Here is a 72,089-nt window from a genome sequence, read left to right as displayed (position 1 = left end):
GAAAATCACTCCTAGCCGGTAAGCATTGCTTCATACCCCAGTCCTAATGCTGGATGTAGGACACACTCCACTTCTATCGGTAGTGTGTCTATCGGCATTGCTCTGAAGTGTCCACCACCATGTCCCTCCACAAGATAACGACTCTCAAGTGGTAGGAGACATAAAAGCCATTACAAGGGGAGAGGGGGGGGGGGGGGGGGAGGATAACATAGATGTAATTTTAAGTTCCTCCGTCATGGACTTTCAACTACAAATAATTTTGATCTTTTTAATGGGGATGAAGTTCCTCCGTCATGGACTTCCAACCACAAATAATTTTGATCTTTTTGATGGGGATGAAGTTCCTCCGTCATGGATTCCCAACCACTAATAATTTTCATCTTTTTGATGGGGTAAAATAAATGATGACATGAGGCCACCTCTTCTTCTATAATAATGTCCCCAAAGAGACATAATAGCTGCAGTTGAATGTAACACGACCATCTTCCAACACATATAACACGAACCAAATAATAAACTTTGTAAAAGAACCCATGAAATAATCTAATATAATTTTTTTTTCTTAGATGCACCAGCTTCATCTTTTGTGCTCCCCCTTTCTTGAATATTTTGGTCACATAAACTCATCCACAACATATGGAATAAAATACCTCTTTCTTGTACTTCTTCTACTTCTCCCCCTCAAGCTGGGAGGTAATGGCAGTGATCCTAGCTTGAACCAAATATCATAGATGTAGAAATAAGCCCATATAACATAGATGCATAGATAAGCCCTCAAACCAGGGATAAGTGAGATATTTTTCTGATATATCAACTCAAAAAGTGAGGCAAAACAATGGGTACATGAACCTCTGATACCATGTTGAATTTATGGAAAAGTGAAATACTTCATTGACATCAATAACTTGTTGTAATTAAAGTACATGAACCTCTATTTATAATAGAGGAAGGTAGTAGAGTCCAATTACAATAAAACTACCCTTGTCCCAATTACACCCAAACTCTAACACTTAAAGATAAGTCCTAACACAATTAAATAACTCAATATTGATAAAAGACAAACATAACTCAAACTAAAACTTTTCTTGGTCATGAACCTAATATAAAGATACTTTTGTGAGTCCTTGATCTTCCAACTGATGTGATAAGGATGCCAGCTCATGGTAATCATTGTGGGTCCTACTTCTTATGGGCTTGGGACCATCTTGTGGGCCCTCCTTGGTCATGTGGCCCATCTTATAATAATCTTAGATATGTGGGCCTTCCTTGGTCGTGTGGCCTTGAGCTTATCTTTCAACAGAGGGTACTCTGAATAAAGTTATTGATGCCCTCTCCCGTCGTTCCAAAGACCAACTGCATTTGGCTGCCACCAGTCACCCCACTTCTATCTTACTAGATTCCATCAGAGAAGAACACCAGCACACACCAAATTTATAGGAGTTGTCAAAGCAGATTGTTGCAGGCACTAAGTCAGCCCAGTGGTCCGTTCATGACCACATTATTCTCTATAAAAAGCATATCTAGCATCCACTTCACCATTGGTAGCACTGGCTGCCTCATCTTATCATGACAACAAGCATAAAGGGGTGCAGAAAACTCTTCCATGCATCCGGGAATATTTTTATTGGCCAAGGATGAAATCCACAGTTGCAATGTATGTGGCTGAGTGTCTAGTGTGTCAACGGAACAAAGCTGATCATTTTGAGTCCAGCTGGCATCTTACAACCACTCAATCTTCCCACACAGGTATGGGCAGACATTTCTAAGGATTTCATTGAAGGGCTTCCGAAAACTTCGAGCAAATCTGTTCTCTTGGTGGTGGTAGACCATTTTTCTAAATATGGACACTTTATTCCTATGGAGCATCCCTATACAGCAGCCACTGTAGCCCAAGTTTTCTTTTCCAACATTGTCTGCCTCCACGGTATTTCGGAATCCATCGTCAGTGATCGAGATGTGGTATTTACTAGTATCTTTTGGAAGGACATTTTCAAGTTTTGTGGTACCAAACTCAAATACTCCTCCGCGCATCACCCTCAAACAGACGACCAGACTGAGGTGGTCAACCGCACCATTGAGATGTACTTGTGGTGTTTTTTGGGGGACAATCCTAAAAAGTGGGTAGAATGCCTTCCTTGGGCGGAGTACTGCTACAACACTTCTTTCCACACGGCTTTACATGAAACAAAATTGAAAATACTATATGGCAGGGATCCTCCTCGCTTGCTCTCCTATGCTCGTGGAACTACCAGAGTGGATGCAGTAAGCTCTTATAACTCGTGGTCAATTGTTGGAATTCACTGTCCAATACCTTCGAACAACTCAAGCCCGCATGAAGCACTATTATGATCAGGGACACCGCGATATTCAGTACAATCCGGATGACTTTGTATGGCTCCACCGTCAACCTTACCGTCAAAATTCTATTGAAGGCACTCATCACAAGCTTTCTCCAAAATATTTTGGCCCCTTCAAAATTATCCAGCGTACAAATTCCTCCAGAGTTCAAGCTACACAATGTCTTTCATGTCGCCTTACTCAAGCCACTCAAGGGTCCCGCCCCCAATCTATTCTCGCCTTACCACCAATTGAAGATGGTAAAGTTTCTCTCACTCCTGCCAAAATATTAAGTGCTCGGCTGAATCATGAGCGCAGAGAAGTCCTAGTCCAGTGGACACACACAGATGCCACAAAAGCCACTTGGGAAGACCTAAATGTTTTCTAGCATGTCTACCCTACATTCGAGCTTGCGGACAAGCTCTTTCTCCAAGGGGGGGAGTGATGTTATGGACTCCATAGCAGGACGAGTCATCCAGAGGCGACGTGGGTGAGTTGGTGACTCAGTGGAACAGCCAAGTACTGTAGGATTATATTTCTATTTTATTTCATAAGTTGTTAGCATGTATATGTCTATTTTATTTCATAAGTCGTTAGCATGTATATGTCTATTTTATTTCATAAGTCGTTAGCATGTAAGCCACAATGGCAGGATTGTAAAAGCATTCAATTGGGCCCTTAGCGTGAATTTCTTTAAGGGAGCTCAAGAAATGAAATTAGGCAAGAATGATTTCAACCTAACCAGGATCGGGATTCTCCTCTAAGGAACCCAGGATTGGCGTTCTCCTTGACGAACCCAAGGTTCAGGCATCCCTTCGACGAGTCTGACTCCACATCTCCAATCCTTCCTTCATTCCCTCCCATTCTCGGCATCATAGGTCGACCAGGAAAGTCCGTTAGGCCTGGTTCATCCCCTGTTCCCCTTGGCGATCCTTCCCTTCGTCAAGTGACGAGGTCTATGGTCAGGACCACAACATATTTTTACATGAAATACATTTCCAATGTTTCCTAAAAGAAGGTACTAACATGGCGTTATAGTTGTAGAAAGTAATTTGTTTCAACTAAAATTGCCTTACCACAAAATTTTCAGCTAGAAAAGTGTTTCTAGGAAACATGAGGCATTAATGATCCCAAGTATTGCATTTTTACTAGAAATATTTTTCCAAAATTTCCTAAAAAAAATGCACTAACAAGTTTTTATAGTTGTGTAAAGTAATATGTTTCAGCAAAAATTGCATCACCACAAAATTTTCCTGATAAAAGTTTTCAACTTGAAAAGTGTTTCTACCAAAGACAAGGCATTAATGGTCCCTGGAGACTTATTTTTACTACAAATATTTTTCCATGGTTTTCCTGGAAAAAATACACTAACAAAGCCTTATAGTTGTAGAAAGAAATTTGTTGCAAGAACACAACCTTATAGTTGTAGAATGTAATTTGCTTCAACAAAAATTGCCTTAAATTTTTTTTCCTAGAAAACATTTACACCTTGAAAAAGTGGTTCCAAGAAACATGAGGCACTAATGGGTCCCTGGAGATGTGTTTTTTTGGAAATACATTTCCAATGTTTCCTAAAAAAAGGCTTTAAGAAGGAGTTATAGTTGTAGAAAGTAATTTATTTTAACAAATATTGCCTTACCACCAAATTTTCCTGATAGGAATTTTCAACAAGAAAAATGTTTCTAGGAAACATGAGGCACTAATGGTCTCTGAAGATACATTTTTACTAAAAATATTTTGCTAACATTTCCCAAAAAAAAAAAAAAAATGTACCAACAAGGCCTCTATTTGTTTCAGCAAATATTGCCTTACTACAAAGTTTTCCTGGTAAGAATTTTCTGATAGAAAAGTGTTTCCTGGAAACATGAGGCACTAATGGTTCCTAAAGATGTATTTTTACTAGGAATAAATTTCGAAAGTTTTTAAAAAAATGCACTAACAAGACCTTCTAGTTGTAGAAAGAAATTTGTTATGCAAAAAATTGCAACATTAAAAAAAAAATCTTCGTAAGAAATATTTATCTTGAAAGTTGTTTCTAGGAAACATGAGGAACTAATGATCCCTATAGATGTGTATTTACTAGAAATAGTTTTCCAACGTTTCCAGAAAACTGCACTAGCAAGGTCTTATAGTTGTAGATAGTAATTATTTTAGCAAAAATAGCCTTACCACAATTTTTTGAGTAACATTTTTAATCTTGAAAAGTGTTTTCAGTAAACTTGCGGCACAAATGGTCTTTAGATACATATTTTTGAAAGAAATATATTACCAGTATTTTCGAAAAAAAATGCACTAACAAGGTCATATAGTTGAGGAAAGTAATATGTTTCAGCAAAAATGTCTTACCACCAATTTTTTTGGAAAAATATTTCAATGAGAAAAGTGTTTCCAGGAAACAAGAGGCACTAATGGTCCCTAGAGACGTATTTTTACTTGAAATGCTTTTCCAATGGTTCCTGAAATATTGCACTAACAAGGACTTATAGTAGCAGAATGTAATTTGTTTTAGCAAAAATTGCCTCTCCACAAATTTTTTTTGGTAAGAATTTTCTACGAGAAAAGTGTTTCTTAGAAACATGAGGCACTAATAGTCCCTGGAGACATATTTTTACTAAAAATTTTCCAATGGTTCCTGAAATATTGTAGTAACTAGGACTTAGAGTAATAGAATGTAACTTCATTCACCCAAAATTGCCTCTTCAAAAAATATCTTGGTAGTATTTTTTTGCTTGAAAAATGTTTCCTAGAAACAAGAGGCACTAATAGTCTCTATAGACTAATTTTTAGTAGAAATACTTTTCCAACATTTAAGAAAAGAATGCATTAGCAAAGCCAAATAGTTGTAGAAAGTAATTTGATTCAGCAAAAATATCTTAACACAATTTTTGTGGGATGAAATTTTCAGCTTGAAAAGTGTTTCCAAAAAACATGGGAAACTAATGGACCTTGGAGATGTATTTTTACTATAAATAAATTTCCAATATTTCCTAAAAATGCAGTAACAAGGCTTTATAGTTGTAAAAAGTTATTTGATTAAGCAAAAAATGTCTCACCATAAAAAATTTCTAGTAAGCATTTTTTTCTTGAAAAGAGTTTCCCAACAACTTGAGACACTAATGGTCCCTGAAGCTGTATTTTTACTAGCAATACTTTTGCAACATTTCCTTTAAAAAAGGCAATAAAAAGGCCTTATAGTTGTAGCAAGTAAATGTTTCAGCAAAAATTGCCACACCATAAAATTTTCCTCGTAAGAATTTTCAGCTAGAAAGATGTTTCCAAAAAAATGAGGCACTAATAGTCCCTGGAGACGTATTTTCACTATAAATACTTTTTCAATGTCTCCTAAAAAATGCAGTAACATGGCCATTTAGTTGTAGAATGTATTTTGTTTCTGCAAAATATAGTTCTCCACAAAATTGTCCTTGTAAGAATTTTCAGCTAGAAAAGTGTTCCAAGAAACATGAAGCACTAATGGTATTTGGATATGTATTATTATTAGAAACACTTTTCTAACGTTTGTTCGAAACAAAAAGAACTAACAAAGGCCTCATAGTTGTAGAAAGTAATTTGTTTCTACAAATATTGTCATACCACAAAATTTTCCAGGTAAGAATTTTCAGTTCGAAAAGTGTTTCCGGGAAATATGAGGTCTATGGGTCCCTGGAGACATATTTTTACAAGAAAAACATTTCCATATTTTCTTGATAAAATGCACAAACAAGGCCTTATGGTCATAGAAAGTAATTTGTTTCAGAAAAAAAAAAATTTCTACAATTATTTCTTGGTAAGAATTTACAGCTAGAAAAGTGTCTAGGAAACATGAGGCACTAATGGTCCCTGGAGACGTATTTTTTCAAGAAATTCTTTGACAATGTTTCTTGAAAAATGGAACTAATAGTCCCTATAGACATATTTTTACTAGAAATACTTTTCTAATGTTTCCCTAAGAAATATACTAACAAGGCTTTATAGTTGTAAGAAGTAATTTGTTTCATAAAAAATTGCCTAACCACAAAATTTTCCTGGTAAGAATTTTCAGCTTGAAAAGTGTTTCCTCAAAACATGAGGCACTAATGGTCTTTGGAGACGTATTTTTACTACAAATAGTTTTCCAACATTTCTTGAAAAATGCACTAACAAGATGTTATAGATGTAGAAAGTAATTTTGTTTTAGAAAAAAAGCCTGGCCACAAATTTTTCCTGGTAAGAATTTTCAAGTAAAAAAGTGTTTCCAGGAAACATGTGGCACTAATGGTCCAAGAAGATGATTTTTTATTGGAAAAAAATTTCCAATTATTCCTAAAAAAATGCATTATCAAAGCCTAATAGACGTAGAAAGTACGTTGTTTCAGAAAAAAAATGCCTCACCACAAAATTTTCTTTAAAAGAATTTTGAGCTAGATAAATGTTTCCATGAAACATTGGGGACTAATGGTCCCTAGAGACACATTTTTACAAGAAATATTTTTCCAAATATTCCTTAAAAAATACCCTAACTAGGCCTTATATTATTAAAAAGTAATTTGTTTCAACAAAAAATGCCTGACTAAAAAAATATCCTTGTAGGAATTTTTAGCTAGAAAAGTGTTTCCAAGAAACATGTGGCACTAATGGTCTCTAAAGATGTATTTTGACCAGAAATACTTTTCCAACGTTTCCTAAAAAACTGAACTAACAAGGCCTTATAGTTATAAAAATTTATTTCATTCACCAAAAATTGCCTTACGACAAAAAATTCTTATTGGGAATTTTTAACAAGAAAAGTGTTTTAGGTAACAAGAAGCACTAATGGTCCCTGTAGTTTTATTTTTACAAGAAATATATTGCCAGGTTTTTTTGAAATTGTTTACTAAAAAAAACTTATAGTTGTTGAAAGAAATTTGTTTCAGCAAAAAATGCATTACCACTAAATTTTCCCTGTAAGAATTTTCAGCTAGAAAAGTGTTTCAAGAAAACATGAGGCAGTAATCATCCCTGGAGACTTATTTTTACTAGAAATACATTTTAAACATTTAGCAAAAAATGCACTAACAAGGCCTTATAGTTGTAGAATAATTTGTTTTCGCAAAAATTGCCTTACCACAAAATTTTCTTGGTAAGAATTTAAATTTGAATAGTGTTTCAAGGAAACATGATGCACTAATGGTCCCTACAAATGTATTTTTACAAGAAATAATTTTCCATTATTTCCTGAAAAAATGCACTAACAAGGTCGTACTGTTGTAAAAAGTAATTTGTTTAACCAAAAATTTCTTTACCAAAAAATCTTCGTAAAAAGAATTTTCAGCGAGAAAAGCGTTTCTAGGAAACAAGAGGCACTAATGGTCACTTGAGATGTATTTTTACTAGAAGTACTTTTCCAACTTTTTTCATAAAAGTACACGAACAAGGCCTTATAGTGGTAGAATATAATTTGGTTCAACAAAAATTATTATTCCAAAAAATTTTCTTGGTAATAATTTTCTTCTAGAAAAGTGTTTCTAGGAAACAGGAGGCACTAATGGTCCCTAGAGACATATTTGTATGACTCCTGATCGTAGAATGTAATTTGTTTCAGTAAAAATTGCCTGAACACAAAATTTTCCAACTAAGAAATTTTAGTTAGAAAAATGTTTCCAAGAAACATGAGGCATTAATGGTCTCAATTGATGTATTTTTTCTAGAAATATTTTTCCAACGTTTCCTAAAATGCACAAATAAGGCCTTATAGTTGTAGAAAGCAATTTGGTTCAACAAAAAATGCCTAACCATAAAATTTACCTGGAATGAATTTTTAGAATGAAAAGTGTTCAGAGGAAACATGAGGCACTAATCGTCCCTAGGGATGTATTTTACATGAAAAATATTTCTGACATTTTCTGAAAAAATTCTATAAAACGACATCATAGTTTTAGAAAATAATTTGTTTAAAAAATTGTCTTACCACAAAATTTTCTTGGTAAGAATGTTCAACTAGAAAAGTGTTTCCAGGAAACATGAAGCACTAATGGTCCCTAGAGACATATTCCTACTAGAAATATTTTGCCAATGATTTCAAAAAAAGCAACTAACAAGGCATTATAGTTTTAGAAAGTAATTTATTTTATCAAAAATTGCTTGACCACAAAAGTTTTCAGGTAAGAATTTTCAACTAGAAAAGTGCTCCCAAGAACAATGAAGTACTAATGATCCTTAAAGATGTATTTTTACTAGAAATACTTTTCCAACATTTCCTAAAAAAGGCACTAAAAATGCCTTATAGTTGTTGAAATAATTTGTTTCACCAAAATATCCCTAACCACAAAATTTTTGAGTAAGAATTTTCAGTTAGAAAAGTGTTTGCGTAAAACATCGTGCACAAACAGTCTTTATTAGAAATAACTAGAAATAACTAGTTATTTTTTACTAGAAATAACTTTCCAACATTTCCTAGAAAAATGAAATGATAAGGCCTTATAGTAGTAGAAAGTAATTTGTTTTAGAAAAAAATGCCCCACCACAAAATTTTCTTAGTAATAATTTTTCAACTAAAAAAGTGTTTCCAAGAAACTTGAGGCACTAATTGCCCTTGAAGAAGTATTTTTTACTATAAATAAATTTCCAACATTTCCTAAAAAAAAAATACAAAAACAAGGCTTTATAGTTGAAAAAAGTAATTTGTATCACCAAAAATTGCTTTTCCACAAAATCTTTCTAGTAAGAATTTTTTTCTCAAAAAGTGTTTCCAAGAAACTTGAGGCACTAATGGTCCATGGAGATGTATTTTTATACGAAATACTTTTCCAAAGATTCCTAAAAAATGCATGAACTAGGCCTTATAGTGGTAGAAAGTAATTTGTTTTAGCAAAAATACCCTAGCACTAAATTTTCCAGGTAAGAATGTTCTGCTAGAAAAGTGTTTCCAGGAAACATGAGGCACTAATAGTCCCAAGAGATGTATTTTTACAAGAAAAACATTTCCAACATGTTTGAAAAAAGGCACTAGTAAGGCCTGATAGTTGTAGAAATTAATTTGTTCAACAAAAATTGCTTTACCACAAAATTTTCTTGGTATAAATTTTTTGCTGGAAAATTGTTTCCGGGAAAAAGAGGCACTAATGGTTTTTAGCGATATATTTTTACTGGAGACCCTTTTCCATCGTTTCCTGCAAAAAATGCACTAACAAGGCCTTATAGTTCTAGAAAGTAATTTGTTTATGCAAAAATTGCCATACCAAAAAAATTTCCTGGTAAGAATTTTTAGCTAGAAAAGTGTTTTAAGAAAACATGAGCCAGTAATGGTCCATGGAGACATTTTTTTACCAGAAATAGTTTTCAACATTTCCTAAAAAATGGCATTAACATGCCACCAAACTTTCCGCGTAAGAATTTTTTGCAAGAAAAGTGTTTCTAGGAAATATGAGGCACTAATGGTCCTTGAGACGTATTTTTATTTTTAAAATAAATACTTGTCCAACATTTTTTGAAAAAAATTTGCTAACATGGCCTTATAGTTGAAGAACGTAATTTGATTTAGCAAAAAATGCCTTACCACAAAATTTTCATGGTAAGAACTTTCACCTAGAAAAGTGTTTCCAGGAAACATGAGGCACTAATGGTCTCCATAGATGTTTCTTTAGTAGACATATTGGCCAAATTCTCCTAAAAATAGACACTGACTAGGCTTTATAGTTGCAGAAGGTAAGTTATTTCAGAAAAAATTGTCTTACCCCAAAATTTTCAAGGGAAGAATTTTCAGCTAGAAAAGTGTTTCCAAGAAACATGAGGCACTAATGGTCCCATGAGTGGTATTTTTACTAGAAATACTTTTCCAAGTTTCCTGAAAAAAAATGCACTAACAAGGCCTCATAGTTGTAGAAAGTAATTGGTTTCAGCAAAACATGTCTGACTAGAAAATTTTCCTCATAAAACTTTTTTGCTGGAAAAGTGTTTCCAAGTAACTTGAGGCACTAATTATCTCTATTGATGTATTTTTACCAGAAATACTTTTCCAACATTTCCTTAAAAAATACATACATAAGGCCTTCTAGTAGTGGAATGTAATTTCTTTAAAAAAAAAGCCTTACCACAAAAGTGTTTCCAAGAAACATGAAGCACTAATGGTCCCTTGACACGTATTTTTACTAGAAATACTTTGCTAATGTTTCCTAAAAAAAGTCACTTTCAAGGCCTTATTATTTTAGAAACAAATTTGTTTCAACAAAAATTGCCTTACCACAAAAATTTCTTCATAAAAATGTTCTGTTAGAAAAGTGTTTCTAGGAAACATGAAGCACTAATGCTCCCTATAGATGTATTTTTACGAAATTCTTTCCTAAAAAAAGCCACTAACAAGACCTTCTATTTGTAAAATTTAATTTGCTTCAACGAAAAATGCCTTATCACAAAATTTTTTAGGTCAAATGTTTTAGCTAAAAACGTGTTTCAAGGAAATATCAGGCACTAATGGTCCGTGGAGATGTATTTTTACAATAAATACTTTTCCAACATTACTTGAAAAAAAATGAACTAACAAGGCCTTATAGTTGAAAAATGTAATTTGTTTCATCAACAATTGCCTTACCACCAAATTTTCAGCTAGAAATGTGTTTATAGGGAACTTGAGGCACAAATGGTCTCTGGAGACATATTTTTACAAGAAAAGTTTTTTCCAACGTTTCCTGAAAAAGGCAATAACAAGGCCTTATAGTTGTAGAAAGTAATTAGTTTCAGAAAATATTGGCTCCGACAATATTGTCATGATAAGAATTTTTAGCTAGAAAAGTGTTTCCAGGAAACATGAGGCACTAATGGTCCCAGGAGATAATTGTTATTAAAATATTGTTCCAATGTTTCTTGAAAATAGACACTAACAAGGCCTTACAGTTGTAGAAAGTAATTTCTTTTTTAAAAACTTTCCTTAACAAAAAAAATTCCTTATTAAGAATTTTCAGCTAGAAAAGTATTTCAAAAAAACCTGAGGCACTATGGTCCCAAGGTATGTATTTTTACTAGAAATATTTCTCCAATATTTCCTGAAAAAGCGAATAACAACGTCTCATAGTGGTTAAATGTAATTTGTTTTAGCAAAAATAGCCTTACCACAAAATTTTCTAGGTAAGAACTTTTATCTAGGAAAGTGTCCTGGAATCATGAGGCTCCAACGGTGCCTAGAGACATATTTTTACAATAAATAATTTCCAACATTCCTAAACAATTGCACTAAGAAAATGTTAAAGTTGTAGAAACTAATTTGTTTCACAAAAATTGCCTACCATAAAAATTTTCTTTTTAAGTATTTTTAGCTAGAGAAGTGTTTCTAGGAAACATAAGGCACTAATGGTCCTTGGATACTTATTTTGTACTAAAAATATTTTTGCAATGTTTCCTAAAAAAATCCCTAACAAGGCCATATAGTTGTAGTAAGTTATTTCTTTCATCACAATTTTTCTTGTAAGAATTTTTGTTTGAAAAGAATTTCTAGGAAAAATGAGACATTAATGGTGCCCAAAGACATATTTGTACTACAAATACACTTCCAACATTTCTTAAAAAAATGCACTAATGAAGCCATATAGTTGTTGAAAGTAGATTGTTTCAACAAATATTGCCTAACCTCAAAGCTTTCCTGGTAAGAATTTTTAGGTTGAAAAGTGTTTCTAGGAAACATGAGCCACTAATGGTCCTAGAAGACATATTTTTCCTAGAAATAATTTTCCAATGTTTGTAGAAAAAAAAGAACTAACAAGGCCTTACAGTTTTACTAAATAATTTATTTAAGCAAAAAATGCATTACACAAAATTTTCTTGGTAAGAATTTTCAGCTAGAAAAGTGTATCCAGGAAACATGAGGCAATAATAGTCCTAGGAGATGTATTTTATTTTTTAAAAAATACTTTGCCAATGTTGCTTGAAAAAAAACTAACATGACTTTATAATTTTAGAAAGTAATTTGTTTTGGAAAAAATTGTCTTACCACAAAATTTTCGTGGTAAGAATTGTCTGCTAGAAAAGTGTTTCTAGGAAACATGAGGCATTAGTGGACCCTAAAGACATTTTTTTTACTAGAAATACTTGGACAATGTTTCTAAAAAAAGTAACTATCGAGGCCTTTTAGTTATAGAAATAAGTTGTTTTAGAAAAAAATTGCCATACCACAAAATTTTACTGGGAAGAATTTTCTACAAGAAAAGTGTTTCCAAGAAACATGAGGCACTAATGGCCCATGGATATGTATTATTACTCGAATTATTATTCCAACGTTTCCTAAAAAAATGCACTAACAAGGCCTTATAATTGTTGAAAGTAATTTGTTTTAGAAAAAATAGCAAAACCAGAAAATTTTCTTGGTAAAATTTTTTATCTTGAAAAGTGTTTCCTAGAAACTTGAGGCACTAATAGTCCTTGATGACATATTTTTATTGGAAATATTTTTCCTACATTTCCTGAAAAAAGGCACTATCAAGGCCTTACAATTGTTGAAAGTAATTTTTTCTACAAAAAATGCTTTACCACAAAATTTTTAGTAACGAGGCCTTACAATTGGAAAGAGTTTTTAGTTTTAAAAGGGTTTCAAGGAAACATGAGGCACTAATGCTCCCTGGAGATGGATTTTTCCTAGAAATACTTTTCCAACGTTTCCTTAAAAAAAAACACTAACAATGCCTTATAGTTGTAAAAAGTTGTTTGTTTCATCAAAAATTGGATTTCCAAAAAATTTTCCAAGTAAGAATTTCCAAGTTGAAAAGTGTTTCCAGGAAACATGATTCACTAATGGTCCCTAGAGACATTTTTTTTCCTAGAAACGTTTTTCAATGTTTCCAAAAAAAAAATTCACTAACAAGACCTTATAGTTTTAAGAAGTAATTTGTCTAACCAAGAAATACTTGGAAACATGAGGCACTAAAGGTCCCTGGAGACATATTTCCAATGTTTCCTGAAAAAAGTCACTAATAAGGGCTCATGGTTATAGAAAGTAATTTGTTTAAAAAAAATGCCTCATAAAAGTTTTTTTCTTGTAAGAATTTTCTGCTAGAAAAATGACTCTAGGAAACATGAGGCACTAATGGTCCTTACAGATGTATTTTTACTACATATTTTTTTCCAATGTTTCATGAAAAAGGCATAACAAGGCCATATAGTTGTAAAATGTATTTTGTTTAAGCAAAAATTCCCTTACCTCAAAAATTTTCATGCAAGAAATTTCTTCTAGAAAAGTGTTTCCTAGAAACCTCAGACACTACTGTCACTAGAGACATATTTTTACTAGAAATAGTTTTCTAATGTTTCCTGAAAAATGCACAAACAAGGCCTTATAGTATACAAAGTAATTTCTTTCTACAAAAATTACCTTAACTCAAAATTTACCTGGTAAGAATTTTAAGTTAGAAAAGTGTTTCCAAGAAACATGAGTCGCTAATGGTCTTTGGAGAACTATTTTTATGAGAAATAAATTTCCAATATTTCCTAGAAAAAAGATACTAACTAGAACTTACATTTCTAAAAATTAATTTGTTTCAGCAAAAATTGCCTTAACTCAACATTTTCTAGGTAAGAATTTTTAGCTGGAAAATGTTTCCAGGAAACATGAAGCACTGATGGTCCCACGAGATGAATTTTCCTAGTAAAATTTTCAACTTGAAAAGTGTATCCAGAAAATTTGACATTTTCTATAAAACATGCACTATCTAGTAAAAAAAATTCCAAGAAATATTTTTCCAATGTTTCTTCAAAAGATGCACAAACAAGGTCTTATAGTTGTAGAAAGTAATTTCAGCAAAAATTCCCTTACCTCAAATTTTTCCTGGTAAAAATTCTCAGTTGTAAAAGTGTTTGAGAGATAAATGAGGCACTAATGGACCCTGGAGATATATTTTTACAAGAAATACACTAACAAAGCCTTATGATTGCAGAAAGTAATTAGTTTGAACAAAAAATTTATACCACAAATTTTTTTTGGAAAGAATTTTTATCATGAAAATTTTGAGGACTCAATAGCTAACTGTTAAATTGGGTTGAAGGCCCTATCCCAAAATCACTAGCCACTTAGGAAACCTCTTTTGCCAACTAATAAATGCTAGATCTTTATATTCACTAATGTATGTGGGACTATCCTTTTGAACACTCCCCCTCACGTGTAGGCACATGGATAATTTGGGTAGAGGCCCTCATGTGGTGGCACGTGGATAATTTGGGTGGATGCCCACATATGAGAACCTTGCTCTGATACCATGTTAAATTGGATCGAAGGCCCTATCCCAAAATGACTAGCCACTTAGGAAACCTCTTCTGTCAACTAATAAATGCAAGATCTTTATACTCGCTAATGTATGTAGGACTATCCTTTTTAACACTAACCGAGTCATCCAAAGGAGGCTCATTGAGTCACTGAGTTAATTGCTTTATTTCTATATTATTTTAAATTCGTTTTATGCATTATTTAAGTTAAATTACCGTAGGGACAAAATTGTAAAATTAAACCCTAAAACTATGTTGCCGTCAACCCTACTTAGAGGGGAAGGAGAATGAGAAAAGGCAAGTCTTGAATTAGGTTAAACAGGGTTCAGAGTTCTCCTTGACGAGCTCTAGAATCAAGTTCCCTCTTGAATATGAATTTCTTTCTTCTCTCTTTGATTTTTTTTTACCTTCCTCTTCACCAAAAACAAGGAGCGATTTCTTCCTCTTTTCCAAGCTCAACAAGAGGCCTTTAGCCTCTAATCAGTGCACAAAAGCAAGAGAGGATCTCTCTCTCTTTCTGAGCAAAGATAGAGGTTTTCCAGCCACTAAACTAAGAGCAGCAAAGGCTAGAGGTTCTTCAACCGCTAAACTAGAGAGCAACAAGGTTAGTGACTCCTAACCTCTCATCCGTGGACTGCCCAAGTTAGAATCTTTTCAGCCCCTAACCCGGACAGCAGCTGGAAGGGTCCTAACCCTCTCAGCCGTGAGCAGCAAGGGGCCATTCCCCTCCTGTCCGAGAGCAGCAAGGGCTTCCCAACCTCTTACCAAGAACAACAGCATAACTGCAAAAAGGAAGCTCATTTCCTCCCAATCGAGAGCAGCAACTCTCTTACAACTCTGGATTCACCAATCCCACACCGAGTTATCAAAGCAAGGGACCATAACAACTTTGTATTAGAGATATACCGTTGTTGCGAGTTCGAATCCGGAGGGGGTGACCTAGATGCCAGATTAAAATTACTGGTAGGCTCAAAAAGTGGATCGGGCCAGTGTTGCTAGAGTGGGCCATTGAGGATGTCAGCTCAAAATGGTGAGAGTATTGTTATGATCCTGAGGTTAAGTACTTCTGCTATCTAATAGATCGGTCTTTTGGTAAGTATTGGCTAGGTACTTAACATTTGATATCAGAGCAGGAACACAATGAGTGATTCTTCATCCCGAGAAAAGTATCTAGCCATACTCAATCTATTGGGAGAAATACATGCAAGGTTTTTAGCATCGGTAGAAATACGCACAAAAATTTTAGCATGCCGTGATGGAAGGCGTGAATCTTCCATTAAAATTTATAAGGAAGGGGCCAAGCATGGAAATTCAAAATCGGGGACCATGAAAATTTCTAAGTAGGGAAGACCATAGCACAATTCCCTAACATGGAAATCTGACATTGGGGAACCAAAAAATCTGAAATCGAAGGCTTATTCTGCAAAAACCTCACCGATAATGGCTGAATTGGGTTCGACATAAAAAAACCCCTTATCATGGCAAGGAAAACCCCTTCCTGAATAGGAGACAGAAATATTTCTAGAGACTCTTCCCACCTGGAAAAGTTTCTGACCTACCTCTTTCTCGGAAAAAAGTCGACCTAAATTCTCCAATCTTCACCGACTGGAGAAGCACCATGTGGCTGCTGTTTGCCATCCAAAAAAGGTGAGGCTCTGTCGGAAAAAGGTCCGGTTGGCTTTGGTGGAAGAAAATACTTCAGGAACAGTGAGTTCCGAATTGAAATGTTGACACCTCTCACGGTTGCTCTCAGCAGCCTAGCGGGTAACTGACTTCAATGAATTTTGGGGTCAGTTTTTTAGACGATTTTCTACAAATTTCGTTTTCTCCTTTCTCTAGTCCTTCATTGTTTTTAAGAAAACACTCTCAAATTGGGTTGAGGGTGCACCGTTGGACACAAAAATAGAAAGGTTACTCCAATGTTGACGGAGTTCAGGCTTTAGTGTCTGAAATGCGAGATGGGAATTTTTTGGGTAGTTTGGGAATCATACAGAAATTTCTATGGGTGATGAATTATCTTACTATTGATGAGAACATAATCAATTTCTGGGTGGAGACTGAACAAAGTATACTTTATGCGGTTTTACGTGGGCATATTGATTTTGCGTCTAATCCATGGCCATCAATTTCTAGTGGTGCCTCATTAAGCAGTGGAATTAGCACACGGGCCTATAATTTTCTTGCAATATTTCGGGAAGATAGGGAGAATGGACGAGGCTGTGCAGCTGTTTGATGATATGCCTGAAAGAAAGGTGGAGTACTGGATTTCTTTGCTAAGAAGTTTTGCTGAACAGGGGAATGTGATAAATTATATTACTGTTGTTGAGAACAGAAACAGTGTTCTTACTGCATGTGCCATTCTTGGATTCTTGAGATTGAGATGATGATGAAATTTAAAATTGCTGCGGCTGTTGCAGTGAAGAAAGGTGCACAACATTAGAAAACTGAAACTGAGAGTAAGGATTTTGATGCTGCCAACCAGGATAATGAGGCAATGTGGATGGATATATATGCAAAGTGTGGGATGACAACAGTCAATTTTTTTTTGCTTCTGCTGTTGCAGTGGTGATATATGCTGGCATGCACAGAAGGATACATGACCACTAAGTTGATGACGACTTTTAAATTTGATGCTGCTGTGGCAGTGCAGAAAGGGGCACAACAGTAGAAAATAAAAACTGATAGAAAGGATGTATATGAGCAGAATTCATCAAGTTCAGAGGCTTTATCATTATCTTCAACAAAGGGTGCTATTGGGCAGCTGGGGCTGTTGAAGCAGTTGAAGCAATCTTTACTGTCTACACTATGGAATTGCTCAACCAACCATAAATCTTCACAATGCAGATCCTGATTTCCATGATGATTCCATGCCTCTGAGTGTTTCAAGGGTCTTGCCAATCAGGGTTTGCCTTTCAAATTCTTTGCACTTGGAGGAACACTTGCAAATTTCGAAGTGGTGTGATATTGTCATTTTGACTGCTGTCTACAAAACAGTGCTGCAAATTGAGATAGGAGGTGAAGCGGCAATTTTGCACTCTATTTCAATGGAAAGGCTTCAACTTGCCGTGGCAATGAATGCCAACTTCCCTACTGCTGCTACATAAATTCACCAGAGAGCACTATTTGCTCTTCGTAAGTCTTCTCAGAAGAATTATAGCAACATTGCTGCTAACAACTCAGGCCTAAACCATATTGGTCTGCGGATGGAGAAAATCTTTCAACAGAAGAAATATGTTGTTGTTTGTGAGAACATCATCAAGTATGGAAGCTTTGTTCCAAGGGTCATATTTTTACTAGAAATACTTTTTCAATGTTTCCTTAAAAAATGCACTAACAATGCCTTATAGTTGTAGAAAGTAATTTTTTGCAGTAAAAATTGCTTTAACACAATAATTTCTTGGTAAGAATTTTCAGCTAGAATTATTTTCCAGGAACCATGAAGTACTAATGGTCCCTCATGACGTATATTTACTTAAAATACCTTTCAAATATTTTCTGAAAAAAAAGGTACTAACAAAGCCTTGTGGTTGTAGAAATTAATTTGTTTTAGCAAAAATTGCCTTACCTCAAAATTTTCCTGGTAAGCATTTTCAGCTTAAAAAGTGTTTCCTATAAACATAAGGCAGTAATGGTTCCTGGAGACGTATTTTTACTAGAAATGTTGTTGAATTTATGGGAGAGAGAAATACTTCATTTACTTGTTGTAATCAAAGTACATGAACCCTTATTTATAATAGAGGAAACTAGTGGAGTCCGATTATAATTAAACTACCCTTGTCCCAATTACACCCAAATTCTAACACTTAAAGATAAGTCTTAGCATAATTAAATACCTCAATATAAATAGAAGCCTAACATAGCTAAAACACCTTTCAATAGAAACTCTTCTATGAGACCTCCTTCCATAATAATTTTGGCTTTGTAAGACTTCTTATTGTGAGAGTCATGTAAGAGGCTTTCATATCTTCTTTTCAACACTCCTCCTAAAGCTGGAGTTTATAACTTCAGCTTGCAATGAAAAAGATTCTTGGTCTTCAATTTTATTTGCTGCAAACTTTTCTTCTTAGATGCAAAAAAAACTTCATCTTTAAAAAACTTAATTTTTTGTGCTCCCCCTTTCTTGCCTTTTTTGTGCTCCCCCTTTCTTGCATTTTTTGTCACATTAAAATTACCACAACATATAGAATAAAATACCTCTTTCTTGTAATTCTTCTTCTAATTTTTTCCCTCAAACTGGGAGGTAATGGCAGTGATCCCAGTTTGAAAAAAATAACATAGATGTAGTAATAAGGTCTTCCATGTCCCAACTTGGGCACCGACTCTCAAAGATAGAAATCAGTGATACATGAGTAATGCCTGTCATTCACAAGACGGTGATAAAAGACCCACGGATACATATAAAAGGTCTCAATGGACTTAAAAGTAAACCAACCAAAGCAACACATAAGGGGTTGGCTCAAAGGGGTATGTGAGAGTCAAATAAAGGATGGTAGGAAACAGGATGCCAAATAACGAATGGGTAATGGGTAAAGAGGAAGATAAGATGTTGAGGCCACCATGTGCTTTATTTTTCTAAGAAATTCAAATTCTGTAGCAGATGAACCAATACTGACAACAGTTAGCAAATAATGAACCCAAGGCAAGCAATTGAGAAGTTCTTCTTCAAAAATAATGTCTCAATCAAAGAGACACAATAACAATAGTGGTAATCGGCCAATCCTCAAATAACATGTACCAAATATGCAATTGTATAGCAACGGATAACTGGTAAATAATGGAAGTCCATTAGAGTAATAAGGATACATGAAATAATTTGATGTGAGTATCTACAGCAAATAATATTGTTACAAGGTGAGAGCCACCATGATCACAGGAGTAGGTGGGACCAACCATGATCACGTGAAGTGGCATGATGAGTCATCACACTAGCTGGAATCCTTCTCACATGAGTTGAAATATTTGGCAATCTTTCTTGATTAATGTAATTGATTTATCTTCCCTTGATTTGTGTAGATTTGGATAATCATGATTGATGTTATTAGGGATATTAGGGATCCTATCTGATCTATTTATATGTAATTGAAATAGTATAAATAGGGGTCTTGGTTGGAGGGTTCAATCCTCTCCACTTCTCAACTCATAAAGAATCTCATTCTATCCTAAACTATTTTTCTCTCTTTTCTCTTCTCTCCTCTCTACCCAAGCTCTCTCTCTCTCGTTTTGTTTTTTTTCTTCTCCCTCTCTCATCTTGAGTGAGGTTTCTATCGTGAGGTCCTAAATTCAACATAGCATCTGTTATAATGTGGGACCCACCATGGTGCACGAGATGGTGGGATCCACCATGAGGACGTGGGATGCCAAAAAGAGTCCTCACCCATGCTAGAACGAGTTAAGAAGATAAGAAGCACAAGCTAAAAGTAGTTAGAAGACCTGAAGATCAAGTGGGACCCACAAAGATACCACGAGCTGGTAATCTTATCAATATGGGCTGGAAGATCATGTGGGACCCACAAGGGTTAAGGCCACGAGCTAGCCTCCTCCCTTATGTCCATGTTATTGAAGAAGATTTGTAGTTTAACTTATATAAGACTTCTAGTAGATTGTGTTATCTTTTCATGATAGACTTATCTTAGAGAGTTAGGGATGAAATGTAATTAGGAGATTGAAAGGTTAATTACATAAGGATTCTATCACTTCCTCTAAAATAAATAGAGGTGTTGTAATTCAGAATTAATCAAGTCACAGAACTCCTTCTTGAGTAAATCTCTCTCTCTCTTGCTTGGTGCACACCTCTCTTTTTCCACTTCTCTTCTCTGTACCCAAGAGCTTTTCTCCCCTTTTCTTCTTTTTATTTCTCTCTTATCTTGCTTAGAATATTGGAAAAGGGATCCTAAATTCAACAGTATTAGAGCATCAAATTTAGGATCCCCACGTCAAAAGAACGCTCTAAGAAGTTATGATCAAAGCTACTCGTAGAAGCTCTTTGTGAAGCAAGATTGATGCTTGTGAGATAAGTTTTTTATTCTTTTTATTATTACTTCAAGTTCTTTGTTTTTGGATAATTAGAAGAAGTTTAAGAGATGATTTTATTTCTGTCTTCATCTTATGAAAATATTGAGATTTAGGCATCTCGGATTACAAGAAGTTTACCATGGCAATTTTGTCGGATTGCAAGTTTTTGGCTGAAATTCAGTTTATGTTGAGATTTTCTAAATAAAAGTTAGAATTTTTTTGGAAAAATATTTTCCTAATGAAGAAAATTATCTTCAGCCTATTATGAGTGGATTTTTATCCACTGGATTTCAGAAATCTAATTACATACCTTCCATGCTAAGCTTCTCCATTAACCGAGTTGTTTGAAAAACTCTACTTGGTTTTGTGATATTTTGGAGAATTTTTTGAGAACCAAGAATTGGTTGATTGTTCTTGGAAAATCAAGAATAGAATATTCTGTTTTAAATAAAAATAATCAAGCACAAATTAAGAAAGGAAGTGGTCCTTTGAAAGTTTGGTAGACTCAATCCATGAAGAAAGGTTCCTGTTTTTTAAGATCTCACAATATCTTCTTGATTAGGCCTGATTTTATTTGATTTTTGATCAATTATAAATTCCCTAATTCATGAGGAACTGAATATATATACTGGTTTATATCAAGCTGGAGTCAAATATATTTTTGGAATGATCTTGGAAAAATCGAATTCGGAATTGCTAGCTTACCTTACTTGATGTCATGCTTATTGATTAATTTTTGCTATTCTTTACAAGGAAGACTAGAGAATTAATTATAGAAAATTTTGGCCAGAAAATTGACTGGCCCAAGAGGGTTCCCTCTTTGTCTAAAGACTTGATCAAGCTTGGGATCTCCTCCTTTCTACCCGAGCTAGCCTTGGCCGCACTTGAATCTCCAAGCTTACTTAGGCTACTTCAAATTTGAGTACACTATTACCCTTGGATGGCCTCTTATGTCTGAAGAATACATGGGGTGACAAAAATGATATTCTTAAGATTACTACCATACCCTTGCAAGGGATATCAAATTTCTTGATCTGGTGCACATCGGTTCGACGGTTCTTTATAACAAGGGACCTACTTCGTCACCTCACCATACTGGGGCTACCCATTGATGAAGAAGATGTTGCTTATGCTAAGTGGTTAAAAAATGACATTTTGGTAATTAGTTGGCTAATCAAAAACTTGGAAGAACCTGTCTCCAACAATGATATTCATTTTGACACCACCAAACAAATTTTGGAGACATGTGCTAAGTTGTACTCTAGCTCTGACAACTTACACATGTCATATGATATTCTCCAAAGAATGTTCAACACTATACAAGGAGAAAATATTCATGAGTATTTGGCTCATTTTAGAGGCCTTGTTCAAGAATGGAAGCTAGCTAAGCCTACCTCCACCAATGTCTTTGTCCAAGACAAGTAGAAGGAAGCCTTAGCCACTACCATTTCCCTAGCAAACATTAAGCCATATCTCAAAGTTGCGAAAAGTCAACCCAGCACCTCTTCTATTCCCACCTTTGATGATTTATGTACCACATTACTCTGCATTTCAGACTCTTCTTCTCCTTATCCTACTAAAGTATCATCCACTTTGTACTCCGAGCATAGGAGAACATCAACCGACTGCAACCGAGGCTGTGGAAGAAAATTACAAAGGAGGATGAAGAAGAGGTGGAAGGAATGGTTTTGTTAGAATAGACGGAAGGGAATTCACCCATTGTGAGAAAGATGGCCACACTATAGATCAGTATTTTAAAATCCATGGCAAATCGGATTGGGTTAAGGCTAATCAAGCCTCAATAAGTCATACAAAGGAGGACCATTTACCATAGCTGACGGCTCCGAAACTAAAGTTCTGGGGAAAGGATCCACATCTGTTACACCATCAATTCCGCTTATATATATTATTTTTGTTCCTAATTTTCCCTTGAATCTTTTATCTGTTAGTCAGCTAACATAAAATTTTAATTGCTCAATTACCATCTCACCCGCTTCTTGTGTGTTTTAGAATCTTACAATGAAGCAAGTGATTGGAGGAGGCCATGAACAAGGGGGACTCTACCACCTGGACGTGCCTCAAATAAATGCCATCTCAATCAAGGAAACTGAGACAATTCTATGGCACAATAAATTGGGACATCCATCCACACAATCTCTTCATCTTCTTTTTCCTACCTTTAAGGATATGTCAAATTTAAATTGTGAAGTGTGTCAACTAAGCAAACATCAGAGGACCACATACTCACCTCGTCCATAACTTAAAAGTATTTCTCCTTTTTTCGTTGATCCACACAGATGTATGGGGACCCTTGAACATCTCAAACATTTCCTAAGTCAAGTACTTTATTACATTTATTGAAGATTGTACTCGTACCACATGATTATTTCTTTTTAAAGAGTGATCTAAAATACCCTCAATTTTTAATCCCTTTCATGCTATGGTTGTCACTCAATTTGGTAAAAGAATCAAAGTACTTAGGTCTGATAATGCCAAAGAGCACTTTCAAAGATCTTGACTATTTTTGTAAAGAGAATGACATTATCCATCAAGCATTTTGTGTCTACACCTCCCAACAGAATGGTGTACCAGAACGGAAGAACCGTCACCTTCTTGAGGTAGCTCACAACTTATTGTATACCATGAAAGTCCCATACTTTTATTGGCCCCATGCCATCCTTACTACATGATTTCTTATAAATAGGCTCCCTCTTCCGTTCTTGTTCATAAATCCCCATATTCCTTATTGTTTCCACACGGTAATCCCTTTTCACTTCCCTCAAAAGTCTTTGGTTGTACATGCTTTGTTCATATTAACTCTCCAAAACATAGTAAACCTGATCCAAAATCTGTCAAGTGTATCTTCTTAGGATACTCTCGCATGCAGAAGGGTAATATTTGCTACAATCCCACTCTCTAAAGGTTACTTTTGTCTATGGATATAAATGTTTTTGAAGACTCTTTATACTACTCTGACAATGCTCCTCCAGGTCTCTCTTCTATACTAGCTTCTCCTCGACCGGTTGTGCTCCGTGCTATGAAAATTGTTGAACTACCTGAAGAGCTGGTTGACACCACTCCTGCAGAGTTTGTGGATCCCATCAAGTTAAGTCCATCTTCTCCTGTTCCTTTTGGACCACAATATGATACTCGACCTATTGCCTTAAGAAAAGAACCCAAAACTTGCACTAGGCCCTCTACTTCTCACCACATATCCAATTTTTTGTCTCACCATCGTTTATCCTCTTAATGTTGTCAAATTTTTACAGCTATCTCCTTCATCTCAGTCCCACGGTCCTATCAGAAGGCTCTGAAACATCTAGGGTGGAAGACAATGGATGAAGAAATGCAGGCACTCTATGAGAATCAGACATGGGCTCGGCTCCTCTTCCATTAGATTAAAAACCTATCAGCACAATCCAGATGGATCAGTTGCTCGCCTTAAGTTCTACTTAATTTCTAAAGGCTATACATAGTGTTATGGGATCGGTTATGAGGAAACATTCTCTTTGGTAGCCAAATTGAACTTGGTACAAATTTTATTATCGCTTGCTACTAATTCTTCTTGGCCGGTCTATCAAGTAGATGTGAAAAAATCTTTTCTCAATGGGGATATAAAGGAAGAAATTTATATGCAATAACCACTTGGATTTGTGGTTGAGGGGGAGTTGGCATGTCGATTGAATAAATCCCTTTATGGTCTAGAATAGTCTCCTCGTGCATGGTTTGATAAATTTAGCCAACCACTTATACAGGCCGAATTTCACAGATATTTCATAGATCACTTTGTATTTCTTAAAGACACACCTATATGCAAAGTGATTTTGAACTGTATATGTTGATGATATTGTCTTAACCGGTAGTGATCCTGAGGGCATTCAAGAAACCAAGGAAAAGATATATGAAGAATTCAAGACTAAAAATCTTGGACTACTTAAGTACTTTCTGGGCATTGAAGTACTACAGTCCAAACATGGGATTATACTATCTCCAAGGAAGTATGTCCTTGATCTACTGGAGGAGACATGCGTGATGGGGTGTGGACCAGAAATAGTAGACTGATCAGTAGACAGCAGAATCACTGGGCTGAGATTACCGTTCAGTTGGGTTATGAAGCAGTGGAAATTATGACATCAAGACAATCTACGCCTACTTGGGAGGGTTTCCAATCAGTGAGACACAACTGCAATGGAAAAATAATAACAATGATTGCAAGATGACACCAGCTCGAGCAAAAACTTTCAGGAATAAGGGAGATGCCAACTATAGAATAAATTCAACTTCTAGTATTGGATGTATAGCCGATTTCTAACTCTGCAATCCAAGTAGGAACGACACGACACTTCAAGATGAACAAGGTCTAGAAGCTTCTAAATTGCTAGTGATCATAGATCAAAAAAGGATCACATTAACTGTGTGGGTTGACCTAGTCAACTCACAGAACGAGCTCTGATACCATGTTGAATTTATGGAAAAGAGAAATACTTAATTGACTTGTTTTAATTAGAGTACGTGAACCCCTATTTATAATAGAGGAAACTGGTAGAGTCCAATTACAATTAAACTACCTTTGTCCCAATTACGGCCAAACTCTAACACTTAAAGGTAAGTCATAACATAATTAAATAACTCAATATAAATAGAAGACTAACATAGCTAAAACACCTTTAAATTGAAACTCTTCTATGAGACCTCTTTCCATAATAATTTTGGCTTTGTAAGACTTCTTATTGTGAAAGTCATGTAAGAGGCTTCCATATCTTCTCTTCAAAAAATAATTTTCCAATGTCTCCTAACTAAAGGCACTAACAAGACCTTAGAGTTGAAAGTAATTGTCTTGCAAAAAAATTTCTTGGTAAAAACTTTTCTCCTTGAAAAGTGTTTCCAAAAAACATGAGGCACTAATAGACGCTAGAGATATAATTTTACTAGAAATACATTTCCAAAGTTTCCTAAAAAGGCATTAATAAGGCCATAATGATGTAAAAACTTAGTTGTTTCAGAAAAAACTTACCTTGCACTAAAATTTTCCAAGTAAGAAATTTCATCAAGAAAAGTGATTCTTGGAAACATGAGGCACTAATGGTCCCTGGACATGTATTTTTACTAGAAATATTTTTCCAAAGTTTTTTGAAAAAAGGCATTAACAAGGCCTTATAGTAGTCAAATGTAATTTTTTTTTCTTGAAAAATTGAAATACCACAAAATTTTCTATGTAAGAATTTTCAGCTTGAAAATTGTTCAACGGAAATATGAGACACTAACAGTCGGTCCATAAGACCAAGGAAGACCCACACATCCAAGAGATGTGGAAGATGGGCTCATGGCCCATAGATCAAGTCCATAACTTCTTCTTCCTCCTGTTTTCTCTCTATGAGTCCCTTTCTCTTTTTGTCCATGAGCTAAATCCATGGAGTCCTGAAAATCAATATGGTATCAGAGCATTGATTTTCAGGACTCGTAGCTATGGTTCCAAAAATTCCTTTTCTATCTCTTTGTCTTGTGTCCTTGTGTTTTGCTTATTCTCTCCCCTAGTGAAACCCATATTTTTTCCCTTTTCTTTGCTCATATTGCTACTTTGATTGATTATTCTTTATTATATAGATTATTCTTCATCCTAGTATTTTCCCGCTAGTTGAAAGATTTCCATTGCCAGCCAGATTTTTTTTTTTGGTTCTATTTAGGAAGCAAGGAAGATGACTTTACTGATTTCGGAAAGTTCCTTTGCTGATTGATTTTTTGTCCATTGCTTCTCCGAAGATGCCGTGATTACCATCTGAAGTCTTGGTGGTTCTCAAGTTTTTCATAACTGTTTGAAAGCCAGCATCGCGGGAGAAGATGACTCTGCTCCCGAGACTACGAGAAAATCCCATTGCTGTTGTCCATCCCAGGTTGGAGAAGATCGTAAATTGATCTTATTCTTTGTTTTTCATTCAATTATCCAGCTAGATCAAATTATCCTGGCATTATGGTTTATTTCTATTTGGTTGTTGCTGGATCTTTGGTTCTCTGATCCTACCTCATATGTCTACTACTTTCTGGAGATAGAATTGTATCATCTCTACTGTCAGACTAATTCAGAAGTTATTCAGATGTCGTATTGCTCTCTCATCCAGCCTGGTCTTTGGATTCATTCCAAGTTAATCTTGTGAGTTATCTGGCCGTATTGATCATCCTCAATCAAGGATCTAGCAAGTTATACGCTAAAGAAGTTTATCTTGGAAAGGCATCTCCACTGGCATATTTTTTTCAAAACAAGTGATTTCTTTCTTGTTTGGAAATTTTTTTTTTCCGTTTGGATTGATCAGTAGTTCTAGCATTGTCTACTAATTTTCCGAATCTAACAGCAACGAAGACATTTTTTTCGGACATAATCTTGCTGACAATCTGGCCGTATCTACTTCTGCTCCCGTTATTTGCCGTCAATCTGGAAATTTGATCTTGGTTTGATCTTGCAGCTGGTTTTTGAAAATTTGGAAATTCTTCATTGGCGTTTTTCCTTTCTCCGACTGCTACTACAAGATCTCCTACCATGATTGTCTTTGGTTTTCCAATCTATTTGGAAGTAGGCAGGAAGATGAAGGTATTTTCGTATTTTATTCACCAAGTTAGGTAGATTGATTTTAATCTAGCGTTGGTTTTGCCAACCCTAACCAGACCTTGCCGGGCAACCTACCGACCCGCCCGACTCATTCTATTCCCTCGGGTTAACCTAGTGGGTTGGGTCAACCGAGTCAACTCTGTCCAAGTCAACTGTGTCCTGGTTAGCCTGACTCGCTTTAGTTATTTTTTACCTCGATATACATGTCTAGGTCCCAAGTTTTATACCTATTCTTCTATAACTAGGACATATTGATCTACTATTTGACTCGACGCAATTTGGTACTTTTTCCAGCTGGATTATTATTTTGAGGCACAACATATTCGTTGGTCAACTTATTGCATTGGATTATTTCATGGGTCATTTTACAAAGTTATTATTTTGATATGTGTTATGTGTGTTGGAAGATGGTCATGTTATATGGACTCAGGCCCATTTCAACTGCTGCTATTGTGTCTTTTTGGATTAGACATTATTATTGAAGAAGAGGTGGCCTCGATATCCTTTCTCCTACCATCCTTTATTTGACTCTCACATATCTTTGGGCCAACCTTTTGAATGTTGCTTCGGATGGGAGTTTAAGTCCATTTATACATACATATGGGTGTTTTAATTCCATTGAGACTTTTTCATTTAAATACCGGGGGGTTTTTTATTGCCATCTTCTAAATGACAGGCTTTACCCACTTATCACCCATTTCGACCTATGAGACTCGGTGTGTGGGTTGGGACACCGTGATGGAGGAGAGTATTACTACATATATGTTACCCCTCTTAATTGGCATTTATTACTCCCATCACTTGAGAGTCTTTGTCCCGTGGAGGGACACGGTGATGGAGTTTTATTACACTTCTGAGTATTGCGTCCCACTACCTATAGAAGATAGGAGTGTGCCCTACATCCAACATGGGTTATGACTAGAGTATGGAGCAATGTTGTACGGCTTGGAGTGATTTTAATCTCACTTATCTTATGCCAACTGGGCCTCATGGAAGAGACCACTAGCATGAGGAGGTTTGTTGGAAGATGGGCCCAAACCCACACGACCTAGGAAGGCTGACAAATCCATGTGTGTTGGAAGATGGGCCCAAGCCCATAAGACCAAGGAAGACCCACACATCCAAGAGATGTGGAAGATGGGCTCAAGGCCCATATATCAAGTCCATAACCTTTTTTTTCCTCTTGTTTTCTCTCAATGAGTCCATTTCTCTTTTTCTCTATGAGCTAAATCCATGGAGTCCTGAAAATCAACAATATTTGCATAAATTAATTTGTTTCAGCAAAAAGTGTTTTACCAAAAATGATTCCTAGAATGAATTTTCAAGTTGAAAGTGTGTCCAGAAAACATCAGGCACTAATGGTCATTGGAGATGTATTTTTACTAGAAATACTTTTCCAACGTTTCTTGAAAAAATATCACTAACAAAACCTTCTAGTTATAGAAAGTAATTTGTTTTGGCAAAGTTTTCCTAGAAAGAATTTTCTGCCTAAAATGTGTTTTCTAGGAAACATGAGGCACTAATGGTCCATGGAGACGTATTTTTACTAAAAATATTTTCTTAGCGTTTCCTAAATCAATGCTTTAACAAGGTCATATAGTTGTAGAACGTAATTTGTTTCAACAAAAAATTTCGAGTAAGAATTTTCAACTTCAAAAGTCTTTCTAGGAAACATGAGGTACTAATTGTCCTTGGAGATTTATTTTTATAAGAAATACATTTCTATCTTGTCCAAAAAATGCACTAAGAAAACCTTATAGTTATAGAAAGTAATTTGTATCATAAAAAAATCCTAACCACAAAATTTCCCTGTTTAGAATTTTCAACATGAAATTTTTTTCTAGGAAACATGAGGTAGTAACCCAAGGTTCATATTTTTACTAGAAATACTTTTCCAATTTTTACAAAAAAAATGCACTAACAAGGCTTTATAATTGTCGAAAGTAATTTGCTTTAGAAAAAAATTTCTTTACCACAATAGTTTCTTGGTATGAATTTTCAGCTAGAAATTTTTTTTCCAGGAAACATGAGGCACTAATGGTCCTTCACGATGTATTTTTACTAAAAATATTTTCCAAACATTCCCTAAAAAAATGCACTAACTAGTCCTTGTGATTGTAGAAATTATTTTAGCACAAATTGCCAAACCAAGAAATTTTCTTGGTAACAATTGTTAGCTTAAAAAGTGTTTCCTGGAAACATAAGGCACTAATCGTCCTTTGCGATGTATTTTTTACTAGAAATACCTTTCCAATGTCTCCTAAATAAAGACACTAACTAGACCTTTGAGTTGTAGAAAGTAATTTATTTCAACAAAAATTGTCTTACAACAAAATTTTCCAGGTAAGAATTTTCAGCTTAAATAGTGTTTCCAGGAAACATGATGTACTAATGGACCCTGGAGAAGTAGTTTTACTAGAAATACAATTAAAATTTTCCTAAAAAACGTTATAACAAGGCCTTGATGATATATAAAGTTATTTGTTTTAGAAAAAAAATTCCTTATACCAAAATTTTCCTGGTAAGAATTTTTGACAAGAAAGTGATTTTCTTGAAACATAAGGCACTACTGGTCCCTGGACATGTACTTTTACAAGAAATACTTTTCCAATGTTTCCTGAGAAAAAGGCATTAACAAAGCTATATAGTTGTAAAATGTAATTTTTTCAACAAAAATATCTTTATTAAAAAATTTTCCTAGTTAGAATTTTTAGCTTAAAAAGTGTTTAATGGAAATATGAGGCAATGATGGTCCATGTTGACGTATTTTTAGTAGAAATATATTTCCAATGTTTCCTAAGAAAATACACTAACAAGGCCTTATTGTTGCAGAAAGCAATTTCTTTCGGTAAAAGTATCTTTACAAAAAAAAATTCTTGGTAAGAATTTTCAATTAGGAAAGTGTTTCCAAAAAAAATGAGGCACTAATGGTCCTTGGTGACGTATTTTTACATGTAATACATTTCCAATGTTTCCTGAAAATAAAATCAATGACAAAACTTTATATTTGTAGAAAATAATTTGTTTCAGCAAAGTTTTCCATGTAATATTTTTTTGCCTAAAAAATGTTTTCCAGGAAACATGAGGCACTAATGGTCCATGGAGCCATATTTTTACTAGAAGTACTTGTCCAACATTTTTTGAAAAAATGCACTAACAAGGTCATATAGTTGAAAAAAGTAATTTGTTTAAGTAAAATTTTTCTAGTAAGAATTTTCTACCTCAAAAGTGTTTCCAGGAAACACGAGGAACTAATGATCCCTAGAGAGGTATCTTTACTAGAAATACTTTAACAACATTTCCAAAAAAATTCCCTAACTAGGCCTTGTAGTTGTAGAAAGTAATTTGTTTCATAAAAAATATTCTTACCACAAAATTTCCCTGGTAAGAATTTTCAACATGAAAAATGTTTCTACGAAACATGAGGCAGTAATGGTCCCAAGGGTCATATTTTTACTTGAAATACTTTTCAAACATTTATAAAAAAAAATGTAGTAACAAAGCCTGATAGTTGTAGAAAGTAATTTGTTTAAGCAAAAAATGTTTTAACATTATAGTTTCCTGGTAATGATTTTCAACTAAAAAACGTTTTTCTAGGAACCATGAAGCACTAGTGGTCCCTCACGATGTATTTTTACTAAAAAAAAATTTCAAACATTTCCTTAAAAAAATGAACTAACAAGGCCTTGTGGTTGTTGTAGAAAGTAATTTATTTTTTGCAAAAATTTCCTTACCTCAAAATTTTCCTGGTAAGAATTTTCGGCTAGAAAAGTGCTTCTAGGAAATATGAGGCACTAATGGTCCCTAGAGATGTAATTTTACCATAAATACTTTTCCAACATTCCAGAAAAAAAAGTACTAACAAGGCCTAGTAGTTGTTAAAAGTATTTTGTTTTAGCAAATATTGCCTCACTTCAAAAGTTTGTTGGGTAAAAATTTTCAACTTGAATAGTGTTTATAGGAAACATGAGGCAATAATGGACCCTAGAGACATATTTTTACTAGAAATACATTTCCAAAGTTTCCTAAAAAAGGCTGTAACCTGGCCGTAATGTTGTAAAAAGTTATTCGTTTCAGAAAAATAACTTACGCAAAAGTTTTCCTAGAAATATTATTCAACAAGAAAAGTTATTCCATGAAACTTGAGGCACTAAGGGTACCTAGACACATATTTTTATTAGAAATTCTTTTCTAACGTTTCTGGAAAAAATCCATTAACAAGGCTTAATAGTTGTAAAATGTAATTTTTTTTAGTAAAAATTGTCATTTTACATAAGTTTTTGGAAAGAATTTTCATCTTGAAAAGTGTTTCATAGAAATATGAGGCACTGATGATCCATGGAGATATATTTTTATTAGAAATTATTTTCCAACATTTGATAAAAAATACACTAACAAGGCGTCATAGTTGTAGAAAGCAAAATTTTCAGCAAAAAATGCTTTACCAAAGAAGATTTTTATTAAGAAATTTTCAGGTAGAAAAGTGTTTCCAATGGTCCCATGAGACGTATTTTTACTAGAAATACTTTTCTAATGTTTCTTGAAAGAAAAATCACTAATAAAACCTTAAATTTTTAGAAATAAGTTTCCTTCAACAGACTTTTCTAAGTAGGAATTTTTCTCCTAAAAAGTGTTTTCCAGGAAACATGAGGCACTAATGGTTCATGGAGATTTATAGAAACATGAGGCACTAATGGTTCATGGATATTTATTTTTACTATAAATATTTTCCCATTGTCTCAAGAAAAAATGCACTAACAAGGTCCTATAGTTGTAGAAAGTAATTTGTTTCAGCAAAAATTTCTTGTAAGAATTTTCAGCTTGAAAAGTGTTTCCAAAAAATATAAGGCCATAATGGACCCTGGGGATGTATTTTTACTCGAAATATAATTCAAACATTTTCAAAAAAAAAGCACTAACAAGGCCTTATAGTCGTAGAAAGTAATTTGTTTCATAAAAAAATATCCTTACGACAAAATATCCCTTGGAAGAAATTTCAACTTGAAAAATGTTTCTAGGAAACATGAGGCAATAATGGTCCCAAGGGTCATATTTTTACAAGAAATATTTTTCCAACGTTCCTAAAAAAATGTACTAACAAGGCCTTATAGTTTTAGAAAGTAAATTATTTCAGCAAAATTTGCTTTACCACAATAGTTTCCTAGTAAGAATTTTCAACTAGAAAAGTTTTTCCAGGAAACATGAGGCACTAATAATCGTTCAGGACGTATTTTTACAAAAAATATATTTCGAACTTTCTTTGAAATAATGCACTAACAAGGCCTTGTTGTTGTAGAAAGTAATTTGTTTTCGCAAAAATTGCCTTACCACAAAATTTTCCTAGTAAGAATTTTGAGCTAGAAAAGTGTTTCTAGGAAATATGAAGCACAATTGGTCACTAGAGATGTAATTTTACTAGAAATACTCTTTCAACATTTCCTGAGAGAAAAAAAATACTAACAAGGCCTTGTAGTTGTTTCAAGTAATTTGATTAAGCAAAAATTGCCTTACATCAAAATTTTCCTAGAAAGAATTTTCAGCTTGAATAGTATTTCAAGGAAACATTAGGCAATAATGGGCCCTAGAGACGTATTTTGACTAGAAATATGTTTCCTATGTTTCCTAAAAAGGCTGTAAGAAGGCCTTAATGATATAAATAGTTATTTGTTTTAGAAAAAAATTTCTTTACACCAAAATTTTCCTTGTAAGAATTTTGAACAAGAAAAGTGATTCTTAAAAATATGATGCACTATTGGTCCCACGACACGTATTTTTACTAGAAATAATTTTCTAATGTTTACTGAAAAAAGGCATTAACTAGGCTTTATAGTAGTATAATGTAATTTTTTCAGCAAAAATTGGTTGTTTACCAAATTTTCCTGATAGGAATTTTTCAGCTTGAAAAGTGTTTCATGGAAATATGAAGCATTCACGGTCCTTGGAGATGAACTTTTAGTAGAAATAATTTTCCAACGTTTCCTAAAATAATACACTAACAAGGCCTAATATTTGAAGAAATCAATTTTTTCGGCAAAAATTGTTTTACCAAAAAAGATTCTTGGTAATAATTTTCAGGTAGAAAATTGTTTCCAGAAAACATGAGGTGTTCCTTGTAGACATATTTTTACAAGAAATACTTTTGCGACGTTTCTTGAAAAAAACTTACTAACAAAACCTTACATTTATAAAAAATAATTTGTTTATGCAAAGTTTTCCAAACAAGAATTTTTTGCCTGAAAAGCATTTTCCAGGAAACATGAGGCACTAATGGTCCATGGAGATGTATTTTTACTAGAAGTACGTTCCCAATGTTTCCTTTAAAAATGGACTAACAAGGTCATTTTTAGAGAGTAATTTGTTTAATCAAAAAATTTCTAGTAAGAATTTTCAGCTTGAAAAGTGTTTCCAAGAAACTTGAGGCACAAATGGTCCCTTAAGATATATTTTTACCAGAAATACATTTCCATCATTTCCAACTTGAGGCACAAGGCCTTATAGTTGTGTAAAGTAATTTGTTTGATAAAAAAATATCCTTACCACATAATTTCCCTAGTAAGAATTTTCAACGTGAAAAATGTTTCTAGGACAGATGAGGTACTAATTGTCCCAAGGGTAGTAAGAAGGCCTTAATGACGTAAAAAATTATTTGGTAATAAAAATTGCCTTACAATAAAATTTTCTAGGTAAGAATTTTCAACAGGAACAGTGATTCTTAAAAACATGAGGCAATAATGGTCCCAGGACACGTATTTTTACTAGAAATACTTTTCCAATGTTTCCTAAAAAACGCAATAACACAACTTTATAGTAGTAATATGTAAATTTTTTCAGCAAAGAAATTCTTTTTTCAAAATTTTGCTAGTAAGAACTTTCAGCTTGCAAAGTGTTTCATGAAAATATGAGGCATTGACCATCCATCGAAATGTAGTTTATACTAGTAATACTTTTCTAACGTTCCCTAAAAGGATACACTAACAAGGTCTAATAGTTGCAAAAAACAATTTTTTCGGCAAAAATTGGTTTACCAAAAAAGATTATTGGTAAAAATTTTCAGGAAGAAAAGTTTTTCTAGAAAACATGTGGCACTAATGATCCTTGGAGACTTATTTTTACTAGAAATACTTTTCCACTACTTCATAAAAAAATCACCAATAAAACCTTATAGTTATAGAAATTAATTTGTTTCATCAAAGTTTTCCAAGTATGAATTTTCTACCTGAAAAGTGTTTTATTGGAAACATGAGGCACTAATGGTCCGTGGAGACATATTTTTACTAGAAATACATTCCCAATGTTACCTTAAAAAATTCACTAACAAGGTCGTATAGTTGTAGAAATTAATTTGTTTAAGAAAAAAAAATCAAGTAACAATTTTCAGCTTGAAAAGTGTTTCCATGAAACATGAGGCATTAATGGTCCTTGTAGACGTATTTTTACTAGAAATACATTTCGAGCATTTCCAAAATAATGCACTAACAAGGGAAGTATTTTCAACTTGAAAAATGTTTCGAGGAAAATGAGGCAGTAATGGTCCCAGTGGTCATTTTTTTAACTAGAATGTATATTCCAAAATTTCCAAAACAAATTCACTAACAAGACTAGTTGTATAAAGTAATTTGTTTCAGCAAAAATTGTTTTACCAAAATAGTTTCTTGGTAAGAATTTTTGGCAAGAAAAGTTTTTCTAGGAAACATGAGGCAGTAATGGTCCCTTGAGACGTTATTTTACTAAAAATACTTTTTGAACATTTTTTGAAGAAATGCATTTTTCTATGGTAGTAGAAAGTAATTTGTTTTTCACAAAAAATTCCTTACCTCAAAATGTTCCTAGTAAGAATTTTTAGTTAGAAAAGTGTTTCTAGGAAATATGCACTAATGGTCCCTAGAGATGTAATTTTACTAGAAATACTTTTCCAATGTTTCTAGAAAAATATGAACTAACAAGCTCTGTAGTTGTTAAACGTATTTTGTTTAAGCTAAAATTGCATTACATCAAAATTTTCCTGGTAAGAATTTTCACCTTGAATAGTGTTTTTAGGAAACATGAGGCACTAATGAACCCTGGAGATGTATTTTTACTAGAAATAAATTTCCAAAGTTTCCTTAATAGGGCAATTACAAGGCCTTAATGATGTAAAAAGATTTGTTTTAGAAAAAAAATTCCTTAGACTAAAATTTTTTTGGAAAGAATTTTGAATGAGAAAAGTGATTCCTGGAAACATTAGGAACTAATGGCCCCTGGACATGTATTTTTACTAGAAATATTTTTCTAATGTTTCCTGAAAAAAGGCATTAATAAGGCTTTATTGCAGTGAAAAGTAATTTTTTCAGCAAAAATGCCTTATAACTAAATTTTCTTGGTAAAAATTTTCAGCTTGAAATGTGTTTCATGCTCCATGGAGACATATGTTTAGTAGAAATGCTTTTCCAACATGTTCTTAAAAAATACACTAACAAAGCCTTATAGTAGTAGAAAGCAATTTTTTTGGCAAAAAGTTGCTTTACCAAAAAGGATTCTTAGTAAGAATTTCAGGCAGAAAAGTATTTCCAAAAAATATTAGACACTAATGGTCCTTAGAGACATATTTTTACTAGAAATACTTTTCCAAAATTTCCTAAAAACAAATCATTAACAAAACCTTACCGTTATAGAAAATAACATGTTTAAGCAAAGTTTTCGAAAGTAAGAATTTTCTGCCTCAAAAGTGCTTTTTAGGAAACATGAGGCACAAATCATCCATGGAGACATATTTTTACTAGAAATATTTTCCCAATGTTTTCTGAAAAAAATGCATTTACAAGGTCATATAGTTGAAGAAAGTAATTTGTTTCAGCAAAAAATTTCTACTAAGAATTTTTAGCTTGAAAAGTGTTTCCAGGTAACATGAGGCACTAATGGTTCCTGGGACATATTTTAACTAGGGACATATTTTCAGCATTACCAAAAAAATGCACTAACAAGGCCTTATAGTTGTATAAAGTAATTTGTTTCATAAAAAATATCCTAACCACAAAAATTTCCTGGTAAGAGTTTTCTACATGAAAAAGGTTTCTAGGAAACATGAGACAGTAATGGTCCCAAGGGTCATATTTTTGATAGAAATAATTTTCCAAAGTTCCTAAAAAAATGCACTAACAAGGCTTTATAGTTGTAGAAAGTAATTTGTTTCAGCAAAATTGCTTTACCACAATAGTTTCTTTTTTAAAATTTTCAGTTAGAAGTTTTTTTTCTAGGAAACATGAGGTACTAATGGTCCCTCGAGATGTATTTTTACTAAAAATACATTCAAACATTTTCTAAAAAAATGCACTAACAAGGCCTCGTGGTTGTAGAAAGTAATTTGTTTTCACAAAAAAATGTCTTACCTCAAAATTTTCTTGGTTTGAATTTTCAACAAGAAAAGTGGTTGTTGGAAATTTGAGGCACTAATGATCCCTAGAGAAGTAATTTTACTAGAAATAATTTTTCAACGTTTCCTGAAAAAAAGAGTACTTACAAGGCCTTGTAGTTGTTAAAAGTAATGTTTTGGGCAAAAATTGCCTTATATCAAATTTTTCGTAGTAAGAATTTTCTGCTTGAATAGTGTATCCAGGAAACATGAGGCACTAATGGACCCTAGAGACTTATCTCTACTAGAAATACTTTTACAAAGTTTCCTAAAAAAAGGCAGTAACAAGATCTTAATGATGTAAAAACTTATTTGTTTCAAAAAAAATATCCTTACACCAAAATTTTCATGGTATGAATTTTTTGCAAGGCGTTGTAGTAGTAAAATGAATTTGTTTTGCGTTAATTACCTTATTAAACATTTTTATTTGTAAGCATTTTCAGCTTGAAAAGTGTTTCTTGGAAATATGTTGCCTTGATGGCCCATGGAGATGTATTTTTAGTGAAAATTCTTTTCCAATGTTTCCTGAAAAAATACACTAACAAGGCCATAGTTGTAAAAAGCAATTTTTTTTGGCAAAAAATGTTTTACCAAAAACAATTCTTGGTAAGAATGTTTAGGTAAAAAAGTGTTTCCAGAAAACATGAGACCATAATGGTCCTTGGAGATATATTTTAACCAGTAATATTGTACCAAAGTTTCCTGCAAAAAAAAAAAAAAAAAAAAGTTACCAAACGTTATAGTTATAGAAAAATAATTGTTTCAGCAAAGTTTTCCAAGAAAGATTTTCTGCCTGAAAATTTTCCATAAAATATGAGGCACTAATAGTCCATGGAGACGTATTTTTACTACAAATATTTCACAACGTTTCCTTAAAAAATGCACTAACAAGGTCATATAATTGTTGAAAGTAATTTTTTTTAGAAAATTTTTTCTTGGAAGAATTTTCAGCTTGAATAGTGTTTCCAAGAAACCTTGAAGTACTAATAGTCCTTTGAGATGTATTTTTAATGAAAATGCATTTCCACTGTAAAACAAAAAAAAAGCATTGACAATGCCTTATTGTTGTAGAAAGTAATTTGTTTCATAAAAAAGATCCATACCACAAAATTTCCATGGTAAGAATTTTCAACATGAAAAATGTTTCTAGGGAACATGAGGCAGTAATGATCCCAAGAGTTGTATTTTCACTAGAAATACTTTTCCAACATTTTAAAAAAATTACACTAACAAGGCCTTATAGTTTTAGAAAGTAATTTGTTTCAGCAAAAATTTCTTTACCACAATAGTTTCCTGGTAAGAATTTTCAGCTAGAAAAGTTTTTCTATGAAACATGAGGCACTATTGGTCCCTCGAGATTTATTTGTACAAAAAATAAATTTCAAACATTTTCTGAAAAAAAATGCACTTACTAGGCTTTTTTGTTTTAGAAAGTAATTTTTTTTCTCAAAAATCGCCTTACCTCAAAATTTTCTAGGTAACAATTTTTCAGCTTAAAAAGTGTTTTCTGGAAACATGAGGCACTATGGATCCCTGGAGACATATTTTTATTGGAAATGGTTTTCCAATGTCTCATGAATAAAGGCACTAACTTGACCTTAGAGTTGTAGAGTGTAATTTGTTTCAACAAAAATTCCTTGGTAAGAAATTTCAGCTTGAATAGTGTTTTTAGGAAACATGAGGCACTAATGGACCTTGGAGATGTATTTTTACTAAAAATAAATTCCTAATGTTTCCAAAAATAGGTAGTAACAAAGCTTTACTGATTGTAAAAAGTTATTTGTAATAGAAAAAATGCCTTACACCAAAACTTTTCAGGTAAGAATTTTCAACAAGAAAAGTGATTCCCGGAACATGAGGCTATAATGCTCTCTGGACAACTATTTTTACAAGAAATATTTTTCGAACATTTCCTAAAAAAAGGCATTAACATGGCCTTATGGTAGTTATTTTTTTTAGTAAAAATTGCCATAACACAATTTTCCTGGTAAGAATTTTCTGTTTGAAAAGATTTTGAAGGAAGTATGAGGCACTGAAAGTCCATGGAAATGTATTTTTAGAAGAAATAAATTTTGAACATTTCCTTGAAAAAGCACTAAAAATGCCTTATAGTTGCAGAAATTATTTTGTTTCAGCAAAAAATGGTTTACCAAAAATGATTACTGGAAAGAATTTTCAGGTAGAAAAGTGTTTCTAGAAAACTTCAGGCTCAAATGGTCCTTCAAGATGTATTTTTACTAGAAATATTTTTCCAACGTTTCCTGAAAAAAAACACTAACAAAACCTTATAGTTATAGAAAGTAATTTGTTTTAGCAAAGTTTTCCAAGAAAGAATTTTCTGCCTAAAAAGTGTTTTTCAGGAAACATGAGGCACTAATGGTCCATGAAGACGTATTTTTACTAGAAATATTTTCCCAACGTTTCTGGAAAAAAAAAGCGCTAACAAGGCCATATAATTGTAGAAAGTTATGTGTTTTAATTTTTTCCATACATAAACTCTAAATTTTTCATTTTGTTGTGATCTATTTGCCTTTTTTGTTTACGGGAAGAAGGGAGAGCGAAAACTCAAAGTTTTGATTTAAGAAAAAAGTATACATCTTAAATGGAAATGCACAATGCACAAATGTAGAGAGAGATAATTTCAAAGAGTGTCTGTAATTTTTTGGGATTGTAAACTCTTTTTAGTTTTTATATATTAGGTTTTGCAATCGTCGGGGAAAAGGGGGAGGCAGGGTTTTTTAACTAAGTGTTGACTCCCAATCCATAAGACTTTTGTAACAAAAATATAGCCCGTTACGCATGATAAATCACTGTACAATCATCTATGGTGGTTAGGTCAACTTTTTGTAAATGGGCAAAATAATGGCTTATTTGACTCGGGTAAATATCCCACTGCACGTTCACTTGAGAATTTAATGAACGTTTGTTATTTTCTTTAAAAGGTTTGGATCCATAGGTCATTTTCAACTATAACAGGTTTCAAGCATTCATATCCATTTTTAAAACGTGTGTAGAGGAAATCTCTATTTTATAAAATTCCAAGCTATTAGGGTTGAACTAGAAGAATTTCCCAAACTTGGATAACAAAACTTTTGTGTTCATTTTTTTTTGTGTAAATAATTTTTTTTTACATACATTTGTGATTTTTTAAAAATTTTTCCATACATAAACTCTAAAGTTTTCATTTTGTTGTGATCTATTTGCCTTTTTTGTTTACGGGAAGAAAGGAGAGCGAAAACTCAAAGTTTTGATTTAAGAAAAAATTATATATCTTAAATGGAAATGCACAATGCAAAAATGTAGAGAGAGATAATTCCAAAGAATGTCTATAATTTTTTGGGATTGTAAACACTTTTTAGTTTTTATATATTAGGTTTTGCAATTGTCAGGGAAAAGGGGGAGACGGGGTGGTTTACCTGAGTGTTGACTCCCAATCCATAAGACCTTTTTTACGAAAATATAGCCTGTTACGCATGATAAATCACTTTACAATCATCTATGATTGTTAGGTCAGCTTTTTGTAAAAGGGCAAAATAATGGCTTGTTTGACTCGGGTAAATATCCCACCGCACGTTCACTTGAGAATTTAATGAACGTTTGTTATTCTCTTTAGAATGTTTGGATCCATAGGTCATTTGCATCTTTAACATGTTTCAAGCATTCATATCCATTTTTAAAGCATGTGTAGAAGAAATTTCTTTCTTATAAAGTTCAAAGCTATTAAGGTTGAACTAGTGGAATTTCCCAAACTTGGATAACAAAACTTTTGTGTTCATTTGTGGTGTGTGAATAAATTTTATTTACTTACTTTTTTTATTGCTTTTAATTTTTTCCATACAAACTCTAAAATTTTCATTTTGTTGTGATCTATTTGGCTTTTTTGTTTACAGGATGAAGGGAAATCGATAACTCAAAGTTTTGATTTAAGAAAAAAGTATACATCTAAAATGCAAATTAAAAATGCACAAATGTAGAGAGAAATAATTCCAATGAGTGTCTCTAATTTTTAGGGATAGTAAAAAACTCTTTTTAGTTTTTCTATATTAGGTTTTGCAATCGTCGGGGAAAAGGGGGAGGCGGGAGATTTTTAACTGAGTGTTGACTCCCAATCCATAAGTAATATCTCACAAAAATATAGCCTGTTCCGCATGATAAATCACTTTACAATCATCTATAATTGTTAGGTCAGCTTTTTGTAAATTGGCAAAATAATGGCTTGTATGACTCCGGTAAGTATCCCACCGTGTGTTCACTTGACAATTTCCTGAGCGTTTGTTATTATCTTTAAAAGGTTTGGATAGGTCATTTGCATCTTTAACTTGTTTCAAGCATGCATATCTATTTTTAAAACATGTGTAGATGAAATTTCTTTCTTATAAAATTCCGTGCTATTAGGGTTGAAGTAGTGGAATTTCCCAAACTTGGATAACAAAGCTTTTGTGTTCATTTGTGGTGTGTGAATAAATTTTCTTTACTTACATTTTTTTTATTTCTTTAAATTCTTTCCATACATTAAACCAAAAATTTTCATTTTGTTGTGATCTATTTGCCTTTTTGTTTACGGAATGGAGGAGAGAAAACTCAAAGTTTTGATTTAAGAAAAAAATATACTTCTAAAATTGAAATGCACAATGCACAAATGTAGAGAGAGATAATTCCAAAGAGTGTCTATAATTTTTAGGGATTTAAATTCTTTTTATTTTTTATATATTAGGTTTTGCGATCGTCGGGGAAAAGGGGGAGGCGCGGGATTTTTAACTGAGTGTTGACTCCCAATCCATAAGTCATTTCATACAAAAAATATAGCCCGTTACGCATGATAAATCACTTTACAATCATCTATCATTGTTAGGTCTGCTTTTTTTAAATGAGCAAAATAATGGGTTGTATGACTTGGGTAAATATCCCATTGCACGTTCACTTGAGAATTTAATGAGCGTTTGTTATTTTCTTTAAAAGGTTTGGATTCATAGGTCATTTGCATCTTTAACATGTTTCAAGCCTGCATATCCATTTTTAAAACATGTTTAGAAGAAATCTCTTTCTTATAAAATTCCGATCTAAAAGGGTTGAACTAGTGGACTTTCCAAAACTTGGATAACGAACCTTTTGTGTTCATTTGTGGTGTGTGAATAAATTTTCTTTACTTACATTAGTTATTGTTTTAAATTTTTCCATATATAAAATCTAAAATTTTCATTTTGTCGTGATGTATTTGTCTTTTTTGTTTACGGGACGAAGGGAGAGCGAAAACTCAAAGTTTTGATTTAAGAAAAAAATATTCATCTAAAATGGAAATGAACAAAGAAAAAATGTAGAGAGAGATAATTCAAAAGAGTGTCTCTAATTTTTAGCGATTGTAAACTCTTTTTTGTTTTTATATATTAGGTTTTGCAATCGTCGTGAAAAAGGGGGAGGTGGAGGATTTTTAACTGGGAGTTGACTCCCAATCCATAAGTCATTTCTTACAAAAATATAGCCCGTTACATATTATAAATAACTTTACAATCATCTATGATTGCTAGGTCATCTTTTTTTAAATGGGCAAAATAATGACTTGTTTGACTCGGGTAAATATCCACCGCACGTTCAGTTGAGAATTTAATGAGCGTTTGTTATTCTCTTTAAAAGGTTTGGAACCATAAGTCATTTACATCTTTAACATGTTTTAAGCATTCATATCCATTTTTAAAACATGTCTAGAAGAAATCTTTTTCTTATAAAATTCAAAGCTAGTAGGGTTCAACTAGTGGAATTTCCCAAACTTTGATAACAAATCTGTTGTGTTCATTTGTGGTGTGTGAATTAATTTTCTTTACTTAAATTTTTATTGTTTTAAATTGTTTCCATACATCAACTCTAAAATTTTCATTTTGTTGTGATCTATTTGCCTCTTTTGTTTATAAGATGAAGGGAGAGCGAAAACTCAAAATTTTGATTTAAGAAAAAAGTATACATCTAAAATTGAAATGCACAATGCACAAATGTAGAGAGATATAATTCCAAAGAGTGTCTATAATTTTTAGGGATTTTAAAAATATCTTTTTTGTTTTTATATATTTGGTTTTGCAATCATTGGGGAAAAGGGGGAGGCGGTGGATTTTTAACTGAGTGTTGACTCCCAATCCATATGTCATTTCTTAAAAAAATATAGCCCTTTATGCATGATTAATCACTTTACAATCATCTATGATTGTGAGGTCTGCTTTTTGTAAATGGGCAAAATAATGGGTAGTTTGACTCGGGTAAATGTGCCATCGCATGTTCACTTGAGAATTTAATGAGTGATTGTTATTCACTTCAAAAGGTTTGGATCCGTAGGTCATTTGCATCTTTACCTTGTTTCAAGCATGCATATCCATTTTTAAAACATGTGTAGAAGAAAACTTTTTCTTATAAAATTCAAATCTATTAGGGTTGAACTAGTGCAATTTCCCAAACTTGGATAACAAAAATTTTGTGTTCATTTGTGGTGTGTGTATAAATTTTCTCTACTTACATTTTCTATTGTTTTAAATTGTTTCCATACATAAACTCTTAAATTTTCATTTTGTTGTGATCTATTTGCCTTTATTGTTTACGGGATGTAGGGAGAACGAAAACTCAAAGTTTTGATTTAAGAAAAAAGTATACATCTAAAATGGAAATGAAAAATTAAAAAATGTAGAGAGAGATAATTCTAAAGAGTGTCTGTAATTTTTAGGGATTGTAAAAAAAACTTTTTAGTTTTCATATATTAGGTTTTGCAATCGCCCGGGAAAAGGGGGAGGCGGGGAATTTATAACTGAGTGTTGACTCCCAATCCATAAGTCATTTCTTAAAAAAATATAGCTATTTATGCATGATAAATCAACTTTACAATCATCTATGATTGTTAGGTCAACTTTTTGTAAATGGGCAAAATAATGGCTTGTTTAACTCGGGTAAATATCCCACGGCAAGTTCACTTGAGAATTTAATGAGCATTTTTTATTCTCTTTAAAAGGTTTCGATCCATAGGTCATTTGCATCTTTAACATGTTTCAAGCATGCATATCCATTTTTAAAACATGTGTAGGAAAAATCTCTTTCTTATAAAATTTCAAGCTATTTGGGATGAACTAGTGGAATTTCCCAAACTTGGATAACAAAACTTTTGTGTTCATTTTCCGGTGTGTGAATAAATTTTCTGTACTTACATTTGTTTTTTTTTAAATTTTTTTCCAAACATAAACTCTAAAATTTTCATTTTTTTTATTTGTTTGTCTTTTTTTTTTTTTATGGGATGAAGGGAGAGCGAAAACTCAAAGTTTTGATTTAAGAAAAAAGTATACATCTAAAATGGAAATGCATAATGTACAAATGTAGAGAGAGATAGTTCCAAAGATTGTCTGTAATTTTTAGGGATTGTAAAACTCTTTTTAGTTTTTATATATTAGGTTTTGCAATTGTGGGGAAAAGGGGGAGGCAGGGGATTTTTAACTGAGTGTTGACTCCCAATCCATAAGTCATTTCTTACAAAAATATATACCGTTATGCATGATAAATCCCTTTGCTATCATCTATGAATGTTAGGTTAGCTTTTTGTAAATGGGGAAAATAATGGCTTGTTTGACTAGGGTAACTATCCCACTGCAAGTTTACTTGAGAATTTAATGAGCGTTTTTTATTCTCTTTTGAATCCATAGGTCATTTTCATCTTTAACATGTTTTAGGCATGCATATCCATTTTTAAAACATGTGTAGAAGAAATATCTTTCTTATAAAATTCCAAGCTATTAGGGTTCAACTAGTGGAATTTTTCAAACTTAGATAACAAAGCTTTTGTGTTCATTTGTGGTGTGTGAATAAATTTTCTTTACTTACTTTATTATTTTTTAAATTTTTTTCCATACATAAACTCTAAAATTTTCATTTTGTTGTGATCTATTTACCTTTTTTGATTACGGGATGAAGGGAGAGCGAAATTTAAAAGTTTACATTTAAGAAAAAAATATACATCTAGAATTGAAATGCACAATGTACAAATGTAGAAAGAGATAAGTCCAAAGAGTGTCTATAATTTTTAGGGATTTTAAAAAAAATATTTTTAGTTTTTATATTAGGTTTTGCAATTGTCGGGGAAAAGGGGGAGGCGGGGGATGTTTAACTGAGTGTTGACTCCCAATCCATTAGTCATTTCTTACAAAAATATAGCCCGTTAAATATGATATATCACTTTATAATCATCTATGATTGTTAGGTCAACTTTTTATAAATTGGAAAAATAATGGCTTGTTTGACTCGGGTAAATATCCCACCGCACGTTCACTTAAGAATTTAATGAGCATTTGTTATTCTCTTTAAAAGGTTTGGATCCATAGGTCATTTGAATCTTTAACATGTTTCAAGCATGCATAATTATTTTTAAAACTTGTGTTGTAGAAATCTCTTTCTTATAAAATTCAGAGCTATTAGGGTTCATTTAGTGGAATTTCCCAAACTTGGATAACAAAACTTGTTTTTTCATTTGTGGTGCGTGAATAAATTTCCTTTACTTAAATTTTTATTGGTTTTATGTTTTTTGATATATAAACTCTAAAATTTTCATTTTGTTGTGATCTATTTGCCTTTTTGGTTTAGAGGATGAAGGGAAAGCGAAAACACAAAGTTTTGATTTAAGGAAAAAATATATATCTAAAATGGAAATGCACAATCCACTAATGAAGAGAGAGTAAATTCCAAAAAGTGTCAGTAATTTTAGGGATTGTAAACTCTTTTTATTTTTAAATATTTGGTTTTGCAATCATTGAGGAAAAGGGGGAGGAGGGGGATTTTTAAATGGGTGTTGACTCCCAATCCATAAGTCATTTCTTACAAAATAGAGCCCATTACGCATGATAAATCACTTTACAATCATCTATGATTGTTAGTTTAGCTTTTTGTAAATGGGTAAAATAATGGATTGTTTGACTTAGGTAAATATCCCACATCAAGTTCACTTGAGAATTTAGTGAGCGTTTGTTATTCTCTTTAAAAGGTTTGGTTCCATAGGTCATTTGTTTCTTTAACATGTTTCAAGTATGCATGTCCATTTTTAAAACATGTGTAGAAGAAATCTCTTTCTTATAAAATACCAAGCTATTAGAGTTCAACTAGTGGAATTTCCCATACTTTGATAACAACTCTTTTGTGTTCTTTTGTGGCGTGTGAATAAATTTTCTTTAGTTACATTTGTTATTTTCTTAAATTTTTTCCATACATAACCTCTAAAAGATTAATTTTGTTGTGATCTATTTGGCTTTTTTGTTTACAGGATGAAGGGAGAGCGAAAACTCATAGTGTTGATTTAAAAAAAAAAGTATACATGTAAAATTGAAATGCACAATGCACAAATGTGGAGAGAGATAGTTCCAAAGAGTGTCTATAATTTTTAGGGATTGTAAAACACTATTTTTATTTCTTATATATTAGGTTTTGCAATCGTCGGGGAAAAGGCGGAGGCGGGTATTTTTAATTTAGTGTTGACTCCCAAGCCATAAGTCATTTCTTACAAAAATATAGCTTGTTACACATGATAAATCACTTTTCAATCATCTATGATTGTTTGGTCAGCTTTTTGTAATTGAAAAAAATAATGGGTAGTTTTACTCGGGTAAATATCCCATCGCACGTTCACTTGAGAATTTAATGAGCGTTTGTTATTCTCTTTAAAAGGTTTAGATCTATTGGTCATTTGCATCTTTATCATGTTTCAAGCATGCATATCCATTTTTAAAACATTTTTAGAAGAAATCACTTTGTTATAAAATTCAAAGCTATTAGGGGTTAACTAGTAGAATTTCCAAATTTTGAATAACAAAACTTTTGTGTTCATTTGTGCTGTGTGAATAAATTTTATTTACTAACATTTGTTATTGTTTTAAATTTTTTCCATACATAAACTCTAAAATTTTCATTTTGTTGTGATCTATTTTCCTTTTTTGTATACAAGACGAAGGAAGATCGAAAACTCAAAGTTTTTTTTTAAGAAATAAGTATACATAAAAAATGGAAATGCACAATGCAAAAATGTAGAGAGAGATAATTCCAAAGAGAATCTGTAATTTTTAGGGATTGTAAAATCTTTTAAGTTTTTATATATTAGGTGTTGCAATCGTCGGGGACAAGGGGGAGGCGGGGGATTTTTAACTGAGTGTTGACTCCCATTCCATAAGTCATTTCTTACAAAAATATAGCCCATTGCACATGCTAAATCACTTTAGAATCGTCTATGATAGTTAGGTCAGTTTTTGTAATTGGGCAAAATAATGGCTTGTTTGACTCGGGTAACTATCCCAACTGTACGTTCACATGAGAATTTAATGAGTATTTGTTATTCTCTTTAAATGGTTTGTATCCATAGGTCATTTGAATCTTTAACATTTTTCAAACATGCATATCCATTTTTAAAACATGTGTCGAAGAAATCTCTTTCTTATAAAATTCCAAGCTATTAGGGTTGAACTAGTGGAATTTCTCACACTTGGATAACAAAACATTTTTGTTCATTTTTGGCGTGTGAATAAATTTTCTTTACTTACATTTGATGTTGTTATAAATTTTTTCCATATATAAACTCTAAACTTTTCATTTTGTTGTGATCTATTTGCCTTTTTTGTTTACGGGAAGAAGGGAAAGCGAAAACTCAAAGTTTTGATTTAAGAAAAAAGTATACATCTAAAATGGAAATGCACATTAAAAAGTTTAGAGAGAGATAATTCCAAAGAGTGTCTGTAATTTTTAGGGATTGTAAACTCTTTTTAGTTTATATATGTTAGGTTTTGCAATCATCGGGGAAAAGGGGGAGGCAAGGGATTTTTAACTGAGTGTTGACTCCCAATCCAAAAGTAATTTCTTAAAAAAATTAGCCTTTACGCATGATTAATCACTTTAAAATCATATATGATTGTCAGGTATGCTTTTTGTAAATGGAAAAAATAATGGTTTGTTTGACTCAGGTAAATATCCCACCGCACGTTCACTTGAGAATTTAATGAGCATTTGTTATTCTCTTTAAAAGGTTTGTATCCATCGGTCATTTGCGTCTTTAACATGTTTCAAGCATGCATATCCATTTTTAAAACATGTGTAGAAGAAATCTCTTTCTTCTAAAATTCCAAGCAATTAGGGTTGAACTAGTCGAATTTCCCAAACTTAGATAACAAAACTTTTTTGTTCATTTGTGTTGTGTGAATAAATTTTCTTTACATACATTTTTTTATCATTTTAATGTTTGTCCATACATAAACTACTAAATTTTCATTTTTTTTATGATCTATTTGCATTTTTTGTTTACAGGATGAAGGGAGAGCGAAAACTCAAAATTTTGATTGAAGAAAAAAATATACATCTAAAATGGAAATGCACAATGCACAAATGTATCTTTCTTCCTTTTGTTGTGATCTATGTGCTTTTTGTCTCTTTTTTTGTTTACGAGGTAAAGGGAAAGTGAAAACTCAAGTTTTGTTTTAAGAAAAAAGTATACATCTAAAATGGAAATGCACAATGTACAAATGTAGAGAGAGATAATTCTAAAAAGTGTCTATAATTTTTAGGGATTGTAAACTCCTTTTAGTTTTTATATATCAGGTTTGCAATCATCGGGAAAAGGGGAGGCGGGGGATGTTTAACTGAGTGTTCACTCATATTCCTTAAGTCACTCCTTACAAAAATATAGTCCGTTACGCATGGTAAATCACTTTACAATCATCTATGATCGTTAGGTCAGCTTTTTGTAAATGGGCAAAATAATGGTTTGTTTGACTTGGGTAAATATCCTACCGCACGTTCACTTGAGAATTTAATGTTATTCTCTTTAAAAGGTTTGGATCCATTGGTCATTTAAATCTTTAACATGTTTCAAGCACGCATATTCATTCTTTAAAACATGTGTTGAAAAATCTCTTTCTTATAAAATTCCGAGCTATTAGGGTTGAACTAGTAGAATTTCCCAAACTTGGATAACAAAACTTTTGTGTTCATTTGTGATATGTAAATGAATATTCTTTACTTATATTTGTTGATTGCTTTAAATTCTTTCCATACATAAATTCTAAAATTTTCATTTTGTTGTGATCTATTTGCCTTTTATCTCTTTTTTTTGTTTGCGAGATGAAGAGAAAGTGAAAACTCAAGTTTTGATTTAAGAAAAAAGTATACATCTAAAATGGAAATGCACAATGTACAAATGTAAAGAGAGATAATTCCAAAAAATGCTTGTAATTTTTAGGGATTGTAAACTCTTTTTAGTTTCTATATATCAGGTTCAGCAATCGTCGAGTAAAGGGAGAGGTGGCATATTTTACTTACATTTGTTATTTTTAAAAAAAATTTCCATACGTAAACTCTAAAATTTTCATTTTGTTGAGATCTGTTTGCCTTTTTTGTTTTCTGGATGAAGGGAGAGCGAAAACTCAAAGTTTCGATTTAAGAAAAAAAATACATCTAAAATGGAAATGCCCAATGAAAAATGTAGAGAGAGATAATTCCACAGAGTGTATGTAATTTTTAGTGATTGTAAACTCTTTTTAGTTTTTATGTATTAGGTTTTGCAATCTTCAGGGAAAAGAGGGAGGCGGGGGATTTTTATATGAGTGTTGACTCCCAATCCATAGGTCATTTCTTACAAAAATATAGCCTGTTACGTATGATAAATCACTTTACAATCATCTATGATTATTAGGTCAGCTTTTTGTAATTGAGAAAAATAATGGGTAGTTTCACTCGGGTAAATATCCCATCGCACGTTCACTTGAGAATTTAATGAGCGTTTGTTATTCTCTTTAAAAGGTTTGGATCCGTAGGTCATTTGCACCTTTAATATGTTTCAAGCATGCATATCCATTTTCAAAACATGTGTAGAAAAATCTCTTTCTTATAAAATTCCAATCTAATAGGGTTGAACTAGTGGAATTTCCCAAACTTGGATAAAGAAACTTTTGTGTTCATTTGTGGCGTGTGAATAAAATATCTTTTCTTACATTTGTTATTGTTTTAAATTTCTTCCATACATAAACTCTTAAATTTTTATTTTGTTGCGATCTATTTCCCTTTTTTTTACAGGATGAAGGGTGAGCAAAAACTCAAAGTTTTTATTTCAGAAAAAAGTATACATGTAAAATGGAAATGCACAATGCACAATTGTCGAGAGAGATAATTCCAAAGAGTGTGTGTAATTTTTAGGGATTGTAAATTCTTTTTAGTTTTTATATATTATGTTTTGCAAAGTCGGGGAAAAAGGGTAAGCAGGGGATTTTTAACTGAGTGTTGACACCCTTTCCATGACTCATTTCTTACCCTAAAACAAGTGTAGTAGAAATCTCCTTCTTATAAAATTCCAAGCAATTAGGGTTGAAGTAGTGGAATTTCCAACATTTGGATAACAAAACCTTTGTGTGCATTTGTGGTGTGTGAATAAATTTTCTTCACTTACATTTGTTATTGTTTTAAATTTTTTTCCATAAGTAAACTCTAAAATTTTCATTTTGTTGTGATCTGTTTACCTTTTTTGTTTACGAGAGGAAGGGAGAGGGAAAACTCAAAGTTTTGATTAAAGAAAAAAGTAAACATCTAAAATGGAAATGCACAATGAAAATATGTAGAGAAAGAGATAATTCCAAAGAGTGTCTGTAATTTTTAGGGATTGTAAACTCTTTTTAGTTTTTATAAATTAGGTTTTGTATTCGTCGAGGAAAAGGTGTAGGCGGGGGATTTTTAACTGAGTGTGTACTCCAATCCATAAATCATTTCTTACAAAAATATAGCCGGTTACGCATGATAAATCACTTTACAATCATCTATGATTGTTAGGTAATCTTTTTGTAAATGGGCAAAATAAAGGCTTATTTGACTCGGGTAAATATCCCACCGCACGTTCACTTGAGAATTTAATGAGCGTTTGTTATTCTCTTTAAAAGGTTTGGATCCATAGGTCATTTTCATCTTTGACATGTTTCATGCATTCATATCCATTTTTAAAACATGTGTAGAATATACTCTTTCTTATAAAATTCCAAACCATTATGGTTCAACTAGTGGAATTTCCCAAACTTTGATAAAAAAAACTTTTGTGTTCATTTGTGATGTGTGAGTAAATTTTCTTTACTTACATTTTTTATTGTTTTAAATTTTTTCCATACATAAACTCTAATATTTTCATTTTGTTGTGATGTATTTGCCTTTTTTGTTGAGGGGATGAAGGGAGAGCGAAAACTCAATGTTTTGATTTAAGAAAAATGTATACATCTAAAATTCAAAATGCACAATGCCAAAATGTAGAGGGAAATAATTCCAAAGTGTGTCTATAATTTTAAGGGATTGTAAAAAACTCTTTTTAGTTTTTATATATTAGGTTTTGCAATTGTTGGGGAAAAGGGGGAGGCGGGGGATTTGTAATTGAGTGTTGACTCGCAAACCATAAGTCATTTCTTACAAAAATATATCCTGTTATGCATGATAAATCAGTTTACAATCATCTATGATTGTTAGGTCAGCATTTTGTAAATGGGCAAAATAACGACTTCTTTGACTCGGGTAAATATCCCAAAGCACGTTCACGTGAGAATTTAATGAGTTTTTGTTATTCTCTTTAAAAGGTTTGGATCCATAGGTCATTTGCATTATTAAAAATTTTCAACCATGCATATCCATTTTTAAAACATGTGTAGAAAAAATCTTTTTCTTATAAAATTTACAGCGATTAGGGTTAAACTAGTGGAATTTCCCAAACTTGGATAACAAAACTTTTGTGTTCATTTGTGGTGTGAGATTAATTTTTCTTTACTTACATTTGTTATTGTTTTAAATTTCTTTCCATACATAAACTCTAAAATTTTCATTTTGTTGTATTTTTTTGCCTTTTTTGTGTATGGGATGAAAGGAGAGCTAAAACTAAAAATATTTATTTAAGAAAAAAGTATACATCTAAAATGGAAATTCACAATGCACAAATGTAGAGAGAGATAATTCAAAAGAGGGTCTATAATTTTTAGGGATTGTAAACTCTTTTTAGTTTTTATATATCAGGTTTTACAATCGTCGGGGAAAAGGGGGAGGGGGGGAATTTTAACTGTGTGTTGACTCCCAATCCATAAATCATTTCTTAAAAAAATATAGACCCTTACGAATGATAATCACTTTACAATCATCTACGATTGTTAGGTCTGCTTTTTGTAAATAGTTAAAATAATGGCTTGTTTGACTCGGGTAAATATCCCACCGCGCGTTCACTTGAGAATTTAATGAGTATTTATTATTCAATTTAAATGGTTTGGATCCATAGGTCATTTGAATTTTTAACAAGTTTCAAGCATGCATATCAATTTTTAACACATGTGTAGAAGAAATCTCTTTCTTATTAAATTCCAAGCTATTAGGGTTGAACTAGAGGAATTTCCCAAACTTGGGGAACAAAAATTTTGTGTTCATTTGTGGTGTGTGTGAAAAAATTTATTTACTTACATTTTTTATTATTTTAAATTTTTTCCATACGTAAACTCTAAAATTTTCATTTAGTTGTGATCTGTTTGCCTTTTTTTTTTTTTTACAGGATGAAGGGAGAGCAAAAACACAACGTTTGATTTAAGAAAAAAGTATACGGCTAAATGGGAATGCAGAGTGAAAAAATGTAGAGAGAGATAATTCCAAAGAGTGTCTGTAATTTTTAGGGATAGTAAAGTCTTTTTAGTTCTTATATATTAGGTTTTGCAAATGTCGGAGAAAAAGAGGATGCGGGGGATTTTTAACTGAGTGTTGACTTCCAATCCATAAGTCAATTATTATAATAATATAGCCCGTTACGCTTGATAAATCAATTTACAATAATTTATGATTGTTAGGTCAGCTTTTTGTAAATAGGCAAAATAATGGCTTGTTTGACTCGGGTAAATATCCCACGCCACGTTCACTTGATAATTTAATGAACATTTGTTATTCTCGTTAAAAGGTTTGGATCCATAGGTAATTTGCATCTTTAATGTCTTTCAAGCATTAATATCCATTTTTAAAACATGTTTAGAAGAAATGTTTTTCTTGTAAAATTCCAAGCTATTAGGGTTGAACTAGTGGAATTTCCCAAACTTGGATAACAAAATTTTGTGTTCATTTGAGGTGTGTGAATAAATTTTTTTTACTTACATTTGTTATTGTTTTAAAATTTTTCCACAATTAAACTCTAAAATTTTCATTTTGTTATGATCTATTTGAGTTTTTTGTTTACGAGATGAAGGGAGAAAGAAAACTCAAAGTTTTGATTTAAGAAAAAAGTATACATCTAAAATGGAAATGCACAATACACAAATATTGAGAGAGATAATTCAAAAGAGTGTATGTAATTTTTAGGGATAGAAAAACTCTTTTTATTTTTTAAATATTAGCCTTTGCAATTGTCGGGGTACAAGGGTAGCCGGGGGATTTTTAACTGAGTGTTGAAACCTTATCCATAACTCATTTCTTAAAAAAATATAGTCCGTTATGCATGATAAATCACTTTAAAATCATCTATGATTGTTAGATCAACTTTTTGTAAATGGACAAAAAAATGGCTTGTTTGACTCGGGTAAATATCTCATTGCACATTCACTTGAGAATTTAATGAGCATTTGTTACTCTCTTTAAGAGGTTTGGGACCATAGGTCATTTGAAACTTTAACATATTTCAAGCATGCATATCCATTTTTAAAAAAAGTGTAAAAGAAATCTCTTTCTTATAAAATTCCAAGCTATTAGGGTTGAACTGGTGGAATTTCAAAAACTATGATAACAAAACCATTTTGTCCATTTGTGGTGTGTGAATAAATTTTATTTACTTATGTTTGGTATTTTTTTATATTTTTTCCGTACGTCAACTCTAAAATTTTCATTTTGTTGTGATCTGTTTGTTTTAAATTTTTTCCGTACGTAATCTCTAACTTTTTTATTTTGTTGTGATCTGTTTACGTTTTTTGTTTATGGGATGAAGGGAGAGCAAAAACTCTAAGTTTTTATTTAAGAAAAAAGTATACATCTAAAATGGAAAAGTTTAGAGAGGGATAATTCCAAAGAGTATCTGTAATTTTTAGGGATTGTAAACTCTTTTTAGTTTTTATAAATTAGGTTTTGATATCGACGAGGAAAAGGGGGAGGCGGGGGATTTTTAACTGAGTGTTTACTCCAATCCATCACTCATTTCTTACAAAAATATAGCCCGTTACACATGATAAATCAATTTACAATCTTCTATGAATTTTAGGTCATCATTTATAAATGGGAAAAATAAGGGCTTCTTTGACTCGGGTAAATATCCCACAGCACGTTCACTAGAGAATTTAACGAGCATTTGTTATTCTCTTTAAAAGGTTTGGATCCGTAGGTCATTTGCATCTTTAACATGTTTCAAGCATTCATATCAATTTTAAAAAAATGCGTAGAAGAAATCTCTTTCTTATAAAATTTCAAGTTATTAGGGTTCAACTAGTGGAATTTCCTAAACTTGGATAACAAAAATTTTGTAATCATTTGTGGTGTGTGAATAAATTTTTTTTACTTAAATTTTTTATTCTTTTAAATTTTTTCCGTACATAAACTCTAAGATTTTCATTTTGTTGTGAACTATTTTCCTTTTTTTTTTACTAGATGAAGGGAGAGCGAAATCTCAAACTTTTGATTTAAGAAAAAAGTATACATTCTAAATGGAAATGCACAATGCTCAAATGTTGAATGAGATAATTCCAAAGAGTGTCTATATTTTTTAGGGATTTTAAACTCTTTTTAGTTTTTATATATTAGGTTTTACAATCGTCGGGAAAAAGGGGGTAGCGGGGGATTTTTAACTGAGTGTTGACTCCCAATCCATAAGTAATTTCCTACAAAAATATACCCCGTTACGCATGATAAATCACTTTACAATCATCTACGATTGTTAGGTCAGCTTTTTGTAAATAAACAAAATAATGGCTTGTTTGACTTGGGTAAATATCCAACCGCATGTTCACTTTAGAATTTAATGAGTGTTTATTATTCTCTTTAAAAGGTTTGGATCCATAGGTCATTTACATCTTTAAAAAGTTTCAAGCATATACATCAATTTTTAAAACATGTGTAGAAGAAATCTCTTTCTTATAAAATTCCAATCTCTTAGGGTTGAACTAGTGGAATTTCCCAAACTTGGGGAACAAAACTTTTGTGTTCCCTTGTGGTGTGTGAATAAATTTTATTTACTTACATTTGTTATTGTTTTAATTTTTTCAATACGATAACTCTAAAATTTTCTTTTTGTTGTGATCTGTTTGCCATTTTTGTTTACGGGATGAAGGGAGAGCGAAAAACACAAAGTTTGATTTATGAAAAAAGTATACATCTAAAATGGAAATGCACAATGCACAATGCACAAATGTAGAGAGAGATAATTCCAAAGAGTGTCTATAATTTTTAGGGATTGTAAACTCTTTTTCAGTTTTTATATATTAGGTTTTACAATCGTCGGGGAAAAGGAGGATGCGGGGGATTTTTAACAGAGTGTTGACATCCTATCCATAACTCATTTCTTACAAAAATATAGCCCGTTACGCATGATAAATTACTTTACAATTATCTATGATTGTTTGGTCAGCTTTTTGTAAATGGGTAAAATAATGCTTGTTTGACTCGAGTAAATATCCCACCGCATGTTCACTTGAGAATTTAATGAGCGTTTGTTATTCTCTTTAAAAGGTTTGGATCCATAGGTCATTTTCATATTTAACATGTTTCAAGCATGCATATCCATTTTTAAAACATGTGTAGAAGAAATCTCTTTCTTAGAAAATTCCAAGCTATTAGGGTTGAACTAGTGGAATTTCCAAAACTTGGATAACAAAACTTTGTGTGCATTTGTGGTGTGTGAATAAATTTTATATACTTACAATTTTTATTGTTTTAAATTTTTTCCATACGTAAACTCTAAAATTTTCATTTTGTTGTGATCTGTTTGCCTTATTTTTTTACGGGATGAAGGGTGAGTGAAAACACAAAGTTTGATTTAAGAAAAAAGTAAACATCTAAAAAGGAAATGCTGAGTGAAACAAGGTAGAGAAAGATAATTCCAAAGAGTGTCTGTAATTTTTAGGGATTGTAAACTCTTTTTACTTTTTATATATTAGGTTTTGCAAACGTCAGAGAAAAAGAGGAGGCGGGGGATTTTTAACTGAGTGTGACTCCCATTCCATAAGTCATTTCTTGCAATAATATAGCACGTTATGCATGATAAATAAATTTACAATCATCTATGATTGTTAGGTTAGCTTTTTGTTAATGGGCAAAATAATGGCTTGTGTGACTCGGGTAAATATCCCACGCCATGTTCACTTGATAATTTAATGAGCATTTGTTATTCTCTTTAAAAGGTTTGGATCCATAGGTCATTTGCATCTTGAGCATGTTTCAAGCATTCATATCCATTTTTAAAACATGTGTAGAAGAAATCCTTTTCCGATAAAATTCCAAGCTATTTGGGTTGAACTAGTGGAATTTCCCAAACTTGGATAACAAAAATTTTGTGTTCATTTGCCGTGTGTGAATAAATTTTCTTTACTTACATTTGTTATTGTTTTAAATTTTTTCGACAAATAAACTCTAAAATTTTCATTTTGTTACGATCTATTTGACTTTTTTGTTTACGGGATGAAGGGAGATGGAAAGCTCAAAGTTTTGATTTAATAAAAAAGTACACATCTAAAATAGAAATTCACAATAGACAAATCTTGAGAGAGATAATTCAAAAGATTGTCTGTAATTTTTACAGATAGTAAAACTCTTTTTAGTTTTTATATATTAGGTTTTGCAATCATCGGGGAAACGGGGGAGGCGGGAAATTTTTAACTGAGTGTTGACACCATATCCATTACTCATTTCTTATAATAATATAGCCCGTTATGCATGATAAATCACTTTACAATCATCTATGATTGTTAGGTCAACTTTTTGTAAATGGACAAATTAATGGCTTGATTGACTCAGGTAAATATCCCATCGCGCGTTCACTTGAGAATTTAATGAGCTTTTGTTATTTTCTTTAGGAGGTTTGGATCCATAGGTCCATTTCATCTTTAACATATTTCAAGTATGCATATCCATTTCTAAAACATGTGTAGAAGAAATCTCTTTCTTATAAAATTCTAAGCTATTAGCGTTGAACTAGTGGAATTTCCAACACTTGGATAACAAAACCTTTATGTGCATTTGTGGTGTGTGAATAAATTTTCTTTACTTATATTTGTTATATTTTTTTATTTTTTCCATACATAAACTCTAAAATTTTCATTTTGTTGTGATGTGGTTATGTTTTTTGTTTATGGGATGAAGGGAGAGCGAAAACTCAAAGTTTTGGTTTAAGAAAAAAGTTTACATCTAAAATGGAAATGCACAATGAAAAAATGTAGAGAGTGATAATTTCAAATAGTATATGTAATTTTTAGGGATTGTAAACTCTTTTTAGTTTTTATAAATTAGGTTTTGCAATCGTTGAGGTAAAGGGGGAGGCGAGCGATTTTTAACTGAGTGTTTACTCCAATCCATAACTCATTTCTTACAAAATATAGCCCGTTACGCATGTTAAATCACTTTACAATCATCTATGAATTTTAGGTCATCTTTTGTAAATGGAAAAAATAAGGGCTTATTTGACTCGGGTAAATATCCCACACCACGTTCACTTGAGAATTTAATGAGCGTTTGTTATTCTCTTTAAAAGGTTTGGATCCGTAGGTCATTTGCATCTTTAACATGTTTCAAGCAATCATATCCATTTTTAATACATGCGTATAAGAAATCTCTTTCTTATAAAATTCCAAGTTGTTAGGGTTGAACTAGTGGAATTTCCCAAACTTGGATAACAAAACTTTTGAAATCATTTATAATGTGTGAATAAATTTTCTTCACTTACATATGTTATAGTTTTAAATTTTTTCCATACAAAAAATCTATATTTTCATTTTGTAGTGATCTATTTTCCATTTTTTTTTTACTGGATGAAAGGAGAGCTAAAACTTAAAATTTTTATTTAAGAAAAAAGTATACATCTACAATGGAAATGCACAATGCACAAACATAAAGAGAGATAATTCCAAAGAGTGTCTGTAATTTTTTGGGATTGTAAACTCTTTTTAGTTTTTATATATTAGGTTTTGCAATCGTCGGGGAAAAGGGGGAGGCGGGTGATTTTTAACAGAGTGTTGATTCCCAATCCATAAGTCATTTCTTACAAAAATATAGCCCGTTACGCATGATAAATCACTTTACAATCGTCTACGATTGTTTGGTCAAGTTTTAGTAAATAAGCAAAATAATGGCTTGTTTGACTCGGATAAATATCCCACCGCACGTTCACTTGAGAATTTAATGAGATTTTATTATTCTCATTAAAACGTTAGGATCCATAGGTCATTTGCTTATTTGACATGTTTCAAGCATGCATATCCATTTTTAAAACATGTGTAGAAGAAATCTCTTTCATATAAAATTCCAAGTTATTAGGGTTGAACTAGTAGAATTTCCAAAACATGGATAACAAAACTTTTGTAATCATTTGTGGTGTGTGAATAAATTTTTTTAACTTACATTTGTTATCGTTATAAATTTTTTCCATACATAAATTCTAAAATTTTCATTTTGTTGTGATCTATTTTCCTTTTTTTTATGGGATGAAGGGAGAGCGAAAACTCAAAGTTCTGATTTAAGAAAAAAGTATAAATCTAAAATGGAAATGCACAATGCAGAAATGTAGAGAGAGGTAATTCCAAAGAGTGTTTGTAATTTTAAGGGATTGTAAACTTTTTTTAGTTTTTACATATTATGTTTTGCATTCGTCAGGGAAAAGGGGGTGGCGGAGGATTTTTAACTGAGTGTTGACTCCCAATCCATAAGTCATTTCTTACAAACATATAGCCCGTTATGCATGATAAATCACTTTACAATCATCTATGATTGTTAGGTCAACTTTTTGTAAATGGGCAAAAAAATGGCTTGTTTGACTCGGGTAAATATCCCACCGCACGTTCACTTGAGAATTTAATGAGTGTTTGTTATTCTCTTTAAATGGTTTGGATCCATAAGTCATTTACATCTTTAACATTTTTCAAGCATGCATATCCATTTTTAAAACATGTGTAGAAGAAATCTCTTTCATATAAAATTCCAAGCTATTATGGTTGAACTAGTGAAATTTCCAAAAATTGGATAATAAAACTTTTTTGTTTATTTGTTGTATGTGAATAAATTTTCTTTACTAACATTTGTTATTCGTTTAAATTTTTTCCATAAATAAATTCTTAAATTTTTATTTTGTTGTGATATATTTGCCTTTTTTTACGGGATGAAGGGAGAGTGAAAACTCAAAGTTTTGATTTGAAGAAAAAATATAAATCTAAAATGGAAATGCACAATGAAAAAATGTAGAGAGAGATTATTCCAAAGAGTGTCTGTAATTTTTAGGGATTGTAAACTGTTTTTAGTTTTTATATATTCGGTTTTGCAATCGTTGGGGGAAAAGGCGGAGGCGAGGTATTTTAAGTTGAGTGTTGACTCCCAATCCATAAGTCATTTCTTGCAAAAATATAGCCCATTATGCATGATAAATCCCTTTAGAATCACCTATGATTGTTAGGTCAGCTTTTTGTAAATGACAAAATAATGGCTTGTTTGACTTGGGAAAATATCCCACCACATGTTCACTTGAGAATTTAATGTGAGTTTTTTATTCTCATTTAAAAGGTTTGGATCCATAGGTTATTTTCACCTTTAACATGTTTCAAGCATGCGTATCCACTTTTAAAACATGTGAAGAAGAAACATGTTTCTTATAAAATTCCAAGCTATTAGGGTTGTACAAGTGGAATTTCCCCGACTTGGATAACAAAACTTTTGTGTTCATTTTTGGTGTGTGAATAAATTTTCTTTACTTACATTTGTTATTTCTTTAAATTTTTTCCACACATAAACTTTAAATTTTTAATTTTTTTGTGATCTATTTGCCATTTTTTTACGGGAAGAAGGGAGAGCGAAAATTCATAGTTTTTATTTAAGAAAAAAATATACATCTAAAATGGAAATGCACATTGCACAAATGTAGAGAGAGATAATTCCAATGAGTGTCTGTAATTTTTAGGGATTTTAAACACTTTTTAGTTTTTATATACTAGGTTTTGTAATCGTCGGGGAAAAGGGGGAGGCGGGGGATTTTTAACTGAGTGTTGACTCCCAATCCATAAGTTATTTCTTACAAAAATATAGCCCGTTATGTATGATAAATCACTTTACAATCATCTATGATTGTTATGTCAGCTTTTTGTAAATGGGCAAAATAATGGCTTGTTTGACACGGGTAAATATCCTATCGCACGTTCACTTGAGAATTTAATAAACATTTTTTATTCTCTTTAAAAGGTTTGAATCCATAGGTCATTTGAATTTTTAACATTTTTCATGCATGCATATCCATTTTTAAAACATGTGTAGAAGAAATCTCTTTCTTATAAAATTCCAAGCTATTAGGGTTGCACTAGTGGAATTTCCCAAACTTCGATAAAAAATTTTTTTTTGATTTGTGGTGTGTGAATAAATTTTCTTTACTAACGTTTGTTATTGTTTTAAATTTTTTCCGTACTTAAACTCTAAAATTTTCATTTTGTTGTGATCTATTTGCCTTGTGTTTACGGGATGAAGGGAGAGCGAAAATTCGAAGTTTTAATTTAAGAAAAAATATACTTCTAAAATGGAAATTCACAATGCACAAATGTAGAGAGGGATAATTCCAAAGAGTGTCTGTGGTTTTTAGGGATTGTTAACTCTTTTTATTTTTTATATATTAGGTTTAACAATCGTTGGGGAAAAAGGGGAGGCGGGGGATTTTTAACTGAGTGTTGACACCCAATAATTAAGTCATTTCTTAACAAAATATAGCCCATTATGCATGATAAATCTCCTTACAATCATCTATGTTTGTTTGGTCAGCTTTTTGTAAATTGGCAAAATAATGGGTTGTTTGACTTGTGTAAATATCCCATCGCACATTCAGTTTAGAATTTAATGAGCGTTTGTTATTCTCTTTAAAAGGTTTGGATTTGTAGGTCATTTTCATCTTTAACATGTTTCGAGCATGCATATCCATTTTAAAAACGTAGAAGAAATCTCTTTCTTATATAATTCCAATCTTTTAGAGTTGAAATAGTGGAATTTCCCATTCTTGGACAACAAAACTTTTGTGTTCATTTGTGGTGTGTGAATAAATTTTCTTCAGTTACATTTGTTATTGTTTTAAATTTTTTCTATACATAAACTCTAAAATTTTCATTTTGTAGTCATCTATTTGCCTTTTTTGTTTACGGGAAAAAGGCAAAGCCAAAACTAGAAGTTTTGTTTTAAGGAAAAAGTATACATCTTAAATGGAAATTCACAATGCACAAATGTAGAGAAAGATCATTCCCAAGAGTGTCTGTAATTTTTGGGGATTGTAAACTCTTTTTAGTTTTTATATATTAGGTTTTGCAAACACCGGGGAAAAGGGTCAGCGGGGGATTTTTAACTGAGTGTTGACTCCCAATCCATATATCATTTCTTATAATAATATTGCCCGTTATATTTGATAAATCACTTTCCAATCATCTATGAGTGTTAGGTCAACATTTTGTAAAAGGGCAAAATAATGGCCTTTTTTACTCGGGTAAATATACCACCTTATGTTCACTTGTGAATTTAATGAGCGTTTGTTATTCTATTTAAAATATTTGGATCATAGGTCATTTGCATTTTAAAAATTTTTCAAGCATGCATTTCCATTTTTAAAACATGTGTAGAAGAAATCTCGTTCTTATAAAATTATGAGCTATTAGGGTTGAACTAATGAAATTTCCTAAACTTGGATAAATTTTTTTTTTCATTCCTGGTGTGTGAATAAATTTTCTTTACTAACATTTGTTATTTTTTTAAATTTCTTCAAAACATAAACTCTAAAATTTTCATTTTGTTGTGATCTATTTGCCTTTTTTGTCTACGGGATCAAAGGAGAGCGAAAACTCAAAGTTTTAATTTAAGAAAAAATATACATCTAAAATAGAAATGCATAATGCACAAATGTAGAGAGAGATAATTCTAAAGAGCGACTGTAATTTTTAGGAATTGTAAACTTTTTTTAGTTTTTATCTATTAGGGTTTGCAATCGTTGGGGAAAAGGGGGAGGTGGGGGATTTTTAACTGAGTGCTGACTCCCAATCCATAAGTCATTTGTTACAAAAATAAAGTCCGTTATGCATGATAAATCACTTTACAATCATCTATAATTGTAAGGTCAGCGTTTGTAAATGGGCAAATTAATGGTTTGTTTGACTTGGGTAAATATCCCATCACACGTTCACTTTGAATTTAATGAGAGTTTGTTATTCTCTTTAAAAGGTTTGCATCCATAAGTCATTTGCATCTTTAACATTTTTCAAGCATACATATCCAATTTTAAAACATGTGTAGAAGAAATCCCTTTCTTATATAATTCCAATCTATTAGAGTTGAACTAGAAGAATTTCCCAAACTTGGATAAAAAAACTTTTGTGTTCATTTGTGGTGTGTTAATAAATTTTCTTTACTTACATTTGTTATTGTTTTAAATTTTTTCCATACATAAACTCTAAAATTTTTATTTTTTGTGATCTATTTTCCTTTTTTTTTACGGGATGAAGGGAGAGTGAAAACTCAAAGTTTTGATTTAAGAAAAAAGTATACGTCTAAAATGGAAATGCACAATGCACAAATGTAGAGAGAGATAATTCTAAATAATGTCTGTAATTTTTAAGGGTTGTCAACACTTTTTAAGTTTTTATACATTAGGTTTTACAATCGTTGGGGAAAAAGGGGAGGCTAGGGATTTTTAACTGAGTGCTAACTCCCAATCCATAAGTCATTTCTTACAAAAATATAGCATGTTACGCATGATAAATCACTTTACAATCATCTACGACTGTTAGGTCAGCTTATTGTAAATGGGCAAAATAATGGCTTCTTTAACTCGGGTAAATATCCCACTGCACGTTCACTTGAGAATTTATTGAGCGTTTGTTATTCTATTTAAATGGTTTGGATCCATAGGTCATTTGCATCTTTTACATGTTTCAAGCATGCATATCCATTTTTAAAACATGTGTAGAAGAAATTTCTTTCTTATAAAATTTCAAGTGATTAGGGTTGCACTAGTGGAATTTCCCAAACTTGGATTACAAAACTTTTGTTCATTTGCGGTGTGTTAATAAATTTTCTTTACTTTCATTAGTTATTGTTTTAAAATTTTTCTATACATAAACTCTACAATTTTATTTTTGTTGTGAGCTATTTTCCTTTTTTTTATGGGATGAAGGTAGAGCGAAAACGCAAACTTTTGATTTAAGAAAAATTTATACATCTAAAATGGAAATGCACAATGCACAAATATAGAGAGAAATAATTCCAAAGAATGTCTGTAATTTTTAGGGATTGTAAACTCTTTTAGCTTTTTATATATTAGGTTTCTCAATTGTCGGGGAATAAGGGGAGGCGGGAGATTTTTAACTGAGTGCTAAGTCCCAATCCATAAGTCATATCTTACAAAAATGTTGCGCATGATAAATCACTTGAAAATCATCTATGATTGCTAGGTCAGCTTTTTGTCAATGGGCAAAATAATGGCTTGTTTGACTCGAGTAAATATACGACCGCATGTTCACTTGAGAATTTAATGAGCGTTTGTTATTCTCTACGAAAGGTTTGGATCCATAGGTCATTTGCATCTTTAACATGTTTCAAGAATGCATATGCATTTTTAAAACATGTGTAGAAGAAATCTCTTTGTTATAAAATTCAAAGCTATTAGGGTTCATCTAGTGTCATTTCCCAGACTTTGCTAGCAAAACTTTTGTGTTCATTTGTGGTGTGTGAATAAATTTTCTTTAGTTAAATTTTTTATTGTTTTAAATGTTTTCCATAAATACTCTAAAATTTTCATTTTGTTGTGATTTATTTGCTTTTTTTGTCTACGGAATGAAGGGAGAGTGAAAACTCCAAATTTTGATTTAAGAAAAAAACTATACATCTATAATTGAAATTCACATTGCACAAATGTAGAGAGAGATAATTCCAAAGAGTGTCTATAATTTTTAGGGATTGTAAATAACTCTTTTTTGTTTTTATATATTAGGTTTTGCAATCGTCAGGGAAAAGGGGGAGGCAGGGGATTTTCAACTGGGCGTTGAGTCATAATCCATAAGTCATTTATTACAAAAATAAAGTCTATTACACATGGTAAATCACTTTACAATCATTTATGATTGTTAGGTCAACTTTTTTGTAAATGGGCAAAATAATGGCTTGTTTGATTCGGGTAAATATCCCACCGCACGTTCACTTGAGAATTTGATGAGCGTTTGTTATTCTGGTTAAAAGGTTTGGATCCATTGGTCATTTCCATCTTTAACATGTTTCAAGCATGCATATCCATTTTAAAACATTTTTAGCAGAAATCTCTTTCTTATAAAATACCAAGCTATAAGGGTTGAACTAGTCGAATTTTCCAAACTTGGATAAGAAAACTTTTGTGTTCATTTGTGGTGTGTGAATAAATTTTTTTTACTTTCATTTGTTATTGTTTTAAATTTTTTCCATACATAAACACTAAAATTTTAATTTTGTTGTGATCTTTTTTCCTTTTTTTTTATGGGATGAAGGGAGAGCGAAAACTCAAAGTTTTGATTTAAGAAAAAAGTATACATATAAAATAAAAATGCACAATGCACAAACGTAGAGAGAGATAATTCCCAAGAGTGTTTATAATATTTAGGGATTGTAAACTCTTTTTAGGTTTTATATATTAGGTTTTGCAATCGTCTGGGAAATTGGGGGAAGCCGGGGATTTTTATCTGACTATTGATTCCCAATCCATTAGTCATTTCTTACAAAAATATAGCTTGTTACGCATGATAAATAAGTTTGAAATCAACTATGATTGTTAGGTCAGTTTTTTTTAAATGGCAAAATAATGGCTTGTGTGTCTTGGGTAAATATCCCACCGCACGTTCACTTGAGAATTTAATGAGCATTTGTGTTTCTCTTTTAAAAGGTTTGAATCCGTAGGTCATTTGCATCTTTAACATGTTTCAAGCATGCATATCCATTTTTAAAACATGTGTAGAAGAAATCTCTTCCTTGTAAAATTTCAAGCTACTATGGTTGAACTAGTGGAATTTCTCAAACCTGCATAAAAAAACTTTTATGTTCATTTTTGGTGTGTGAAAAAATTTTCTTTACTTACATTTATTATTGTTTAAAAAATCTTTTCATACATAAACTCTCAAGTTTTCAATTGTTTGTGACCTATTTGCCTTTTTTGTTTACGGGAAGAAGGGAGAGCGAAAACTGAAAGTTTTGATTTAAGAAAAAAGTATACATCTAAAAATAAAATGCACAATGCACAATGCACAAATGTAGAAAGAGATAATTCCAAAGATTTTCTGTAATTTTTAGGATTGTAAGCTCTTTTTAGTTTTTATATATTAGGTTTTGCAGTCGCCAGGGAAAAGGGGGAGGCGGGGGATTTTTAACAGAATGTTGACTCCCAATCTATAAGTCATTTCTTACAAAAATATATCCCGTTGTGCATGATAAATCACTTTAAAATCATCTATGATTGTTACGTCAACTTTTTGTAAATGGGCAAATAAATGGTTTGTTTGACTCGAGTAAATATCTCACCGCACATTCACTTGAGAATTTATTGAGCGTTTGTTATTCTCTTTAAATGGTTTGGATCCATTAGTCATTTACATCTTTAACATTTTTCATGCATGCATATCCATTTTTAAAACATGTGTAGAAGAAATCTCTTTCATATAAAATTCCAAGTTATTAGGGTTGAACTAGTGGAATTTCCCAAACTTGGATAATAAAACTTTTTTGTTCATTTGTGGTATGTGAATAAATTTTCTTTACTAACATTTGTTATTGTTTTTAAGTTTTTTCCATAAATAAACTCTTAAATTTTTATTTTGTTGTGAAATATTTCCCCTTTTTTTACGAGATGAAGAGAGCGAAAACTCAAAGTTTTGATTTAAGAAAAAAATATACATCTAAAATGGAAATGCACAATGCGCAAATGTAGAGAGAGATAACTCCAAAGAGTGTCTGTAATTTTTAGGGATTGTATACTCTTTTTAGTTTTTATATATTAGGTTTTGCAATCGTCGGGGGGAAAAGGGGAGGTGGGGGATTTTAAACTGAGTGTTGACTCCCAATCCATAAGTCATTTCTTAAAAAAATATAGTCCATTACGCATGATAAATCACTTTAGAATCACTTATGATTGTTAGGGCAACTTTTTGTAAATAGCAAAATAATGGCTTGTTTGACTCGAAAACATATCCCACCACAGATTCACTTGAGAATTTAATGTGATTTTTTTATTCTCTTTTAAAATATTTGGATCCATAGGTCATTTTCATCTTTTACAAGTTTCAAGCATGCATATCCATTTTTAAAACATGTGTAGAAGAAACCTCGTTCTTATAAAATTCCAAGCTATTAAGGTTGAACTAGTGGAATTTCCCAAACTTGGATAACAAAACTTTTGTGTTCATTTTTTATGTGTGAATAAATTTTTTTTTACTTACATTTTTTTTAAAAAAAAATTTTCACACATTAACTCTAATTTTTTAATTTTGTTGTGTTCTATTTGCCATTTTTTTAACGGAAAGAAGGGAGAGCGAAAATTCAAATTTTTTATTTAAGAAAAAAGGATACATCTAAAATGGAAATTCACATTGCACAAATGTAGAGAAAGATAATTCTAAAGAGTGTCTGTAATTTTTAGGGATTGTAAACTCTTTTTAGTTTTTATATACTAGGTTTTGCAATCGTCGGGGAAAAGGGGGAGGCGGGGGATTTTTAACAGTGTGTTGACTCCCAATCCATAACTCATTTCTTACAAAAATATAGCCCGTTATGCGTGATAAATTACTTTACAATCATCTATGATTGTTATGTCTTCTTTTTGTAAATGGGCAAAATAATGGCTTGTTTGACTTGGGTAAATATTAGTTGCACGTTCACTGGAGAATTTAAGGAACGTTTTTATTCTTTTTAAAAGGTTTGAATCCATAGGTCATTTGCATTTTTAACATTTTTCATGCATGCATATCCATTTTTAATACATGTGTAGAAGTAGTCTCTTTCTTATAAAATTCCAAGCTAAACTAGTGGAATTTCCCAAACTTGGATAACAAAATTTTTTGTTCATTTGTGGTGTGTGATTAAATTTTCTTTACTAACATTTGTTATTGTTTTAAATTTTTTCCATACTTCAACTCTAAATTTTTTATTTTATTGTGATCTATTTGCCTTGTGTTTATGGGATGAAGGGAGAGCAAAAACTCAAAGTTCTAATTTAAGAAAAAAAGTATACATCTAATATGGAAATGCACAATACACAAATGTAGAGAGAGATAATTCCAAAGAGTGTCTGTGGTTTTTAGGGATTTTAAACTCTTTTTAGTTTTTATATATTAGGTTTTGCAATCGTCGGGGAAAAGGGGGAGGTAGGGGATTTTTAACTGACTGTTGACTCCCAATTAGTAAGTCATTTCTTAATAAAATATAGCCCGTTATGCATGATAAATCATATTACAATCATCTATGATTGTTAGGTCATCTTTTTGTAAATGGGCAAAATAATGGGTTGTTTGACTTTGGTCAATAACCCATCACACATTCACTTTAGAATTTAATGATAGTTTTTTATTCTTTAAAAAGTTTGGATCCATAGGTCATTTGCATCTTGAGCATGTTTCAAGGATGCATATCCATTTTTAAAACTTGTGTAGAAGAAGTATCTTTGTTATATAATTCCAATCTATTAGAGTTGAACTAGTGGAATTTCCCAATCTTGGACAACAAAACTTTTGTGTTCATTTGTGGTATGTGAATAAAGTTTCTTTACTTAAATTTGTTATTGTTTGAAATTTTTTGCATACATAAACTCTAAAATTTTCATTTTGGAGTGATCTATTTGTCTTTTTTGTTTACGGGAAAAAGGCAGAGCAAAAACTCAAAGTTTTGATTTAAGAAAAAAAGTATACATCTTAAATAGAAATGCACAATACACAAATGTAGACAGAGATAATTCCAAAGAGTGTCTACAATATTGAGGGATTGTAAACTCTTTTTAGTTGTTATAAATTAGGTTTTGCATTCATCGGGGAAAAGGGAGAGGCGGGGGATTTTTAACTGAGTGTTTACTCGAAATCCATAAGTGATTTGTTACAATAATATAGCCCGTTATGCACGATAAATCACTTTCCAATCATCTATGAGTGTTAGGTCAAGTTTTTGTAAAAGGGCAAAATAATGGCTTTTTTGACTCGGGTAAATATACCACCCCACTCACTTGAGAATTTCATGAGTGTTTGTTATTCTCTTTAAATGGTTTGGATCCATAGGTCCTTTGCATCTTTAACATTTTTGAAGCATGAATATACATTTTAAAAACATGTGTAGAAGAAATCTCTTTCTTATAAAATTACAAGCTATTAAGGTTGAACTAGTGGAATTTCCCAAACTTGGATAATAAACTTTTTGTTCATTTGTGGTGTGTGAATAAATTTTCTTTGCAAACATTTGTTATTGTTTTAAATTTTTTCCATACATAAACTCTAAAATTTTTATTTTGTTGTGATCTATTTACCTTTTTATTTTACGGGAAGAAGGGAGAGGGAAAACTCAAAGTTTTGATTTAAGAAAAAAGTATACATAAACAATGGAAATGCACATTGCAGATATGTAGAGAGAGATAATTCCAAAGTGTGTCTGTAATTTTTAGGGATTTAAAACTCTTTTTAGTTTTTATATACAAGGTTTTGCAATCGTCAAGGAAATGGGGGGAGGCGGGGGATTTTTAAATGAGTGTTGACTCCCAATCCATAAATCATTTCTTAAAAAAATATTGCCCGTTACGCATGATAATCCACTTTACAATCATCTATGGTTGTTAGGTCAACTTTTTGTAAATGGCCAAAACGATGGCTTGTTTGACTCGGGTAAATATCCTACCGCACGTTCACTTGAGAATTTAATGAGCATTTGTTATTCTCTTTAAAAGATTTGATCCATAGGTCATTTGCATCTTTAACATTTTTCAAGCATGCATATCCATTTTTAAAACATGTGTAGAAGAAATCTCTTTCTTATAAAATTTTGAGCTATTAGGGTTGAACTAGTGGAATTTCCCAAACTTGGATAACAATTTTTTTTTTCATTTGTGGTGTGTGAATAAATTTTCTTTACTAACATTTGTTATTGTTTTAAATTTTTTCCTTACATAAACTCTAAAACTTTCATTTTGTTGTGATTTATTTCCCTTTTTTGTCAACGGGATGAAGGGAGAGAGAAAACTCAAAATGCTTCTCCGTAACTTCGTAAATTCATTTATTCTGTAATTTTTCGAGCAGCAACGATCTTGCAGACTAGATGTACACCAACAGGATTCTGGCATGCAGGTTTGAGGCTTTTTGAAGATGCAGAACGCATTGTTGCTGAGTCTTCACAAAAGAAGCACCTGGGAGCATGCATTGCTAGGGCTCTTGAACATTTAGATGAGGCAGAGAATGGACCCCGGGCCTCAGACTCCACACCAAATACTCTGCACAGAGATTCTATATTTCTATTTGAAGGACATTTAACAGTTGGACTTGAGCCCCGGCCACCTGCATGGCTCGTGGCATAGAATTTACTTACAACTCTTGCTACCACACAAGAGCAGGTTAGTGCTGCTGAGTCTTCTCAATCCCATGGGGAGAGTAATAGAAAAAAAAAATTTGATCCTGATGCTACTTCTGCAATGTTGGAAGAGTTGGTAAAAACTATGCAAGAAATCAGTGGTTTGCAAGACATTCATTCTGTCATTGAAGCTTCATTACAGGAAATTGGTGCTAGACCAAAGAAGCCACCTCCAACCTCAAAAGAAATGGTTGCAAGGCTTCCAGTCATCACAGTCACACCTGAAATCTGGGTGAAGCTAGGGAGAGAGACAGAATGTGCACTTTGCATGGAGAACTTGGTTATAGATGACAAGATGCAGAGTTGCCTTGCAAGAATTTATTTCCAATGGCTGGATGAGAATAATTCGTGCCCGATCTGCAGGCATGAGCTACAAACAGAAAACCATGCATATGAGAGCTGGAAATAACGTGAAAATGAGGCTGAAGAAGAAAGGAAAGGAGCAAAAATGCACTCCGAGGTGGAGAATATATGTTGAATACTATTGGTGCTTCTACCACAATATAGTACTTGGATAAAAAAAAATTGTTAATTTTCAAAGGAAACTTTCTGCCAACTGGGGGAACTAGTGGAGGGTTTCAAATACCACAATATCTATGTCCGGGGTGTTACATTGCAGCACTTATACCACTTATGTCATCCTGTGGGTTGACGCGGATGCCACAAATGCTACTTGGGGAGATATGGCAACATTTTGGCACGCATCCCGATCTTCAAGCTTGAGGACAAGCTCTTTCTCCAGGAGGGGTGTAATATTATGAACTCAATAGCAGGCCGAATCATGCAGAGATGTCATGGCTAAGTCAATTACTTTGGCTGAGTCAGTTTCTTAGTTATTAAGTTACTTACATGTTAAGTTACTTAGTCAGTAAGTTAAGTCAACTACTTAGTCATTAAGTTTATTTACTTTAAATGCTGTGGAGGGGCAATCTATAATTTTCTCTTGAACCTTGTAGATGTGATCCCTATTTAGGGGTGTAAGGAATGGAAAAGAGACAAGTCTGAATTTAGATTAAACAGAGGGTTTTGAGTTCTCCTAAATGAGCTCGGGGGTGTGCTTTCTCCTTAACAAACCTAGGGTTTTCAAGCTTCCATTTGGTTTGATATTCTTTCTTTCTCTATGAATCATTGTGTTAGATCCGGGATCATAACAGCTTCCCCTACAAGAATGGTATCTGAAATATCATTAAAGATCAATTTTCCCATTACCTGCATAGGGTCTGATCGAAACCCTCATAAGTTCCCAACAATTTGGCAGAGATGCCAAAAGATTTAATGCATGAACCTCATCATCAAATTTAATTTGAACGGATGTCAATTGATTGACAATCATGCTAAACTCATTCAAATGTTATGCTACTGATGTTTTTTCTATCATCTTTAAATTGAAGATTTTTTTTCGTTAGATGTACCTTATTATTTGTGGAAGGCTGCTCATACATTTCGGACATAATCTTCATCATCCCCTCTGTGGTTTTCTCCGACGCCATGTTTAGAGCAACATTCTTCGACAATTTTAATGGGACTACTTTTAACATTTGTCTATTGAGGAGATTCCAATGATCATCCTTCATACCTTCTGGTTGCAAAGCCAGAAGTGGTGCGTGCAGCTTTTTACTGTACAAATAATCTTTGATCTGCATCCTCCAGAATGCAAAATCCATACCATCGAACTTGTTGATTCCAAGTGTCAATCCTTCTCCGCCAGCCATTGCTTTCAATCACAAACCAAACCTCTGATACCACTTGTTAGGAATTAGATACACTAATCCAAATTAACGAGAGCAATAATAATAAACACGAAAGAAATAAAAGCAAGCAATGAAAATTAAAAACTACGTCTTGTCTTCCGCCGCTACAGTAATCAACTATGAAGATGAAATAGTTTATAAAGAGAAACCACACACACTTACATGTGTTTTTCTCTAACCTATCGGGCTACAGTTCCAAATGCTCCTTAGGATGATGATACTCATCAAAATGATAAAACCCTAACAACGACGACTCCATATATAAAAAGAAAATAGGGCAATTGGATTACAAGTGTGAAATTCCCACACTACCCTTAATGACACATCAATTAATATATCGTGTCAGAGGGTAAGATTTAATTAAGCTCCACAACTTAACACGCATGGCATGAAATATTTTCCAAAATATAGGCCCAGAGATGACCCGATGCAGTGGGAGCTTATATGTCTAATTTTTTTTCCTTTTCAACTGTTGGAAGATGGGCCCAAGCCCACACGACCAAGGAAGGCCCACACATCCAAGAGATATGGAAGATTGGCTCAAGGCCCATAGACTAAGGAGAAGGCCCACATACCCATACACAGATGGAAGGATGTTAATAAAGAGTCGTCTCATAAAGATGGCACTGATGTAATTAGTTTAAGTACTAGGGTATAATTGTAATATTGTAGTATTATTAATATATAAATTGAGTTTTAGGGGAAGGGTTAGGAGACAAGTCCATAACCTCTTATTCCTCCTATTTTCTCCCAATATGCGTTTCTCCTTTTTTCCTTGAGCTAAATCCATGGAATCCTGAAAAATCAACATGGTATCAAATTATGATTTTTAGGACTATTGCTGTTGTTTTTAGAATTCTCAGTTTTTTTGGGCGCATGATTCTACGTCTTCTCCTATTTTTTTATTTTAAAAGCTCTCAATCTCATTTACTCTATGGGGTTTTCCCCTTACATGATTATTCAAAGTTTGTTGTTGTTGATAATTCTCTGCTTCTGTCCTTGGCGAATTCTGATT

The 72,089-nt window shown here is 32.4% G+C and overlaps 1 protein-coding gene across 1 annotated transcript; it reads left to right on the top strand.

Annotated features, from left to right (window-relative positions):
* The first annotated feature begins 28,059 nt into the window (after positions 1-28,059).
* Positions 28,060-69,732, top strand: LOC137938397 (E3 ubiquitin-protein ligase AIP2-like). Its single transcript, XM_068783365.1, has 3 exons — positions 28,060-28,160; positions 69,015-69,264; positions 69,307-69,732. The coding sequence occupies exons 1-3, from the start codon at positions 28,060-28,062 to the stop codon at positions 69,730-69,732; spliced, it is 777 nt and encodes a 258-aa protein (XP_068639466.1).
* Positions 69,733-72,089: the final 2,357 nt, after the last annotated feature.

The sequence above is a fragment of the Aristolochia californica genome, unplaced genomic scaffold, assembly GCF_029961685.1.
Source record: "Aristolochia californica isolate CCGP_79_NKW_82.1479 unplaced genomic scaffold, dmAriCali1.0.hap1 SCAF_8, whole genome shotgun sequence".
NCBI classification, from domain to species: Eukaryota; Viridiplantae; Streptophyta; class Magnoliopsida; order Piperales; family Aristolochiaceae; genus Aristolochia; species Aristolochia californica.
This window is presented reverse-complemented; position numbering and strand designations above follow the sequence as displayed.

What these genes read in the sequence shown, in the direction of transcription:
- LOC137938397 (XM_068783365.1), top strand. Translation starts at nt 28,060, where the DNA reads ATGACTAGAGTATGGAGCAATGTTGTACGGCTTGGAGTGATTTTAATC. An exon ending in GAGACCACTAGCATGAGGAG is followed by an intron (nt 28,161 to 69,014) that starts GTTTGTTGGAAG and finishes CTTGCAGACTAG; the next exon opens with ATGTACACCAACAGGATTCT. An exon ending in GGCCACCTGCATGGCTCGTG is followed by an intron (nt 69,265 to 69,306) that starts GCATAGAATTTA and finishes ACACAAGAGCAG; the next exon opens with GTTAGTGCTGCTGAGTCTTC.